The sequence below is a fragment of the Arachis hypogaea genome, chromosome 19 (genome assembly GCF_003086295.3).
Source record: "Arachis hypogaea cultivar Tifrunner chromosome 19, arahy.Tifrunner.gnm2.J5K5, whole genome shotgun sequence".
NCBI classification, from domain to species: domain Eukaryota; kingdom Viridiplantae; phylum Streptophyta; class Magnoliopsida; order Fabales; family Fabaceae; genus Arachis; species Arachis hypogaea.
Window position 1 is genome coordinate 111,217,893 of NC_092054.1, and position 72,089 is coordinate 111,289,981.

Sequence of the window (72,089 nt, forward strand, 5' to 3'; positions counted from 1 at the left end):
TGGAGGCATCACCCTTGTCAATGGCTTCATCTTATCCTCTCAGTGAATAATATGCTCACGCACCCTGTCACGGCACGGCTATTCATCTGTCGGTTCTCGATCATGCCGGAATAGGATTTACTATCCTTTTGCGTCTGTCACTAACGCCCTGCAGTCGCGAGTTAGGAGCTCGTCACAGTCATTCAATCATTGAATCCTACTCAGAATACCACAGACAAGGTTTAGACCTTCCGGATTCTCTTGAATGCCGCCATCATTCTAGCTTACGCCACGAAGATTCTGGTTAGGAGATCTAAGAGATACTCATTCTAGCTTATTTCATGTAGAACAGAAGTGTTTGTCAGACACGCGTTCATAAGGGAGAAGGATGATGAGCGTCACACATAATCATCACCTTCATCACGTTCTTGGGTGTGAATGGATATCTTAGAAGCGAAATAAGATGAATTGAATAGAAAACAGAAGTACTTTGCATTAATCTTTGAGGAACAGCAGAGCTCCACACCTTAATCTATGGAGTGTAGAAACTCTACCGTTGAAAATACATAAGTGGAAGGTCCAGGCATGGCCGAGATGGCCAGCCCCCTAAAACGTGATCAAAGGATCATAAGGTAATCCAAAGATGCCTAATACAATAGTAAAAGGTCCTATTTATAATAAACTAGCTACTAGGGTTTACATGAGTAAGTAATTGATGCATAAATCCACTTCCGGGGCCCACTTGGTGTGTGTTTGGGCTGAGCCTGAGTGTTGCACGTGCAGAGGCCATTTGTGGAGTTGAACGCCAGTTTCTGTGCCAGTTTGGGCGTTCAACTCTGGTTTTGGATCCTTTTCTGGCGCTGGACGCCAGATTTGGGCAGAAGGCTGGCGTTGAACGCCAGTTTACGTCATCAATTCTTGGCCAAAGTATGGACTATTATATATTGCTGGAAAGCCCTGGATGTCTACTTTCCAACGCAATTGGAATCGCGCCATTTCAAGTTCTGTAGCTCCAGAAAATCCACTTTGAGTGCAGGGAGGTCAGAATCCAACAGCATCAGCAGTCCTTTTTCAACCTCTGAATCTGATTTCTGCTCAAGTCCCTCAATTTCAGCCAGAAAATACCTGAAATCACAGAAAAACACACAAACTCATAGTAAAATCCAGAAATATGAATTTAACATAAAAACTAATGAAAACATCCCTAAAAGTAACTAGATCCTACTAAAAACATACTAAAAATAATGTCAAAAAGCGTATAAATTATTCGCTCATCACTGCCCTATCCCGATTCTTAGCAGGAGCTGCGATAAGATCTCTCCCCTTCTATGCTACTTTAAGAAAGGGAAAACAGTTTGAATGGACGACAGAATGTGAACAGGCCTTCCGAGACTTCAAGGAATTCTTAGGATGGCCACCTATCCTATCTCGACCACGAGAAGGAGAACCACTCATTTTATACCTCACAGTAGGGAACCGGGCAATAGCTTCAGCACTAGTCAGGGAAGACGAAAAAAGGGCAACAACCCGTCTACTTCATTAGCATAGCACTACAGGGATCCGAACTGAACTACCATAAAATAGAAAAATTTGCCTATACTCTTATCCTAACCTCTCGACGACTCCGCCCATACTTCCAGGCTCACACCATTAAGGTTCGAACTAACCAGCCCATAAAAGGAATATTATAGAAAACGAATTTAGCAGGCAAAATTCTACAATGGGCAGTCGAGCTGTCAGAGTTTGACCTCCAATACGAACCTCGGACGGCCATCAAATCACAGTATCTGGCCGACTTCGTTGCAGAATTCATAGACACCCTGGAAACCCCCACGAAATGGAATCTCTACGTGGACGGTTCTTCGAATAAAACTGGAAGCGGCGCAGGCGTGATAATAGAAAGCAACCAAGGAACCCAAGTCAAGCTCTCCCTCAAATTTAGATTCCCAGCCTCGAACAACCAGGCCGAATATGAAGCCTTGTTAGCTGGGTTGAAGCTGGCTAAAGAGGTGGGAGCTCAAAAACTTAACATTTACAGTGATTCACAAGTAGTTACATCACAAATAACAGGGAGCTACCAAGCCAAAGATCCCACCATGAAAAAATATTTGGATAGAACCAAGGAACAGCTCGGACAAATCGGGGAATATAAGATCCGCCACATACCCCGCGAACAAAATGCCCGAGCTGATGCACTCTCAAAACTAGCCAGCACCAAATCAGGGGGCAACAATAGAAGCCTCATCCAGGAAATGTTGCAGAACCCGTCAATCATGGAAGAGGAAAAAGTCCTGACGATAACAAGTCAGGACCAAGGATGGACGACCCCCATAATCGACTACCTCAAAACAGGAACACTCCCCGCAAAAGAAAAGGAGGCAAAGAAATTAAAAAGGGAGGCACAGTACTACACAATCATAAACAACATCATGTACAAAAGAGGAATCTCAATACCTTTACTAAAATACGTACCGACCTCCAACACAAAGGAAGTGCTAGAAGAAATACACGGCGGCATTTGTGGCAATCATCTCGGAGCACGAGCTCTCGCCAAAAAGTACTCCGGGCGGGATTTTATTGGCCAACTCTACAGAAAGAACCTACAGAATTTGTAAAGACATGTCCACCATGTCAGAAATATGCCAACTTTCACATCGCCCCGCCAGAAGAGCTCATCAGCGTGACTTCGCCTTGGCCGTTTGCAAAATAGGGACTCGATCTTCTCGGCCCCTTCCCACAGGGATCAGGACAAGTTAAGTTTCTCATAATAGGAGTAGATTACTTTACAAAGTGGATCGAGGCAGAGCCCCTAGCCAATGCCACCGCTCAAAGAAGCCAGAAATTCTTATATAGAAACATTGTCACGAGGTTCGGAGTTTCATATTCAATAACCACAGACAATGGCACCTAATTCACAAATGCAAAGGGAGCCTGGGCAGAAGAGCTTCCACAGGTCCTATGGGCATATCGAACGATGCCACATTCCACCACGAAGGAATCTCCCTTCCAATTAGCATACGGAATAGAGGCGATGATTCCAGTAGAGATTGAGGAAGGGTCACCTAGAGTAATTCACTACAATGAGCAAGCAAACTCCCAACTCCAGAGAGAAGAGCTCGACTTGTTACCCGAAATCCAGGAAAGAGCTCGGATCAGGGAAGAAGCTCTAAAACGCCGAATGGCTTCCAGATATAATCAAAAGGTAGTACCGAGAAATTTTACAGAGAATGATCTCATCCTAATCCGAAATGATATCGGAACAACTCGACCAGGAGAAGGAAAGCTGGCAGCAAACTAGAAAGGACCCTACCGAGTTGTAGAAGTACTTGGAAAGGGCTACTACAGACTGTCTGAACTTGATGGGCGAGAGCTTCCCAGGTCATGGCACGCCTGCAACCTAAGAAGGTACTACAGTTAGAAGAGATAAAAGATCTCATCATTGGATGCACTCTTTTTCCTGAAAATGTTTTTTAATGAGGCACCAAGTTGAGACTCAGACAATCCCATATGTATATATTCGCACATTTCCTTTAAATAAAATACATTTTAGATATTCTACAAAGATTTTAAGACGCATTAATCTGAAGCATTCATCGTCCGATTATAAAGTGACAGATCGGCAAAAAGTGAAAAATAATTTCACTGCACGATCACGATAAAGACAACCGTCCGATAAAGGTGAAAACGCGATTCACCCAAAGGACGATCTAGAGATGACAACCACTTTCTACAAATCGGAAAAGATGAACACAAAATAATGTAAGAAGTTATCGAAAGTGATCTAAAAAAAGAACCTGACGAGGTCTTACGGATTGCTAAAATAATAACTTAAAGACTGGCTGACGTTAAGAAGTTGGACCAAGTCAAACCAAGTTATAAGTAAACCCTGGAAAGAGGTCTGGCCAACCCTATTAAAGAGGATTACTTTAACTTAGAAGGGCCCGACGTAACAAAGTCAGCCCGAAATGAAAAAATTATACAAGTAGTCCCTGAAAGAGACCTGACAAAGGTCCAAGAAAGAGGACTACAAAAATAACTTAAAGGAGACTGATATAACGAAGTCGGACTCTTACTACTAAAAAAGTTATACAAGTAGTCCCTGAAAGAGACCTAACAAAGGTCCAAGAAAGAGGACTACAAAAATAACTTAAAGGAGACCGATATAACGAAGTCGGACTCTTACTACTAAAAAAGTTATACAAGTAGTCCCTGAAAGAGACCTGACAAAGGTCCAAGAAAGAGGACTACAAAAATAACTTAAAGGAGACCGATATAACGAAGTCGGACTCTTACTACTAAAAAAGTTATACAAGTAGTCCCTGAAAGAGACCTGACAAAGGTCCAAGAAAGAGGACTACAAAAATAACTTAAAGGAGACCGATATAACGAAGTCGGACTCTTACTACTAAAAAAGTTATACAAGTAGTCCCTGAAAGAGACCTGACAAAGGTCCAAGAAAGAGGATTATAAAAATAACTTAAAGGAGACCGATATAACGAAGTCGGACTCCTACTACAATAAAGATCCCTGAAAGAGATCTGACAAAGATCCAAAAAAGAGGATTACAAAAATGACTTACTTAAAAAAAATCGGTTATGGATAGTCAAAAATACAAGCAAGAACGAACCAAAAATCAAAGTAGGACCTACAACCACAAAGGATTCAAGCTACAAAGTATGAAGCAAACCAAAAAAGGTTTAGCCGCAAGGTTCCAATATTCGCAGAAAAAGAGATACCAAGTCAAGCACAAAAAGCCTGATATCATCCACAAGGTTATAAAAGCCTCGGAGGCCACTAAAACCTACCTTATAAAAGTTAAAGCGAGCTACCCTTTGTTTTTTATAAAAAACAAAAAGTTGCTAGGCAAACAACGGGAAAGTATCAGCAGTTAACGAAACATAAAGAGTTAAAAAAGCCCACAAGCCGGGCCAACTACATATCCAGAATAAAGTAAAAGCTAAGGGTCAGAAGACTTTTTAGCAGCATCAGACCGAGGAGACGGAGGGCGAGTCTAGAGAGGAACGTCATCTACGGTACCGTCATCCCGGTTTAAGATCTGGCAGTCGGGATCAGAAGCGGGAGGACCAACCTCGGCAGGGACAACAGAAGTCGACACCTTAGTAGAGGCTACAGGGGGAGGATCGACATCATCCTCATCCTCGTCATCAGGGACAACCTTGCCATCCCTGACAACGTTCTCCAAGCTAAAGAGGGTCAGGTCGGCCTCGGGAGCAATAACCTGAACTTGTTCCTTCAGGTTCTCATAGGCAGCAGTAACACTGCCAACAAGATGACCTTGGAGTTCGGAATAATTAGCCCGTGCATTCTCCAACTCTTCTCTCAGACGCAACACCTCCCGGTAAGACGTCAGATAATTGTCCTTATGATGCATAGCCGTGTCCTCGGCTACTCTCAGAGAACCAGCCAGAGAAGTGGAACTAGCCTTTTCATTCTCCAAGTCTTTCTCCAACTTGGCCACCCTTACTTCAAGCTCCTCCTTCAAGCCCTTCATCCGATCAAACTCCTATTTGGCCTCCTCCATAAAAGCCTTAGTGGCATGGAGAGGAAGACTTTGAGCAGTTCGATATAGGGCCGCCCCCATGTGTGCCAACTTGATACCACTCCGGGTGATATAATTAAAATGATGAAGAAGCGACACGTCGTCCATAGAAAGAGCACCATAAGGGCCGATTTGTTGATCTACAAACTCAACCGCATCAAAGTCAGGAGCATCAAGGTTGAAAGGCTCAATTGTTTTTTGCTTTTTACTAGGAGGGGCACCGGAAGCTGCAACAGAAGATTGTGGAGGATCGACCAGACGGACCCGAGGAGTAGGAATTGCTTTCCTCGGCCCGGGAGAACTCGATATAGGAGGTTTAACTGGAGGCTGAGAAGATCCCTCTCCGGCCGCCTTGGCCGAGATGTTTAAAGCAGTGGTCGCCTTCTTCGCCTTCTTATAGGCCCTCATAGAATCATTATTCTTCGACATCTCTGAAAAACACAAAAATCAAAGACAAGTTACAATACAAGAGAAGCAAAGCTCGGGAGCAAGTATAAAAACAAATCAGACAGTACCCAAAGCAGCCCGAACCAAAGATGGATCACTCAAAAGTCTCTTCGTGTCCAGATGGGGAGGCTTCCCCCACAAATCTTCAAGAACAACTACAAAAGCCCGCTCAACCTCACAAAGCATTTCCCATGTGTAACGTGGCACTCTTACATTCTTTTGCCACTCCAGAGGAAAAGCAGGCTCATCATTTTCATCAAGAAAAAAGGCGTGAACCCCCTCAATGGCACGGACTCGGAAGAAATAGTTCTTAAAATCTTTAAACGACTCATCATACATGGCAAAAACTTTATGCCCCTGGGCCGACCTGAAAGAAACCCAGGAAGCTTTCTTTTTGGAGGAACCTCCAGGTTTGGCCGAGACAAAAAGATAAAGGAAAAGAGTTTCAGAAGGTGTTATGTCCAACTCCTGACAAAGAAGTTGAAATATTTTGATAAAACCCCAGGAGTTTGGATGAAGTTGGGACGGAGCAATATTGCAGGACCACAACAAGTCAGTTTCAAAAGCAGTAAAAGGGAAAGTAACGTTTAATTGGCTGAAGAAGTATTCATAAGCATAGAAAGAGGGACGCTCCCCCTCGACGGAAGTCGGAAAACAAACTCTCTCATCGGAATCAGGAGCAACAAGCTCATAATCACCCTCGTGGGCACTGTTATCACAAATCCTATGGTGCTTCCTCAGCTCTGTGCAAAATTCAGCATCCATAATAGAAACACACAACAAAACAAGGGAGTCTAGCCAATCGGACATCCCCTCGGGAACTCTGGAAGACATCTCTACAATGTTATTGCGAAAGGACATGAGGCCAACTAATCCTACAAGTAAGAAAATAAGATGGGATTACTAAAAACATCTCGGACAAGGGAGAAAACAACTCAATACGATGCAGGCGAACACACAGAAAAGGAAAACCCCAAGACTCAAACCAAAATCTTGGGGCATCCTTTGGAGGCAGTAACAAAGCAAGATTTCCAGGAAAATCTATAGCTCCCACCCCAGCATTTTTCAAACAAGAAAAAGACTTTAAACAGCAAGTAGTGTCAAAAGAAAAAGTCATCACAATCTATCAGCAAAAGCATTCCCAAAATCAAAGTACGCCAAGAAGAAACCATCAAAGGTGCAAACTTTTTCAGAATTAGGCAAAGCAACCGTCAAATAAAGCAAGAAACAGATACGGGTTTTTTCTGGATAAACGGCATCAGAACAGAAACAACAAAGAACATGCAAAACCCTAAAAGCATTAAGCAAAGGCAAAAAAGGACCATGCAAAAAATGAAGAAACTCCCAGAACGCACAACAATAGGGCATAACAAAACAAAAAATCCAAACTTTCTCTAAAGAAAGGGTCAAAATCAAAGCAAAACAAGGAGAATATATGAAACGGGACTAACCTGGAGACGATGAGAAACTTCGAGGAGAAAGACGGAAGCGCAGAAATAAAATCTGCCCAAGAAAATCACCAAGCAACGACGCAACGCAAGGAAGAAGAAGAACAAAATGAAAAACAGAGAGCGAAGAGAGCAGAGAAAGAAGTTACGAAAAGGGCGAAGGAGAGAAACCGTTTTTGGGGTTTTCAAAATCAAAATGAAAGAGCCAAAGGGAAACGGGGCAATTAATGACAAAATTAATGAAAGCATCAAACCCTTGCACATTCCCAAAGCGCCGATATAAAAGCGCGCGCTTTTAGAGGAAACGTTCTACATTCAAAAGCTATTTCAAAGGAATCGACAAAATGCTTGAGTTCGGCCTCACTAAACCGAAGTCAAAGAACTCAACCTCAAAAGAAGACCGAGCTCAAGCAGGGACACTGTTCATACCCTGGGTCGAGCTATCCGACCCGGGATGATCGACGACACAGCGACCGACCTCTTCAGGTCAGACTACCCGACCTCTTCTAAAAGAGCTCGGCCAAATCTACAGGAAAGCCCAATAAAGGGCCCAAATAGAGGAACACGACCCAAATCCAAAGGCAATCCCAGCCTATAGAGATAAAGGCGGTTCCCTTGAAGATAAGCTGACTTCATCCAAAACAGGATAAGATAAGATAAGATAACTAACTTATCTTATCAGAAAGGTCAGCCCACACTACTATAAATACACTGGAGCACCCAGGTATAACTCATACTCTGATTCTACAATAAACCTGTCTAATACCCATGCTAACTTAAGCATCGGAGTCTCTTGCAGGTACCCCCCACCCTCTGGTGGCCAAGGATCAGCAGTACAGCAAGTCCAACAAGTCGGACACAACAGCTCCGGCCGCCACCAGCCAGCCAGACACGTCATCTCCGACCAGTACAGAAGATCTCATCCGAGATCGACCTCCAGTTTCAGGTAACCCTTGGAACAAGAGGCAACCCATGTTTTACATGCTTTTAAAGTAGTTAATAAAGCAAGGTTCATGAAATTCAAATCAACTTTGACATATCATTGAATGCAACATATAGTGAAGAACAAGTTTGGTGTTCAAGGCACACTAGGAGAATATGAATGCAACTCATAGCATGTCACTCTTAGCACCTTGAACAAATCTTCTTACACCACAGTGCCACAAACTAAGTTTGGTGTCACCAATGTTGCATACATGGACATTTAGTTAGTTAGTTGGTTTGCACTCATGAATAGCAATTAGTAACTAGAAACAAAAATTTTAAAAAGTAGTTACTCTTTCTCTTCTTTTTTTTAAATTTTGCCGCCACTTTCCACATATTTATTAATCATATTTCTTTTATTTTGTAGGAGAATTGATGGAACAATTGAAGGAGGATTCGGCCACCACAAAAAGAGAGGACTATACACGTGTCTTCAAGGGGATTGCATTGGGAATTGTTGCCATGCAACATTGGAAGAAGATCAAGCTGTGGAAGGGCAGAACCCAGAGGAGCAAGCCGCAGCCACCTTGAACATGCACCAATTACAAGAAACCATTGATGGTTTATCTAGGCAATATTGGGAGAATCAAGAGGCACAGAAGGAGCTCCAACTACAAATGATGAATCGCCAAGAAGAATCATTTTCTAGATGGGCGAATCAACAGGGGGAGTGGCAAAAGCAGATGATGGAGCAGCAACTGGAACAAGGGAAACAATGGGGTGAATCCTTTCACAGGTTGGAACAAAAGCAGGATCAACAACAAGAGGCCATCCAAAAGCTAATCAACATCCAAGCACATCAAGGTGCACACATACATGAAATGTGATGTGTGGAAAACGATCCAACACAAAACTCACCGGCAAGTGGACCGGGTCGCATCAAGTAATAATAACTCACATGAGTGAGGTCGATCCCACAGGGATTGAAGGATTGAGCAATTTTAGTTTAGTGTTTGATTTAGTCAAGCGAATCAAGTATTGGTTGAGTGGTTTATAATTGACAGAAGCTAAATTGCATGAATTGTAAAGAGAGAGGGAAGAATTGCAAGAAATTAAAGAGAACAGAAAGTAAAAGTGCTGAATCTTAAAGTGCAAGTAATATAAATTGTAGAAACTTAGATTGCAAGAAATATAAATGACTGAATCTTAAAGTGCAAGAAATGTAAATTGCTTGAATTATAAAAGGAATTGGGAGCTGGGATTGGAGAATTTAAACAAGAAAAAGTAAATTACAACAAACAGAAGAGTAAAAAGGTGAGTTAAATTGAAGTAGATCTTAAACAGAAAAGCAAAAATGCTTGAAGAATGAAAACAGAAAAACTGATGCTTAATTTGCAGCAATTAAAAGGATGTTGAAGATCTCAGGAGTGGAAGAGACTAGAAAACAAGTCTAGATCTCAAATCCTTCCTTGATCCAATAAGAACAATTGCAAAATGAAAATAAAAAAATAAATTGCAGAAGAAACGAAAGTGAAGGCAGTAAACAGAATTTGAATTATGCAGAAAGATTAACAAGAGATCTCAAGGTGAGATTGAAACAGAATTCCTTCAATTCTCCACTCAAGATCCAAGATAAAAAGTAAAGAGTGCTCAAGCAAGAACAAGGAATAAGAGATATCAATTCTCCTTCCCAATTCTCTAAGATCCAGATTCAAAGTAAAAGCTCAAAATTACAACAAAATGGAAATCAAAAGAGAGCCAAAAGTGAAAATTAGAAAGTTCCAGAAGTAAAAAGCTCTCCCTAAATTAAACTAACACCTATTTATACACTTTCTAATTTAGATCTAAGAATTTGGGTGGGCTTCAAAATTTGGTGAAGAAATTAATTAAATTGGATTTTTAGTGAATTTTGGCCCAAGTGCACCTCCTAGGGGAAAGCTCAGTTCAAATACCAAACTGAGCGCCCAACTTGCCTTTCTTGTCCAATTTTGTGTGCGCGTCCCAGCCCCTTGGTCATGTTGCATTACACTAGAGCTCAGTTGGAATTTTGAACTGAGCTCTAGTCTTGGCCGTGTCCCATTGTGCGCATCATGGCATCCTTGGTGCACTTCTTGTTGCGCCAAAATGTGGGGAGATGGGGGAGAGTAGCGCTCAGTTGGGAAAACCAACTGAGCTCCCCATTTGTGGCGCCTTGCTTTTGTCTTCAAGGTCCCAGGTTCAACTCTTGGTGGAGGAAATTTGAAGCTAATTTCCTTGGAAGGGTTGGACGCTCCTTCCTTGCTTTTCATGGAGTTCCCTGGTTCGATCCTCTTGGAGTGCATCTTGGCTCATTTTCTTTGCATCAAAAGTGGCGCTCCTCCCTTGTCTTGCATGAGTTCCCAGGTTCGAATCCAAGCCAAAGAATCTTGGTTTATTTTCTTTGCAAGCTAGGTAGTGTGTGGTTCCTTGTTCGAACCTTGGAGGAAACATTTTGGCTATTTCTTCTTGATTTTTCTTGCAAGGAGCGTTCCTTGCCTCCGTTGGGTCATTGGTTCGAAACTTGGTGGCTCCATTCCTTGGAGTTGCATCTTGAATTAATTCTTGAAGGAGCCCGATAAAGCTCACTTAGTGAACTGAGCTTCATGTTGTTTCCTTGCATTCTTTAGTGCTCAGTTAACCAATTGAACTGAGCTTGGTGCTTTGCTCTTTCCCATTTTTCCTTGTGAAACTCAGTTTGCTTTCTCAACTTAGCTTTCCTTCTTCCTCAATGTTGCCACACTGTTTCTTCCCTTGGGCACGCTTCTTACTTCTTTTGGGCACGCTCCTTAAGCCACGCTTTTCTTATTTTCTTCTTTCTTCACCTACAAGTAATCAAAACAACCAATCAAAGTGTCACCAAATTCACAAGGTTTATAAATCAATTAATTATCAATTAATTTTAGCTTAAACATCATGATTTTGTATCAATTAAAGGGTAGTTGATTGATTCTAAGAAACCATGCAATTCCACTCCAAATTACTTACTTACAATGCAAGAAAATGCATAAAACCTAATAAAAACAAAGAAAAAGACTAGTAACACTAGGCTAAGATGACTTGTCATCACAACACCAAACTTAAAACTTGCTTGTCCCCAAACAAGCATAAAATATAAGAGAAGATAGAATAACATAGATAAGTATGCATGTCCTTATTAAGCATATAGTTGAACTTGGTTTATGGGATTTTATGCAGATCAACAGTAGCTCATTTATTACTTGCTGTTTAACAAACAATGCTTCTTCAAATATTCACTAAGGTTACTGCTACAATGCCTTACTTTTTGCTTAGTTTCCTTGTTAGTTTTTTCCTTCTTTCTCTTGCATTAGAGCTTATTGTTCATTGAAGCTTGGTGGCAAATGTTGCAGTAGCCTTTGGCTTTGTTTTGCTCAACATTTCTTCACCACAGACACATGGCTCACATTTTCTTTCTAGGATCATTGATGCCCAGCATCTCTTTGGATTACTAAATGTTTTGTAGCTAGGTTGCTCTTTATTGTGGAATTTCAGTTGGCCATCCCAAATCAGTTGATCTAAGTGGCCAAGTTTTGAAATACTCCTTAGAACTTACTTGTCCAAGCATATCCCAGTACAAAAATACCACAGGCATGTGTCCTAGGGTCCAAGCTACTGGTGTCTAGCCTTATTGTTTGTTTCTTTGCCTTTTTCTTTGGCTTTTTTTTATTTTTTTCTTTCTGTTTTGATTTACTTTCAAGGGACTTTCATTAATTTAAAGATCATAGCAGCAAACTAGCTTAGGCTTCAAATAACATGTCATTATGTAGCAATTATTCTATGAGCTAATAATTGAATCAAACACATACCACCACTAACTTCCATTCTAACTTTTGCAACACTGAACAGTTACTTTTCTAATTAAAACGTCTCTCTTTTATTCAAACAGCAAGGTGAACAAAGCGAAGTACTCAAGTTAATGAAGGATGACATTTATTATGCAGATAACTTTTAAGCTAAAAATTTTATGCAGATAGCTTTCTTCAGCATGTACTTCCACTTGCAACTAAATGATCATTCCAGCCAGACATAAAGGAGTCTCTGAATTAAATCATTACATAACAACAAGAATCAAGTATAGATACAACCTGTGGGTTGCAGCTTCTCATTCTTCCTTCTGTTTGCTCCTTTTGAGTCATAATGCAAGTGTTCTTTAATTTGTTGGCTATTTTCCTGCATAATCCTCAAAAGTGGCTTGCTGCTCAAGCCCTTAAGGTATCCGATTAATATGCAAAGCTTATTTGTGGGCTTTTGAACTTACTTTGGTGTGTGAACACCAAACTTAGTTCATTGCCAATGTCTCTCATGCATCAGATTAGCTATATGGAAAATCTTTTTCCTAGCTAAAGGTAATAAAACTAAAAGCTATGAAACAGCAAATAGTTAACTAGTTTATCTAAATGTTTGAAGCTAGCATTATGCAGAAAGTGAGAATGCATTTTATGATGAAATTTTGGTGGAACACCAAACTTAGAATCCTTCATTCTCCCTTATATTATTTTGGTGTGCAACACCAAACTTAGCTTCTTGCAGTATAGATAAAACTAATTGACCTTTTTATTAAAATCGCTATGAAAAGATAACTACCTCACGTTGGGTTGCCTCCCAACAAGTGCTTCTTTATTGTCATTAGCTTGACATCCTCTATGCTTGCTTAGCTCAGATTCTGGACTTCCTTTTTCTTATCCCATTGTCCTCCTAGGTAAGACTTTGTCCTGTGACCATTTGCTATGAAATGACTCCTTGTTGCTTCATCTTGCAATTCAAGGCTTCCATAAGGAAAAACCTTTGTCACCAAATATGGGCCAGTCCACTTAGACTTAAGTTTGCCAAGGAAGATCTTAAGCCTTGAGTTATACAGGAGCACTTGCTGTCCTGGCTTGAACTCTTTCTTTATGATCTTCTTATCATGCCACCTCTTAGCTCTTTCCTTGTATATCTTAGCACTCTCATAGGCTTCTAGCCTGAATTCATCCAACTCATTTAGTTGTAACAACCTTTTATCTCCTGCAACTTGGGAATCAAGGTTGAGGAGTTTAGTGGCCCAAAAAAGCTCTGTGTTCAAGCTCTACAGGGAGGTGGCAGGATTTGCCATACAATAGCTGAAAGGGTGACTTGCCAATGGGGCTTTTAAAAGCTGTCCTGTATGCCCATAGTGCATCTTCTAGCTTCCTAGCCCAATCTTTTCTTGTGCTTCCCACTGTTTTCTCTAGGATCTTCTTTAACTCCCTATTTGCTAATTCAGCCTGGCCATTAGTCTGAGGGTGGTATGGTGTGGCTACTTTATGGATTATTCCATATTTGTGGAGGAGTTTCTCTATCTGTTTGTTGCAGAAATGACCACCACCATCACTAACAAGACCCTTGGGCACTCCATATCTTGTGAAAATGTGCTTCTTAAGGAATTGGAGGACAATCTGTGCATCACAGGTGGTTGTGGCTATGGCTTCCACCCACTTTGAGACATACTCTACTGCCACTAAGATGTATCTAAAAGAGTAGAAAGGGGGAAAGGGTCCCATGAAATCAATGCCCCATAAGTCAAACAGCTCCACTTCCAGGATGAAATTTTGAGGCATCTCATTCCTTCTTGTCAATCCTTCAGTTCTTTGACATTCATTACATTGGTGAACAAACTCTCTGGCATCCTTGAAGATAGTTGGCCAATAGAAGCCAATCTGTAGTACCTTTGCAGCTGTTCTTTCTGGTCCAAAGTGTCCACCATAGGCTGAACCATGGCAATTCCACAATATATCTCTCATTTCGTTTTCAGGGACACACCTCCTAATTACCCCATCAGAACATCTTTTGAATAAGAAAGGTTCATCCCACAAGAACCTTCTTGCTTCATTGATTAGCTTCTTTACTTGTTGCTTGGAGAATTCTTGAGGTATTTTCCTTCCCACTTTGTAGTTTGCTATGTCAGCAAACCAAGGTGCTTGTTGAATCTGCAATATGTGTTCATCCGGAAAGCTTTCATTCACTGGATGAGATGCTTCATGAATTGTTTCCAATGGCAACCTTGATAAGTGATCAGCAACTTGATTTTCACTACCCTTCCTGTCTTTTATTTTAATATCAAATTCTTGTAGGAGCAATATCCACCTGATAGATCTTGGTTTAGCATCCTGTTTTGACATCAAATACTTAAGGGCAGCATGGTCAGTATAAACTACAGTTTTGGACCCTATCAAGTATGATCTAAACTTATCAAATGCATAAACCACAACCAATAACTCTTTCTCTGTAGTGGTGTAATTCTTTTGAGCTTCATTCAACACCTTACTTGCATAATAGATGACATGATGCAAATTTCCCTTTTTTTGTCCCAACACAGCACCAATTGCAATGTCACTTGCATCACACACTAGTTCAAAAGGTAGTCCCCAATCTGGGGGTGTGATGGTTGGTGCAGTTGTGAGTCTGTTTTTTAGAGTTTCAAAAGCATGCTGACAGTTTTCATCAAAAACAAAAGGATTATTAACCATCAACAGATTGCTTAATGGTTTGGCTATTTTTGAAAAATCTTTAATAAACCTTCTATAAAATCCAGCATGTCCTAAGAAACTTCTAACAGATTTCACATTAGTTGGTGGAGGGAGTTTCTCTATGATCTCCACCTTTGCCTTGTCGACTTCTATCCCTTTTCTCGAAACTTTGTGACCAAGAACAATTCCTTCAGGCACCATGAAATGACACTTCTCCCAATTTAGAACTAAATTGGTTTCTTGGCACCGTTTCAAGACAAGGGTAAGATGATGCAGGCAGGTACTGAAAGTGTCACCAAAAATAGAGAAATCATCCATGAAGACTTTAATAAATTTTTCTACCATATCTGAGAAGATTGAGAGCATGCATCTTTGAAATATGGCTGGAGCATTACATAATCCGAATGGCATCTGCCTATATGCGAAAACTCCACAGGGACATGTGAAAGATGTCTTCTCTTGATCCATGGGGTCAACTATTATTTGATTATAGCCAGAGTACCCACCAAGGAAGTAGTAATATGCATGACCGGCTAGCCTCTCAAGCATTTGGTCAATGAAAGGGAGAGGGAAGTGATCTTTGCGTGTGACATCATTCAGTCTCCTATAGTCAATACACATCCGCCATCCAGTCACAGTTCTTGTGGGAATAAGTTCATTCTTTTCATTAACAACAACTGTCATCCCACCTTTCTTTGGTACCACTTGAACTGGGCTTATCCATGAACTGTCGGAGATAGGATAGATGATCCCTGCATTCCATAGCTTCATTACCTCCTTCTGGCCAACTTCTTTCATTGTAGGATTTAGCCTTCTCTGAGGTTGAACCACTGGTTTTGAGTTATCCTCCAAGAGAATTTTATGTATATATATTGCAAGGCTGATGCCTTTCAGATCATCAATGGACCATCCTAATGCACCCTTGTGAGCTTTGAGTACACTAAGGAGTTCTCCTTCTTCCTTTTTTGTTAAGGAAGATTTGATGATCACTGGGAAGCTCTCTGATGTGCCAAGAAATGCGTACTTGAGATGAGTGGTTAGAGGCTTCAGTTCTTGTTTTGGTACTTCTTCTTTCTCTTCTTCTTTCACCTCTTTTCCCATGGAAATCACTTTCTTCTTCTAGCTCATGCTGATTGGTCTCCAGCATTTCTTCCACTAAACTCTCTATCAAATCCATTCTCATGAAGTCTTCTTGCTCAGGAGGATGTTGCATTGACTTGAAAACATTTATGACCATTTGCTCATTGTGCACCCTGAAAATCATTTCTCCTTTTTCCACATCAATGATAGCTCTTGCTGTAGCTAGGAATGGCCTTCCCAGAATGATTGAATTGTTTCTTTCCTCTTCAGTATCCAAAATCACAAAGTCTGCTAGGAAGATAAACTCTCCAACCTTCATCAACAGGTTTTCCACAATTCCGTTGGGTGTCTTGATTGATCTATCAGCCATGACCAATGACATTCTGGTGGGTTTAAGTTCTTCTATGGCAAGCTTTCTCATCATTGAGAGGGGCATTAAGTTTATACTGGCACCAAGGTCATAGAGGGCTTTGTTGAGAACTATTTTGCCAATGGTGCATGAGACTACAAAACTCCCTGGATCTTTGAGCTTAGGTGGGATGCCCCTTTGGATCACAGCACTGCATTTCTCAGTAAGCAACACAGTCTCCTTCTCAAGCCAACTTCTCTTTTTGTTTATAAGCTCCTTCAAGAATTTGGCATATAGGGGCATCTGCTCCAATGCCTCGGCTAAGGGAATATTTATCTCCAACTTCTTGAAAGTCTCAAGGAACTTATGAAAGTGTTGATCCTTTGCTTCTTTGTTGAATCTCTGGGGATATGGCAGTGGAGGTATAAAGCTCTTCTCTGCTTGCTGCTTTTGTTCCTTGGTCGGCTCTTCCTTTTCTTTGAGCTTCTCCGGAGTATTCTTGCTTGCTGTTGCCTCCTCATCATTGGCTTCTTTTTTAACCTGCTTCTTGTCATTTTCCTTTGGCTTCTTGGTTGCTTCTTCATTTTACACCAAGATCTTACCACTCCTCAGCTGTATGGCTTTGCATTCCTCTTTTGGATTCGGGAACTGTGTCACTTGGTAATAACTCAAAGGTCTTTCAGTAGGAAGTTATTTGGAAATCTGTCCGATCTGCCTCTCCATATTCTTCATGGAAGCCTCCTGATTCTTTGTTGTCATCTCTTGGTGCTTCATCAGTTTATCCATTAAGATCTCTAAATTATTAATCCTCTGAGAGTCTTGTGAGGTTGGTTGATTGTGGGGTGTTGAGGGTTGAGGGTAAGCGTTTTGGTTGGTGGCTTGGTTATTAGATGGATGATGGTTAGAGTTGGGGTAAGTGTTTTGTGGTTTTCTGTATGTGTTTTGGTTATTGTTTTGCTGGTTGTTGTGGTTTGTGTTTTTCCAACTGTTTTGGTTTGAGTTTCTCTGCCATGGTTGTTGAGTTTGATTTTGATTGTCTCCCCATCTGAGGTTGGGGTGGTTCTTCCAGAAGGGGTTGTAAGTGTCACCATAAACCTCATTTGTCCCAGCATTTTGATTGTGCATATACTGGACTTGTTCTTGCTGTTGATCCTCTTAAGTTTCTTCATTTGTTCCCCATGTGGATGATGGTTGGCTTGTGTTGACTGCTGCAACTTGGAGGCTATCAATCCTTTTGGCCATTTGCTCAAATTGTTGTTGAATTTGCTGCTGCATCACTTTGTTTTGAGCTAGGATTGAGTCCACTCCTTCCAACTCCATCACTCCTTTCCTTTGTGATGGTTGGCATTGCCTTTGGTGAGCAAAGAAATACTGGTTGTTAGCCACCATATCAATGAGATTTTAGGCTTCCTCTGCAGTTTTCATGAGTTGCACAGAGCCTCCTGCTGAATGATCCAAAGTCTCTTGAGATTTCAATGTCAAGCCTTCATAGAAATTCTACAATCTGTCCCACTCATTGAACATTTCAGGGGGGCATTTTCTGATTAGAGCTTTGTATCGTTCCCATGCCTCATACAAAGGTTCAGCATCCATTTGTGTGAATGTTTGTACTTCAGTCTTCAATCTGATAACTCTTTGAGGTGGGTAAAACTTAGCAAGGAACTTGCTCACTAGATCATCCCAATTGTTGATGCTGTCTCTTGGGAAGGATTCCAACCATTGAGTAACTTTGTCTCTGAGAGAAAATAGAAATAATAACAGCTTGTAGATGTCAGGATGCACTCCATTAGTTTTGACAGTGTCACAAATCCTCAAGAAAGTAGACAAGTGTTGGTTAGGGTCTTCAAGTGGTCCTCCTCCATAAGAACAATTGTTTTGAACCAAGGTGATGAGTTGTGGCTTTAGTTTAAAGTTATTTGCATTAACATTTGGGGTGAGAATGCTACTCCCACAATGTCTAGGATTTGCAAATGTGTAGGAAGCCAAAACTCTTCTCTGTGGTGGATTATTGTTGTTATTGTCTGCTCCTTCTGGTGGATTTGGTGGATTTGTTAAGTGTTCCTCCATATCTTGGAACTCTTCTTCTGAATCCTCTTCTCCAACAATGTTTTTCCCTCTTTCAGCTCTTCTTAATCTCCTGAGGGTTCTTTCGTCTTGTTCACAAAAAGTGGATATTACTCTCCTTGTACCTGACATACAACCAAAGCATAAGAATCACACAACACCAGAAAGACAATAGCACTTCAATCCATTGCTGAAGTGAAATGTTAATTGGCTTAAGCAAAAATTCAAACAATTAGTGTGTTAGTCAAAAATTAAAGAAACAGAAAAGAAAAAGTGCTTGATCTAGATCTCCATTTCACTTAATCATTGTCAATCTAATCAATCCCTGGCAACGGCGCCAAAAACTTAATGTGTGGAAAACGATCCAACTCAAAACTCACCGGCAAGTGGACCGGGTCGCATCAAGTAATAATAACTCACATGAGTGAGGTCGATCCCACAGGGATTGAAGGATTGAGCAATTTTAGTTTAGTGGTTGATTTAGTCAAGCGAATCAAGTATTGGTTGAGTGGTTTATAATTGATAGAAGCTAAATTGCATGAATTGTAAAGAGAGAGGGAAGAATTGCAAGAAATTAAAGAGAACAGAAAGTAAAAGTGCTGAATCTTAAAGTGCAAGTAATATAAATTGCAGAAACTTAGATTGCAAGAAATGTAAATGACTGAATCTTAAAGTGCAAGAAATGTAAATTGCTTGAATTATAAAAGGAATTGGGAGCTGGGATTGGAGAATTTAAACAAGAAGAAGTAAATTGCAACAAACAGAAGAGTAAAAAGGTGAGTTGAATTGAAGTAGATCTTAAACAGAAAAGCAAAAATGCTTGAAGAATGAAAACAGAAAAACTGATGCTTAATTTGCAGCAATTAAAGGGATGTTGAAGATCACAGGAGTGGAAGAGACTAGAAAACAAGTCTAGATCTCAAATCCTTCCTTGATCCAACAAGAACAATTGCAAAATGAAAATATAAAAATAAATTGCAGAAGAAAAGAAAGTGAAGGCAGTAAACAGAATTTGAATTATGCAGAAAGATTAACAAGAGATCTCAAGGTGAGATTGAAACAGAATTCCTTCAATTCTCCACTCAAGATCCAAGATGAAAAGTAAAGAGTGCTCAAGCAAGAACAAGGAAGAAGAGAGATCAATTCTCCTTCCCAATTCTGTAAGATCCAGATTCAAAGTAAAAGCTCAAAATTACAACAAAATGGAAATCAAAAGAGAGCCAAAAGTGAAAATTAAAAAGTTCCAGAAGCAAAAAGCTCTCCCTAAATTAAACTAACACCTATTTATACACTTTCTAATTTAGATCTAAGAATTTGGGTGGGCTTTAAAATTGGTGAAGAAATTAATTAAATTGGATTTTTAGTGAATTTTGGCCCAAGTGCACCTCCCAGGGGAAAGCTCAGTTCAAATACCAAACTGAGCGCCCAACTTGCCTTGCTTGTCCCATTTTGTGTGCGCATCCCAGCCCCTTGGTCATGTTGCATTACACTAGAGCTCAGTTGGAATTTTAAACTGAGCTCTAGTCTTGGCAGTGTCCCATTGTGCGCATCATGGCATCCTTGGTGCACTTCTTGTTGCGCCAAAATGTGGGGAGACGGGGGAGAGTAGTGCTCAGTTGGGAAAACCAACTGAGCTCCCCATTTGTGGCGCCTTGCTTTTGTCTTCAAGGTCCCAGGTTCAACTCTTGGTGGAGGAAATTTGAAGCTAATTTCCTTGGAAGGGTTGGACGCTCCTTCCTTGCTTTTCATGGAGTTCCCTGGTTCGATCCTCTTGGAGTGCATCTTGGCTCATTTTCTTTGCATCAAAAGTGGCGCTCCTCCTTGTCTTGCATGAGTTCCCAGGTTCGAATCCTAGCCAAAGCATCTTGGTTTATTTTCTTTGCAAGCTAGGTAGTGTGTGGTTCCTTGTTCGAACCTTGGAGGAAACATTTTGGCTATTTCTTCTTGATTTTTCTTGCAAGGAGCGTTCCTTGCCTCCCTTGGGTCATGATGTGCGGAAAACGATCCGACACAAAACTCACCGGCAAGTGCACCGGGTCGCATCAAGTAATAATAACTCACGGAAGTGAGGTCGATCCCACAGGGATTGAAGAATTGAGCAATTTTAGTTTAGTGGTTGATTTAGTCAAGCGAATCAAGATTTGGTTGAGAGATTTGTGAATTGCAGAATTTAAATTGCATAGAAAGTAAAGGGAATGGGTAAATTGCATGAAATTAAAGAGAACTGAAATTTAAAGTGCTGAATCTTAAAGAACAAGAAATTATATGGCAGAAACTTAGAACGCAAGAAATGTAAATTGCAGAATCTTAAAGTGCAAGAAATGTAAACGGCTTGAATTGTAAAGGGAATTGGGAATTGAAATTGCAGAAATTAAACAAGAAAAAGTAAAATTGCAACAAACAGAGAAATAGAAGATGACTTGGATTGAATCGGATCTAAAAACAGAATTGTAAATGAGCATGAAAAGCGTTAAACAGAGAAAGTAAAATGAGAATTCATATCTCAGGACTCAAGAGACTAGATAACCAAGTCTAGATCTCAATGCCTTCCTAGATCCAACAAGAACAATTGCAAAGGAAATGTAAATTGCAGAGAAAGTAGATGATGAAGAAGCAATTAACAGAAATTTAAATTCAATTGTGCAGTAAAGAAATAGAGAGGTCTCAGGATGAGATTGAAACAGATTTCCTTCAATTCTCCAACCCAAGATCCAAGACAAGAAAAGTAAAGAGTGCTGGGCAAGAATCAGGAAGAAAAAAGATCAATTCTCCTTCCCAAATTCTCTTGAATTAAAACAACAATGCAAAGAAATGTAAAGTGAGCTCTCAACTAAGTGTACTAATTAAAACCGAAAAGAAAGCTCTATGAAAACTAAAAGGGAAGCTCCCCAAAAAACTTAAATCCTATGCTATTTATACACTTTCTTCAAATGGTCTTCAAGCCTTGTATTGGGCCTTTGCTCTTGATGGAATTGGGTTGATAGAGGCCTTGGTTGATTGCTCTTGGAGTTTGGAGAAGAACCGAAGTGAACTGGGTTTGGAATCATGTAAGCTTGAGTAAAAGTTTGAGTAAAAGTTTGAGGCAAACTTTTACTCAAACTTTTCACATCAGCCACCCTATTTTGCTGCTACCAACATTTGAGCTAAAGTTTGGGGTCAAACTTTTGCTCAAACGTTGGCCTCCCCTTGCACACTCATGGCGCCAATGTTTGCCAAAAATTTTGAGGCAAACGTTGGCGCAAACTTTTGCTTTCCAGGGTGTGTTGTTCATGTCGCCAACGTTTGCCAAAAAGTTTGAGGCAAACGTTGGCGCAAACTTTTGCTCTCCAGGGTGTTGATTTGTGATGCCAAAAGTTTGCCAAAAAGTTTGAGGCAAACTTTTGCTCAAGCTTTTTGCCCAAAGGTTTGCACAAAAGTTTGAGGCAAACTTTTGCTCAAGCTTTTTGCCCAAAAGTTTACACAAAAGTTTGAGGCAAACTTTTGGTCAAGCTTTTTGCTCCCTGGTTCATTTTCACTTATTCCAAAAGTTTGAGCTAAAGTTTGAGGCAAACTTTTGCTCAAACTTTTTGTTCTCTCTTGCTCCTAGCCATTCCTTCTTGCTTCAACCTTTCTCCAAGCTTTCTTCACCTATCATTAATCAACCAAACACATCAAAGTTATGCTAAAAATCATGAGATATTCATCCTTTCATAATATGTGACAATTATAGCATAAAACCTCATGAAATTGCATTAATTCATCTATGGTTAATTCAATCAAAGGAAGCATGAAAATCTACCCAATTGGCTTGCTTATAGCTCAAGAAAGTGCATAATTCAAATGAAAACATAAGAAAAAGGCTAGTGAAACTAGGCTAAGATGACTTGTCATCACAATACCAAACTTAAAGCTTGCTTGTCCCCAAGCAAGAAAAGATTTATTGAGAAGAAAGAATGAAATGGAAGAGGATGTTCATGCTAGCAGAGTATTATTGGTAGTTCATGGGGTTTTATGTGGATATGCAAACACTCACTTCTTATTGACTCTTAAGCCTAGAAAGTCTCCTTCAAGCTTCAAGTAACATACTGCTATGACCTCTCATTATTCCTTTATCCTTGGCTATTATTTTGTTCATAAGCTTTATTTGAGTGTCATGTGTAGCAAGTTCATTTTCTTTTCTTTATACTTGACACATTATTCACTATAGACACTTGGCTCACATTCCTTCTTAAAACATTGATTCCCAGCACCTCTTTGGGCTACTAAATGCCTTGTAGTTAGGTTGCTCTTGATAGTGGACTTCCAGCTGATGATCCCGGGTTAGTTAACCCAAGTCACCGAGTGTTGATGCACTTCAAAGAGCTTACTAATCCAAGCAGATCCTAATACAAAGACACCACAGGCATATATTCTAAGGTTCAAGCCATTGGTGTCCAGCTTTGTTTCTTTTTATTTTCTTTTGTTCTGCCACTCTTTGGCTATTTCTTTTTCTCCCCTTTTTTTTTCTTTCTTTTTGTTTTTCTTTCTATCCAAGGATTTTTATTTGATTGAGATTCATAGACAGTAGGCCACTTTATACTTAGAAGGAGATATCCTAGTTCTTTTATTCACTAAAAGTGAGCTATTATACAATCACACACATACCACCACTTACTTTTATTATACTTCTATCTAACAGAGAACTATCTCACTTCACCTTCAAACATTTCTTTTATTGAATTAAAGATGCAGGGGACAAAACATACTTTTAGTCAAGTGGAAGTAAACACACAAGCACACACTTAAACTAGCTTACTTATTTTAAGAGTGATTCTACTTGTATTAGATGAACACTTTAACAAAACACAAGTCAAAACATTTTTCAACAGCAAGAGTTAAGTGTAAATACGACCTATTGGTTTGCAGTTCCTTTGTCCTTCCTCCTGTTGTGCCCTTTTGAGTTATGATGCATAGTGTCCTCAAATGGTGGTGAATTCCCTGCAGAATTCTCAAAAGTTGCTTGCTTCTCAAGCCCTTAGGTGACCAGTTAGTATGCATGACTTGAGTGTGGCTTGTGGATTTAATTTGGTGTGGGAACACCAAACTTAATTTCTTGCTACTTCTCATGATACAACAGGTTAACTCTAGGCAAAATCTTGTGTCCTTGCTAAAGGTTATGGAGTTAAGACTAAAAAGCAGTTAAGTGGTTGCATAATCTGTTTGATTGCTTGGAACTAGCAATGTGCAGGAAGTTAGAATGTGCTTTTGAATGAGGTTTTGGTGGAACACCAAACTTAGAATCCTACATTCTCCCTTAAGTTGTTTTTGGTGTGCAACACCAAACTTAGCTCCTTGCAATATATATCAATTATTCAACATTTTTATTGAAAAAGCTATGAAAAGAAAACTACCTCAGGTTGGGTTGCCTCCCAACAAGCGCTCTTTTATTGTCACTAGCTTGACATTGGGGCTTTCTTTTATGGAGGTTGGTGCTTGTAGTGCCTCAACTTGTCTCCCCTGACTGTGATCCTCCTCTTTGTTCTCTGGTGTTCAATTTCAGCATGTTCCAACGAGAGTATGTTGCTGACAATGTAATAGTCATCAGTCTGTTGGCTTGCTCTCAGTTGTTGATATATCAATTGCACTTTGTCACCTTTGGAAAGCCCCTCTGTTGGAATCTTCCTGTTCTTCCAACCTCTTTTTGTTTTGTTTTTGTGTCTCTTCCTTTCTTTTGTTGATCTTTCTTTTATGGCTTTAGGCTTACCTTGGGGATCTCTCTCTTCAGTGGCTAATACTCCAATATCCTCTTGGACTTTTTCATCCTTCTGCACAATCTTCTGCCTTGGGATGTTGTTGTGAATCACCTTATCAATTTCTATATAGTCCCTCCTCTCATTACTAAACTGGGCTTCTGGTAATACCTTCAGAGTGACACTCTTATCATGCATCCTAAGAGTTAGTTCTCCTTGCTCTATGTCTATGATAGCTCTAGCAGTGGCCAAGAATGGCCTTCCCAGTATAATAGAGTCACCATCATCCCTATCTGAATCTAGAACCACAAAATCTGCAGGGTATATGAAATTGTCCACCTTGACCAGAAGGTTTTCAATCATACCCCTGGGGTATACCGTTGTCTTATCTACTAGCTCTAGAAATATCTGTACCGGTTTAACTTCCTCTATATGCAACTTTTTCACCAAGGAGGATGGTATTAAGTTGATACTTGCTCCTAGATCACACATTGCTTTAGTGATGGTTAATTCCCCAATGGTGCAAGGTAGCAAGAAGCTCCCTGGATCTTCAAGCTTCGAAGGAAGTCCTTTTTGAATCAAGGCCCTGCATTCCTCAGTAAGCAGTATGGTTTCTTTCTCATCCCAACTTCTTTTCTTATTGATAAGCTCCTTCAAAAACTTGGCATACAGAGGCATTTGCTCAAGTGCTTCAGCCAAGGGAATATTTATCTCTAACTTCTTGAAAGTCTCAAGGAACTTGTGAAATTGTTGGTCCTTAGCCTCCTTGTTGAATCTCTGGGGTTATGGCAGTGGAGGTGTGATGCTCTTTCCTATTTGTTGCTGTCTCTGAGTCACTTCTTTTGAACCGAGTGGTTGGTTGTCCTTCTCTTTGAGTTTCTCAATGCTCTTGTTTGGCATTACAACTTGATTCTTGGCTTTATCTTCCTTTGTTTGCTCCTCATCTTCTATTGACCTTTTGCTGCTCTCTACTTGTTTCTTTGTAGTGTCATTGTTGCTTATCAATGTTCTCCCACTCCTTAATTGTATTGCCTTGCATTCTTCCTTAGGATTTGGGATTGTGTCACTCGGCAGTGAACTCGAAGGTCTCTCAACAGAAATCTGTTTGGAGATTTGCCCAATTTGCCTCTCTAGGCTCTTTTATGGAGGCTTCATGGTTCTTGGTTGTCATTTCCTGGTGTTTCAACATTTTATCCATCAAGGTCTCCAAGTTAGTGAGTCTTTGAGATTCAGGTGATACTTGAGGTGGGTTATGAGATGTGGATGGTGGATGGTAGGCATTTTGGTTGGTGGGTTGGTTATTGCATTGGTACTGGTTGGGGTTGGGGTAGTTGTTTTGAGGTTTTCTATAGGGGTTCTAGTTAGTTTGCTGCTGGTTGTGGTTTTGGTTGCTTCTTGGGTTGTTTTGGTTTTAGTTCCTCTGCCATGGTTGTTGGTTTTGGGTGTGATTATCTCCCCATCTGAGGTTTGGGTGGTTCTTCCAGGATGGATTGTATGTATCACCATACACTTCATTTGGTCCTTGGTTGTGCATATATTGTACTTGCTCTTGTTGTTGTTCTTCTTGAGTTTCTTCATTTTGCCCCCATGTGGATGATGGTTGGCTTGTGTTAACTGCTGCAACTTGGAGGCTGTCAATCCTCTTGGCCATTTACTCAAATTGTTGTTGAATTTGCTGCTGCATCATCTTGTTTTGAGCCAAGATTGAGTCCACTCCTTCTAGCTCCATTACTCCTCTCCTTTGTGATGGTTGGCGATTTCTTTGGTGAGCAAAGAAATATTGATTGTTGGCCACCATGTCAATAAGATTTTGAGCTTCTTCTGCTGTTTTCATCAGTTGCAATGATCCTCCAGCTGAGTGGTCAAGTGATTCTTGAGCCTTTAGAGTGAGTCCTTCATAGAAGTTCTGTAGCTTGTCCCACTCAGTGAACATTTCTGGTGGACATTTCCTCAGCAGAGCCTTGTATCTCTCTCATGCTTCATACAGATTTTCAGCATCCAATTGTGTGAATGTTTGCACCTCAGTTTTCAGCCTGATGACTCTTTGAGGTGGATAGAATTTGGCTAGAAATTTAGTCACCAAATCATCCCAGCTAGTGATGCTTCCTTGAGGAAAAGTTTCAAGCCATTGTGCGGCCTTGTCCCTTAATGAGAACGGGAACAGCAGAAGCTTGTAGGTCTCAGGATTCATGCCATTGGACTTGACAGTGTCACAAATCCTTAAGAAGGTAGATAGATGTTGATTTGGATCCTCCAATGGTCCTCCCCCAAACGAGCAGTTATTTTGGACAAATGTAATGAGTTGTGGCTTCAATTCAAAGTTATTTGCATTGACATTAGGGGTGAGAATGCTGCTTCCACAATGTCTAGCATTTGCAAAGGTGTAGGAGGCCAAAACTCTCCTCTGGGGTGGGTTGTTGTTGTTATTGTCTGCTCCACCAGGTGGATTGGTTGAATGTTCCTCCATATCTTGGAATTCTTCTTCTGATTCCTCTTCTCCAATAATATTTTTCCCTCTTTCAGCTCTTCTTAACCTCCTGAGAGTTCTTTCATCTTGTTCATAAAAGGTGGGTGTGGTTCTTCTTGTACCTGACATACAAGCAGAACATAAGAAACACACAAACCAGTGATACTACTGCTAGAATGAAGTTTTAGTTAGCTTAAGCAAAAATTCAAACAGTTAGTGGGTCAATTGAAAATTAAAGAACAGAAAAGAAAAGGTGCTTGATCTAGATCTCCACTTCACTTAATCATTGTCAATCTAATCAATCCCCGGCAACGGCGCCAAAAACTTGATGTGCTGAAAACAATCCGACACAAAACTCACCGGCAAGTGCACCGGGTCGCATCAAGTAATAATAACTCACGGGAGTGAGGTCGATCCCACAGGGATTGAAGGATTGAGCAATTTTAGTTTAGTGGTTGATTTAGTCAAGCGAATCAAGATTTGGTTGAGTGATTTGTGATTTGCAGAATTTAAATTGCATAGAAAGCAAAGGGAATGGATAAATTGCATGAAATTAAAGAGAACTGAAATTTAAAGTGCTGAATCTTAAAGAACAAGAAATTAAATGGCAGAAACTTAGAACGCAAGAAATGTAAATTGCAGAATCTTAAAGTGCAAGAAATATAAATGGCTTGAATTGTAAAGGGAATTGGGAATTGGATTTGCAGAAATTAAACAAGGAAAAGTAAAATTGCAACAAGCATAAGAGTGGAAGATGAATTGGATTGAATCGGATCTTGAAACAGAAATGTAAATGAGCTTGAAAGCAGTAAACAGAGAATGTAAAATGATAATTCAGATCTCAGAACCCAAGAGACTAGATAACCAAGTCTAGATCTCAATGCCTTCCTAGATCCAACAAGAACAATTGCAAAGGGAAAGTAAATAGCAGAGAAAGTAGATGAAGAAGCAATTAACAGAAATTTAAATTCAATTGTGCAGGAAAGAAACAGAGAGGTCTCAGGATGAGATTGAAACAGAATTCCTTCAATTCTCCAACCCAAGATCCAAGACAATTGTAATTAAAATTTAAAGCAAGAAAGCTAAGAGGAAGGGAATTCAATTCTCCTTCCCGAGACTTAGAAATTAAAATTCACTCAACACCCAAAAGCTCTCCGAAAACTCTCTATGAAAACTAAAAGGAAAAGCTCCCTACTGCCAGTCTTGAAAATTCTCAAAGGAAGCTCTCTGAAAAACTTAAATCCTATGCTATTTATACACTTTCTTCAAATGGTCTTCAAGCCTTCAATTGGGCCTTTGCTCTTGATGGAATTGGGTTGATAAAGGCCTTGGTTGATTGCTCTTGGAGTTTGGAGAAGAACCGAATTGAACCGGGTTTGGAATCATGAAAGCTTGAGTAAAAGTTTGAGTAAAAGTTTGAGGCAAACTTTTACTCAAACTTTTCACATCAGCCACCCCATTTTGCTGATACCAACGTTTGGGCAAAAGTTTGGGGTCAAACTTTTGCTCAAACGTTGGCCTCCCCTTGCACACTCATGGCGCCAACGTTTGCCAAAAAGTTAGAGGCAAACGTTGGCGCAAACTTTTGCTCTCCAAGGTGTGTTGTTCATGTGCCAACGTTTGCCAAAAAGTTTGAGGTAAACGTTGGCGCACACTTTTGCTCTCCAGGGTGTTGATTTGTGATGCCAAAAGTTTGCCAAAAAGTTTGAGGCAAACTTTTGCTCAAGCTTTTTGCCCAAAAGTTTGCACAAAAGTTTGAGGCAAACTTTTGGTCCAGCTTTTTGCTCCCTGGTTCATTTTCACTTATTCCAAAAGTTTGAGCTAAAGTTTGAGGCAAACTTTTGCTCAAACTTTTTGTCCTCTCTTTCTCCTAGCCACTCCTCCTTGCTTCAACCTTTCTCCAAGCTTTCTTCACCTATCATTAATCAACCAAACACATCAAAGCTATGCTCAAAATCATGAGATATTTATTCTTTCATAATATGTGACAATTATAGCATAAAACCTCTTGAAATTGCATTAATTCATCTATGGTTGATTAAATCGAAGGAAGCATGAAAATCTACCCAATTGGCTTGCTTATGGCTCAAGAAAGTGCATAATTCAATTGAAAACAAAAGAAAAAGGCTAGTGAAACTAGGCTAAGATGACTTGTCATCACAACACCAAACTTAAAGCTTGCTTGTCCCCAAGCAAGAAATGATTTATTGAGAAGAAAGAATAAAATGGAAGGGATGTTCATGCTAGTAGAGTGTTATTGGTAGTTCATGGGGTTTTATGTGGATATGTAAACACTCACCTCTTATTGAATCTTAAGCCTAGAAAGTCTCCTTCAAGCTTCAAGTAACATACTGCTATGACCTCTCATTATTTCTTTATCCTTGGCTATTATTTTGTTCATAAGCTTTATTTGAGTGTCATGTGTAGCAAGTTCATTTCCTTTTCTTTATACTTGACACATTATTCACTATAGACACTTGGCTCACATTCCTTCTTAGAACATTGATGCCCAGCACCTCTTTGGGCTACTAAATGCCTTGTAGTTAGGTTGCTCTTGATAGTGGACTTTCAGCTGATGATCCCGGGTTAGTTAACCCAAGTCATCAAGTATTGATGCACTCCAAAGAGCTTAATAATCCAAGCAGATCCTAATACAAAGACACCACAGGCATATATTCTAAGGTTCAAGCTATTGGTGTCCAGCTTTGTTTCTTTTTGTTTTTCTTTTGTTCTGCCACTCTTTGGCTATTTCTTTTTCTCCCCTTTTTTTTCTGTCTTTTTGTTTTTCTGTCTAACCAAGGACTTTTATTTGATTGATATTCATAGACAGTAGGCCACTTTATACTTAGAAGGAGATATCATAGTTCTTTTATTCACTAAAGTGAGCTATTATACAATCACACACACACACCACCACTTACTTTTATTGTACTTCTATCTAACAGAGAACTATCTCACTTCACATTCAAACATTTCTTTTATTGAATTGAAAATGCAGGGGACAAAGCATGCTTTTTGTTCAGTGAAAGTAAACACACAAGCACACACATAGACTAGCTTACTTATTTTAAGAGAAACAAACATGATGCAAAGACTATTAATTATAATAACTAGTTAAAGATGCAAGGACCACTTAAAACAGACACAATGCATGCTTTTTTTTCTTTGTAGTGATGAACAAGGAGCAAGTCCACCTTTCATTTGTCATGCTTTTTCTTTCTTCTTTCATACACCTGGTTGCTGGTGTTCCCTGTGTCCATGTCTGTTGTCTGTTGATCCCGCCAGAAACCAGCTCTATTCATCACTTCCTCTACTCTATCTTCAAGCTTCATTGCATTGCTTACTTCTATCTTACTTCTCCTTTTGAAGAATTCATCAAAAGTTGGAAAAGCTGGATCCATGTTGTGCAGATGCTCTCCAATATAGTTCAGCTTGATTTGACTATTTATGTTGTAGTCGGCTTGGACTTCATATCTTGCATCTTGGAGTGTTGTGAACTCTTTGAGAGCCCTCAAATTTTCAGCTTGCATTTGTTCCAACTTTCCAAATGATTCATGAGATTGAAAAGCATGCTCTTCTTGCATCACAAGGAATTTTGATCTCAAATTCACTTTGTTTGTTCATCATTCTTAGCTCCCGTTCTTCTTGTTCTTATTGGTTTTTCATGTATAGTGAATGGTATTCCTCTTGCCTTTCTTGAATTCTCATGTACTGTTGTGATAATCTTCCAATTGCTTCCTGCATTTGAGTCATGTCCAGATTGTTATGTAGGGGAATGTGCTGCTGTTCCTCCTCCTCTTGTGGCTCTTCTTCTTCTTGTAATTCTTCTCCCTCCATTGGTTCTTCTCTTTGCCTTCTTCCATGTAGTCTTCGGCCTTGATGTGCTTCAGGAGCCATCATCATTCTTTCAATGGTTATAGGCATGCCTTGGCTTAACCACATTGGATTCTCCTCTTCCATTGGCACTTTAGCCTTTGCACACAACCTCCAAATGGTACTTGGATAGTATAACCAAGACCCGGCCGAGTTCTTCTCAGCAAGCTTTTGAATGTCTTTTGCCAGGATTTCATAAACTTTTACCTCTCCTCCCACAATAATGCAATGCAACATAACAGCTCTATTCCTGTTAACTTCTGAGGTGTTTACTGTGCCCAGAATTGATTTTTTCAACAACTCATACCATCCCTTTGCTTCTGGGGTAAGGTTAACTCTCTTCAAATACTTGTATTTGTTCTTGTCATCTCCTTCCCACTCTGAGTTCTCCATACAAATATCTCTAGTAATCCCATCATAATCCGGATCACCATTTACCCTTTGGTGGTATCCCGGTTCACTAAAGTGGACTGATTTTAGTCCCAAGACTTTCTTGATTGCATCCGAGCTAAAGTCTACTTCCACTCCCCGCACATAGCTCTTGTATGTTGGGGCCTCACTCATGTCAAGCCTTGAGACATTGGCATAGAACTCTCTTATGATATTAGCATTGATTCGGGTGATTGGTGATATGAGTTCCTCCCACCTCCTCTTTCGAATTTTGTCCTTCATTTCTTGGCATCCATCATCCGGCAGCAGGAGTGGAATTTCTGGATATATCTTCTTCTCATTCATCCATTCAATTTGCATCTGATGGTACCGAGATTTAAATCTCCATCGGTCATATTCAGGGGTGCTCTCCTCCACCATGGGATCTTTCCCTCTTCTTCGTTTGGTTCTTGAGGAAGAGGCCATGATCACTTGGTTATTTGAGACTCTTGAGGTTAAAGGGAGTGTGAAGAATATTGGATATTTTGATGTATATTTGGAGCACGAAGAAATTTGAGGCTGAGCTTATTATGATGAGAAATGATGAAGGGAATGGAGTTTAAATGGTTGTGGTGCAAGGATTCGGTCATATGCATGGCTTGAAGGTGGTGTGTCATTTAAATGAACAATGAAGGGCTAGGATGCTATTGGATACTATGTGAATCAAAGGTGTCCATGTAGGGATGAATGAAGACAAATCTTGCTTCTTCAATTGCCTTTGCCGTGATCATCTCAAGGAGTGACAGATTCTCTTTTTGAGGCATGTGATGAGATTTTGTCCTCATGCTATGCTTTCCTTTGTCTTGTCTCTTTCATAGAGTGTTCTTTGACCACCTAGTCATCACAACAAGACAACAAGCATTAGTTTTATCAAACTGTGGCAAGAGTGCTTCTTTTCATTTACACTATATGAATAACCATTCCTTATATCCATTTGAATCGTGACTTTTCTTGGAGGACACCAAACTTAATGTTTGGTCATATAGTTGAAAATATGTGTTTCTTCCTCCAACTAGTGAAATTGAAATCCCACTGTCATTCTTGGTTAAATGTTTAAATGAAATGTTTTCAAATTTTTTTTTCATGAAGGATCAATTGTGTCCCCAAATCCGTGCATCAAAGTTTGATGAACACCAAACTTGTCTCTTGCTTAAGGGGTAAATGTGAGATATTAGTAGTAAATCACAATTGATGCCTTCATCACAGAATAAGATTTCTTTTTAATTGAAAAGTCTTAGTAAGAGATAATGTATGATCATTGATGCATGATTTTTAAATTTTCATGAGAGGAGAAACACCAAACTTAGTGTTTGGTCATATGCTAGGCATATAGTATGAAAATGTTTGTACCACTGGTTTGGTGTGCTTGAAGGCGCACCAAACTTTAGAAGTCTTAGCATATGTAAAAAAATTTTGCATGCATTCATTAAGTATGTCCATGAAAAGAAAAAAATTCATGCTCAGTTGATCATAGCTTATTGAATGTAAAATGACAATAATCTTAAATCATGGGTTGCCTCCCATGGAGCGCTCTTTTATTGTCACTAGCTTGACATTGGAGCTTTCTTTTATGGTGGTTGAGGATTGTAGTGCCTCAACTTGTCTCCCTTGACTGTGATCTTCCTCTTTGTTCTCTGGTGTTCAATTTCGGCATGTTCCAACGAGATTATGTTGCTGACAGTGTAATAGTCATCAGTCTGTTGGCTTGCTCCCAGTTGTTGATATATCAATTGCACTTTGTCACCTTTGGAAAGCCCCTCTGTTGGAATCTTCCTGTTCTTCCAACCCCTTTTTGTTTTGTTTCTGCGTTTCATCCCTTTTTTGTTGATCTTTCTTTTATGGCTGTAGACTTACCTTGGGGATTTCTCTCTTCAGTGGCTAATACTCCAATATCCTCTTGGACTTTTTCATCCTTCTGCACAATCTTCTGCCTTGGGATATTGTTGTGAATCACCTTGTCAATTTCCATAGAGTCCCTCCTCCTATTACTATACTGGGCTTCTGGTAATACTTTCAGAGTGACACTCTTATCATGCATCCTGAGAGTTAGTTCTCCTTGCTCTATGTCTATGATAGCTCTAGCAGTGGCCAAGAATGGCCTTCCCAGTATAATAGAATCACCATCATCCCCATCTGAATCCAGAACCACAAAATCTGCAGGGTATATGAAATTGTCCACCTTGACCAGAAGGTTTTCAATCATACCCTTGGGGTATACCGTTGACTTATCTACTAGCTCTAGAGATATCTGTACTGGTTTAACTTCCTCTATATTCAACTTTTTTACCAAGGAGGATGGTATTAAGTTGATACTTGCTCCTAGATCGCACATTGCTTTAGTGATGGTTAATTCCCTAATGGTGCAAGGTAGCAAAAAGCTCCCTGGGTCCTCAAGCTTAGGAGGAAGCCCTTTTTGAATCAAGGCTCTGCATTCCTCAGTAAGCAGTATGGTTTCTTTCTCATCCCAACTTCTCTTCTTATTGATAAGCTCCTTCAAAAACTTGGCATACAGAGGCATTTGCTCAAGTGCTTCCGCCAAGGGAATATTTATCTCCAACTTCTTGAAAGTCTCAAGGAACTTGTGAAATTGTTGGTCCTTTTCCTCCTTGTTGAATCTCTGGGGATATGGCAGTGGAGGTACAAAGGCCTTCTCTGCTTGTTGCTTTTGATTCTTTGTTGGCTCTTCAATTGCTTCATTCCCCTTTTTTGGAATTTTTGATTGTTTCTCCTTTTCTTGAATTTGTTTTGAAGCTTGCTTGCTTGCCATTGCATCATCATTATTGGCTTCTTCTGTGTGTGTTGGCTGTTCCTCTTCTAGTGGTCTCTTGCTGCTCTTCAATGTTCTCCCGCTCCTTAATTGTATTGCCTTGCATTCTTCCTTAGGATTTGGGATTGTGTCACTCGGCAGTGAACTTGAAGGTCTCTCAACAGAAATCTGTTTGGAGATTTGCCCAATTTGCCTCTCTAGGCTCTTTTATGGAGGCTTCATGGTTCTTGGTTGTCATTTCCTGGTGTTTCAACATTTTATCCATCAAGGTCTCCAAGTTAGTGAGTCTTTGAGATTCAGGTGATACTTGAGGTGGGTTATGAGATGTGGATGGTGGATGGTAGTTATTTTAGTTGGTGGGTTGGTTATTGGATTGGTACTGGTTGGGGTTGGGGTAGTTGTTTTGAGGTTTTCTATAGGGGTTCTAGTTAGTTTGCTGCTGGTTGTGGTTTTGGTTGCTTCTTGGGTTGTTTTGGTTTGAGTTCCTCTGCCATGGTTGTTGGTTTTGGGTGTGATTATCTCCCCATCTGAGGTTTGGGTGGTTCTTCCAGGATGGATTGTATGTATCACCATCCACTTCATTTGGTCCTTGGTTGTGCATATACTATACTTGCTCTTGTTGTTGTTCTTCTTGAGTTTCTTCATTTTGCCCCCATGTGGATGATGGTTGGCTTGTGTTAACTGCTGCAACTTGGAGGCTATCAATCCTCTTGGCCATTTGCTCAAATTGTTGTTGAATTTGCTGCTGCATCATCTTGTTTTGAGCCAAGATTGAGTCCACTCCTTCTAGCTCCATTACTCCTCTCCTTTGTGATGGTTGGCGATTTCTTTGGTGAGCAAAGAAATATTGATTGTTGGCCACCATGTCAATAAGATTTTGAGCTTCTTCTGCTGTTTTCATCAGTTGCAATGATCCTCCAGCAGAGTGGTCAAGTGATTCTTGAGCCTTTAGAGTGAGTCCTTCATAGAAGTTCCGTAGCTTGTCCCACTCAGTGAACATTTCTGGTGGACATTTCCTCAGCAGAGCCTTGTATCTCTCCCATACTTCATACAGATTTTCAGCATCCAATTGTGTGAATGTTTGCACCTCAGTTTTCAGCCTGATGACTCTTTGAGGTGGATAGAATTTGGCTAGAAATTTAGTCACCAAATCATCCCAGCTAGTGATGCTTCCTTGAGGAAAAGTTTCAAGCCATTGTGCGGCCTTGTCCCTTAATGAGAACGGGAACAGCAGAAGCTTGTAGGTCTCAGGATTCACGCCATTGGACTTGACAGTGTCACAAATCCTTAAAAAGGTAGATAGATGTTGATTTGGATCCTCCAATGGTCCTCCCCCAAATGAGCAGTTGTTTGGGACCAATGTAATGAGTTGTGGCTTCAATTCAAAGTTATTTGCATTGACATTAGGGGTGAGAATGCTGCTTCCACAATGTCTAGCATTTGCAAAGGTATAGGAGGCCAAAAGTCTCCTCTGGGGTGGGTTGTTGTTGTTATTGTCTGCTCCACCAGGTGGATTGGTTGAATGTTCCTCCATATCTTGGAATTCTTCTTCTGATTCCTCTTCTCCAACAATATTTTTCCCTCTTTCAGCTCTTCTTAACCTCCTGAGAGTTCTTTCTTCTTGTTCATGAAAGGTGGGTGTGGTTCTTCTTGTACCTGACATACAAGCATAACATAAGAAACACAAAAACCAGTGACACTTCAATCTACTGCTAGAATGAAGTTTTAGTTAGCTTAAGCAAAAATTCAAACAGTTAGTGGGTTAATTGAAAATTAAAGGACAGAAAAGAAAAATTGCTTGATCTAGATCTCCACTTTACTTAATCATTGTCAATCTAATCAATCCCCGGCAACGGCGCCAAAAACTTGATGTGCGGAAAACGATCCGGCACAAAACTCACCGGCAAGTGCACCGGGTTGCATCAAGTAATAATAACTCACGGGAGTGAGGTCGATCCCACAGGGATTGAAGGATTGAGCAATTTTAGTTTAGTGGTTGATTTAGTCAAGCGAATCAAGATTTGGTTGAGTGATTTGTGATTTGCAGAATTTAAATTGCATAGAAAGCAAAGGGAATGGATAAATTGCATGAAATTAAAGAGAACTGAAATTTAAAGTGCTGAATCTTAAAGAACAAGAAATTAAATGGCAGAAACTTAGAACGCAAGAAAGGTAAATTACAGAATCTTAAAGTGCAAGAAATGTAAATGGCTTGAATTGTAAAGGGAATTGGGAATTGGATTTGCAGAAATTAAACAAGGAAAAGTAAAATTTCAACAAGCATAAGAGTGGAAGATGAATTGGATTGAATCGGATCTTGAAACAGAAATGTAAATGAGCTTGAAAGCAGTAAACAGAGAATGTAAAATGATAATTCAGTTCTTAGGACCCAAGAGACTAGATAACCAAGTCTAGATCTCAATGCCTTCCTAGATCCAACAAGAATAATTGCAAAGGGAAAGTAAATAGCAGAGAAAGTAGATGAAGAAGCAATTAACAGAAATTTAAATTCAATTGTGCAGTAAAGAAACAGAGAGGTCTCAGGATGAGATTGAAACAGAATTCCTTCAATTCTCCAACCCAAGATCCAAGACAATTGTAATTAAAATTGAAAGCAAGAAAGCTAAGAGGAAGGGAATTCAATTCTCCTTCCCCGAGACTTAGAAATTAAAATTCACTCAACACCCAAAAGCTCTCCGAAAACTCTCTATGAAAACTAAAAGGAAAAGCTCCCTACTGCCAGTCTTGAAAATTCTCAAAGGAAGCTCTCTGAAAAACTTAAATCCTATGCTATTTATACACTTTCTTTAAATGGTCTTCAAGCCTTCAATTGGTCCTTTGCTCTTGATGGAATTGGGTTGATAGAGGCCTTGGTTGATTGCTCTTGGAGTTTGGAGAAGAACCGAATTGAACCGGGTTTGGAATCATGAAAGCTTGAGTAAAAGTTTGAGTAAAAGTTTGAGGCAAACTTTTACTCAAACTTTTCACATCAGCCACCCCATTTTGCTGATACCAACGTTTGGGCAAAAGTTTGGGGTCAAACTTTTGCTCAAACGTTGGCCTCCCCTTGCACACTCATGGCGCCAACGTTTGCCAAAAAGTTTGAGGCAAACGTTGGCGCAAACTTTTGCTCTCCAGGGTGTTGATTTGTGATGCCAAAAGTTTGCCAAAAAGTTTGAGGCAAACTTTTGCTCAAGCTTTTTGCCCAAAAGTTTGCACAAAAGTTTGAGGCAAACTTTTGCTCAAGCTTTTTGCCCAAAAGTTTACACAAAAGTTTGAGGCAAACTTTTGGTCAAGCTTTTTGCTCCCTGGTTCATTTTCACTTATTCCAAAAGTTTGAGCTAAAGTTTGAGGCAAACGTTTGCTCAAACTTTTTGTCCTCTCTTCCTCCTAGCCACTCCTCCTTGCTTCAACCTTTCTCCAAGCTTTCTTCACCTATCATTAATCAACCAAACACATCAAAGCTATGCTCAAAATCATGAGATATTCATTCTTTCATAATATGTGACAATTATAGCATAAAACCTCATGAAATTGCATTAATTCATCTATGGTTGATTAAATCGAAGGAAGCATGAAAATCTACCCAATTGGCTTGCTTATAGCTCAAGAAAGTGCATAATTCAAATGAAAACATAAGAAAAAGGCTAGTGAAACTAGGCTAAGATGACTTGTCATCAGGTCATTGGTTTGAAACTTGGTGGCTCCATTCCTTGGAGTTGCATCTTAAATTAATTCTTGAAGGATCCCGATAAAGCTCACTTAGTGAACTGAGCTTCATGTTGTTTCCTTGCTTTCTTTAGTGCTCAGTTAACCAATTGAACTGAGCTTGGTGCTTTGCTCTTTCCCATTTTTCCTTGTGAAGCTCAGTTTTCTTTCTCAACTTAGCTTTCCTTCTTCCTCAATGTTGCCACGCTTTTTCTTCCCTTGGGCACGCTTCTTACTTCCTTTGGGCACGCTCCTTAAGCCACGCTTTTCTTATTTTCTTCTTTCTTCACCTACAAGTAATCAAAACAACCAATCAAAGTATCACCAAATTCACAAGGTTTATAAATCAATTAATTATCAATTAATTTTAGCTTAAACCTCATGATTTTGTATCAATTAAAGGGTGGTTGATTGATTCTAAGAAACCATGCAATTCCACTCCAAATTACTTACTTACAATGCAAGAAAGTGCATAAAATCTAATAAAAACAAAGAAAAAGACTAGTAACACTAGGCTAAGATGACTTGTCATCAAAATGCATCAGAAACAATTAAAACAGGTAGAACTCTTCGACGAATACAGGGCATTTTCAAAAGGAGTTTACATGAACCAGACTAGACATCATGTGAACACTCAGGCCAGACTCGGATACTTAATCGGACAACTGCCTATACTGCATCCGGGAATCACAAGCTATGAAGAAGTGAAGGATGAATTAGCACGAGAAGAAAGAGAGAGGGTAGAAAAGAGTCATGAATCAGTAAGGAAGGCACTTAAGGATTGGAAAAAAGCTAGACTGGCACGAATGCAAGGAAGCACAAGTGGACACAAAGAGGACAAACAAGAAGGAGAGCGGGAACAACCTCATGAGTAAAAGGTGGTGGAGTTCCCTCATTGTCCCATCTTTTTCAAGTTTTAAATAAGGAAAATCATGTATGAAATAGAACATGCTTCCATGGTAGTTTAGGTTTTTCAATGCTGTCTTTAGTATTTTTCTTGCCTTTTTCATATGTGTGCTGGTTCAAGTTACCTATCTTCATCTGCATCTTGCTTATTGTATTTTTGTCCTTTTAAGCTAAATAAAAAGAGATGTTATGAAAGACCATAGTGGAGTTTAATTTGTGGAGTAAGTCCTTAAATTTGTGGTGTAGTAATCACTTAGCTAAGTTGGTTCACCAACAAGGTGGGAAGGCAACTATCTATCCTGAATCATATGCTTGAAACACACCCCATGAGACTAGCTAAATAATAAGATCCCAATAAGAAAAAGGAAAAGAACACTAAGAGTTGAAAAAGAAAGAAAGGTAATAAAGAATAAGGCTTGGCACTAAGGGCTTGAACCTTGAGGGATGTGTCTGTGGTGCTCTTGTACCAAGGATCTGCTTAGATGAATAAGTTCTTAGAAGTGCTTCATCACTTGGTAACTTGGGTTAACTAACCCGGGATTATCAACTGAAAATCCACTATCAAGAGCAACCTTGCTACAGAACATTTAGTAACCCAAAGAGGTGCTGGACACCAAGACCTCAAGGAAAGAAAATAACAAACCATGTGCCTGTGGTGTGCATGTATGGGGGAGAGAGACTTGAGGGAGTAAGTCCTTAGGGGTGTTTCAACACCTAGCACCTTGAACTAACTGGTTCAGGAGTGTTGGCTGAAAACTTATCTTAAAGAGTCGCCCTCTCACAGAACACTTAGCCTAAGGATGCAATAAACCTTGGAAAGACAAAGGGATCAATAAATAACAGTCTCAAAGGGTGCCATCAAGTGAGTATTTCAAGGCATGATAAAGGTCTGAAAGCCAGTAAAGGAATGAACCTAAGTTGCTATGCATGAAACCCCATAAAACCAAGGACATGACTTCCAAAAGAATGATTCATTCATCTTGTCATTTCATTCATCATTCTCTTGTTCCAGTACTTGCTTAGGGACAAGCAAGCTTTAAGTTTGGTGTTGTGATGCCAGGGCATTTTGGCCATTTTCACTGACCTTTTCTTTATGGTTTTAGGGTAGTTTCATGCACTTTCTTAGGAAATAAGCAAGTTTTGGGTAAATAATCACTTACATCTTGATTCAAGCAAACATTGTGAATTTTACATGATTTCATGAGAATTATGCAAGAATTAAATGACAAAATTGAATGATGCATGTCTCATAACTTGGATTAGAGCTTTGATGCACTTTATTGCTTGATTTCATGACAAAGGAAGCAAGGAAGAACCACGTTAGTAGCCACGTTAGTCTAGCTAACGTGACCACTAACGTGGAATGGAGGCTAGCTTGCAACGTTAATGAGAAAAGTGATCGCCATTAACGCCTTTGTGAGCCATCATAGCCCACGTTAGTTGCCACGTTAACTATGTTAACGTGGAAGCTAACGTGGAAGAGAAGTAGAACTCCAACGTTAGTGGTAAAAGTAAGTGCCACTAACGTTCCAAAGTGGCAGCTGGCCACGTTAAGAGTCATGTTAACTCAGTTAACGTGAACTCTAACGTGGATGAGGAAGATAATGCCAACGTTAGTGACACTCACCTTTGTCACTAACGTTGGACTAAGCTCATATTTGCCACGTTAAGAGTCACGTTAACCTAGTTAACGTGGACTCTAACGTGGAGGGAGCAAGGAATCACCAACGTTGGTGACACTCACCTTTGTCACTAACGTTGGATTAAGCCACTATGAGCCACGTTAGTTGCCACATTAATTACATTAACGTGGAAGCTAATGTGGAGAAGAGGGATGATGAGCCAACGTTAGTGACACTCACCTTTATCACTAACGTTGGAGATGGCTATCAATACCACGTTAGAAGTCACGTTAACCTAGTTAACGTGAACTCTAACGTGGGAAGTAGGGGCGTTTTGAAGCGTTAGTGACAAAGGTAAGTGTCACTAACGCTCTCGAAGATTTGGCAAGCCTACGTTAAAGGCCACGTTAACTATACTAAAGGGAGAAAGGGGTACTCTCAACGTTATTCGAAAAGGTAAACCCCAGTAACATTTGCGAAGCAACGTTAGTGGTCACGTTAGTGCCACTAACGTTGAAGTTAACGTGGACCATTTTTGGATTAGGAATGTTAGTGAAAAATGTGATTGTCACTAACGTTCTCGACCCCACAGTTTCACTTAACGTTAACACCACTAACGCCCCAAGCTAAAGTCCATACCTACTGCACACTTTTTCTGCAAGTAAAGCTGAGCCCACTGAAGAAGATAACTGCTTCAACTCAAGATCCAAAGGCCCATATCCAAGACTTGAAGAAGCAACTAGAAGATCAGAAGAATAGTATAAATAGGGAGAACTTTGAACTAGAAGGGAGCTTTTGGCATTATTAGAATTACTCTCTGTATTTTTTACTTTCTATGCAACTTCTAGTTTAACTTTTCAGAATGCATTCTCCATCTTTGTTTTCCATTCCCGGAGCTATGAACAACTAAACCCCTTTCATTGGGTTAGGGAGCTCTGTTGTAATTTGATGGATCAATAATAGTTTTCATTATTCTTCTTCTTTCTTTTCTCTTGATTTTACTAGAAAGCTTTCAATCTTCATCCAATTGAGTAGTTATCTTGGAAAAGAAGCTATTCATACTTGAATCTCTTCGGAACCTTGGAAGAGGAATGAAGAGATCATGCTAGAAATGCTTTCTCATGTTGGACCAAATTAGGGTTTGGATGGATATAGTGACATATAATCCTACCAACACTTTGATTTGAAAATACATATGGTATAATCAGTGACCATACCTCATCTCTTCTCATGAGCAATTGGACCAAGGAATTGGCTATTGATCAAGATTTGAGAGATTGAATTACCAAGGAATTGGAATTCAATCACTTAAGATTGCCAAGGAGATCAATGAATGCATTGATTGAGGAAGAGATGAAAATGAACTTGATCCGGAGGATGCAACATCTCTTAAGCCCAATGAACTCCCCATTTCTGATCTTACCCATTCTCTTTAATTTCTGCTAATTACTTTTATGATCATCTTCCCCATTCCCATTTAAGATTCTGCAATTTATTTTCCGTCATCTATTTTTAGCTCTTTATTTCCAGCATTTACATTTTCTGCTATTTACTTTCCCGCCATTTAATTTCCTGCAACTCTTAAACCAAATTCTGCTTAGCTCAACTAGAACATTCCTCCAATTAAAGTTGCTTGACCAATCAATCCCTGTGGGATTCGACCTCACTTTATTGTGAGTTTTTACTTGACGACAATTCGGTATACTTGCCGAGGGAGATTTGTTAAGAGACAAGTTTTCGTGCATCAACCGACAGATGATTAGCCATGCAGTGACAGCGCATTGGACCATTTTCACAGAGAGGACGGGATGTAGCCATTGACAACGGTGATGCCCAACATACAGCTTGCCATGGAAAGGAGTAGGAATGATTGGATGAAGATAGCAGGAAAGCAGAGGTTCAGGAGGAACGAAACCATCTCTATACGCTTATCTGAAATTCTCACCAATGAATTACATAAGTATCTCTATCCTAGTTTATATTTTAATTATGTTTTAATTATCAATTCTCTATAACCATTTGAATCTGCATGACTGAGATTTACAAGGTGACCATAGCTTGCTTCAAGCCGACAATCTTCATGGGATCGACCCTTACTCACGTAAGGTTTATTACTTGGACGACCCAGTACACTTGCTGGTTAGTTGTGCTAAGTTGTGACAAAGTGTGATTCATGTTTGAGAGCACCAATTTTTTGGCGCCGTTGCTAGGGAGGGAACAACAATTTCGCATTTGTTTTCGGCAACAACAGTGCCATGTTTTTGGTCCGGCAACAACACCAAGTTTTTGGCGCCGTTGTTGGGGATTGTTTGAGTTTGGACAACTGACGGTTCATCTTGTTGCTTAGATTAGGTAATTTTATTTTAATTTTAAGCTTTTTATTTTTATTCTTTTATTTTCGAAAAATCTTCAAAAAAAATCTAAATTATTTTATGTTCTTCAGAATTTTTAAGAAGGAATTCTAGAATTTCATGGGATATGTTGAATCCTGGCTGGCTATAAAGCCATGTCTAAATTCTTTTGGACCGAGGTTTCACTTATACTCAAGAGAAGAGCTTCTTTGTCTTTCTTAGCAAATTAGCAGTTGAATGTAATGTTCTGCTAAAGCTTGGCTGGCCATTGGCCATGTCTAGTGTTTTGGACCGGAGCTTTCACTGAAAGCTTGGCTGGCTAGTGAGCCATGTCTAATTCCTGGACTGGAGCTTTAGACTAACATTGCAAGATTCCTGGAATTCTTATTAAAATTTTTGAAATCCTTATTTTGCTTTTTCTAAATAATTTTAGAAAAAAAAACAAAAAAAATTCTTATAAAATCATAAAAACCAAAAATTTGATGTTTCTTGTTTGAGTCTAGTGTCAAATTTTAAGTTTGGTGTCAATTGCATGTTTTTAAAATTTGTGCATTTTTCGAAAACTCATGCATGTGTTCTTCATGATCTTCAAGTTGTTCTTGACAAGTCTTCTTGTTTGATCTTCATATTTTTATGTTTTGTGTCTTTTCTTGTTTTTCATATGCATTTTCAATTTGTTAGTGTCTAATTATTGAAAATTTCTAAGTTTGGTGTCTTGCATGTTTTTCTTTTCTTAATAAAATTTTCAAAAATAAGTTTTGATGTTCATCTTGACATTCAAAGTATTCTTGCATGCATTAGTTGTTTTGATTCAAGATTTTCATGTTTTGTTTCATTTTTACTATTTAATAAAAAGAAAAAAAAAAGAGAAAAACAACAAAAAGACAACTTTTTTTCTCTTTCATCATTAAAAATTCAAAAAAATAAAAAAAATATCTTTCCCTTTTTCACTCATAAAATTCGAAAATTTGAGTTGACTTTTTCAAAAAAAAATTTAAAATCTATTTGTTTCTTATGAGTCAAATCAAATTTTCAATTTAAAAAAATTCTATCTTTTTCAAATCTTTTTCAAAAATCAAATCTTTTTCATTTTTCTTTCATAATTTTCGAAAATTTCAAATTGATTTTCAAAAATCTTTTTATTATTTTTATTTCATATTTTCAAAATTAATGCTAACAATTAATGTGATTGATTCAAAAATTTTAAGTTTGTTACTTGCCTAGTAAGAAAGATTCAATCTTTAAAATTTAAAATCCTATCTTTTTGTTTCTTGTTAGTCAAGTAATCAACTTTAATTTCAAAATCAAATCTTTTTAAATTTCTTTTTCAAATCTTTTTCAAAATAAGTTTCAATCACATCTTTTTCAAAATCAATTTCAAATCTTTTCTAACTTCTTTTCTAACCTCTTATCCTTTTTTTAAATTGATTTTCAAATCTTTTTTAATCAATCCTATCTTTTTGTTTCAATCATATCTTTTTCAAAACTACCTAACTAATTCTCTCTCTCTAATTTTCAAAAATCACCTTCCTCTTTTTCAAAATTCCTTTTTAATTAACTAATTGAATTAATTTTTAATTAAATTTCAATTTTCTTTTTAAAATTTTCGAATTTTAACTTTAATTTTAAATTAAATACAAAAATTTTTATTTTTATTTTTTATTTTGTTTAATTTTTGAATTCTCTCATCTCTCATCCCCTTCTGTTTATTTATTCATCCACTAACACCCCTCTTTCACTCAAGAATTCGAACCCATTCCTCTTCCCTGTGTTTGGATTCTTATCTTTTCCTTCTTCTATTTCTTCTCTTTCTATACTTACATAAGGAATCTCTATACTGTGACATAGAGGATTCCATATTTTCTTTTCTGTTTTCTTCTTTTTCATATGAGCAGGAGCAAGGATAAAAATATTCTTGTTGAAACTAATCCTGAATCTGAAAGGACTCTGAAGAGGAAGCTAAGAGAAGCTAAAACACAACACTTTGAAGAGGACTTTACTAAAATTTTTGAAAAAGAAGTAGAGATGGCCGAAACCAATAACAATGGTGGAGGTGCAAGGAAGATGCTTGGTGACTTTACTACACCCAATTCCAACTTACATGGAAGAAGCATCTCAATTCCTGCCATTGGAGCAAACAATTTTGAGCTTAAACCTCAATTAGTTTCTCTGATGCAACAGAACTACAAGTTTCATGAACTTCCATCAGAAGATCATTTTCAGTTCTTAACTGAATTCTTGCAGATCTGTGATACTGTTAAGACCAATGGGGTTAATCCCGAGGTCTACAGGCTCATGCTTTTCCCATTTACTGTAAGAGACAGAGCTAGAATATGGTTGGACTCTCAACCTAAAGATAGCCTGAACTCTTGGGATAAGCTGGTCACGGCTTTCTTAGCCAAGTTCTTTCCTCCTCAAAAGCTTAGTAAGCTTAGAGTGGATGTTCAAACCTTCAGACAGAAGGACGGTGAATCCCTCTATGAAGCTTGGGAGAGATACAAGAAACTGACCAAAAAGTGTCCTTCTGACATGCTTTCAAAATGGACCATCCTGGATATATTCTATGATGGTCTGTCTGAGCTATCAAAGATGTCACTGGACCATTCTGTAGGTGGATCCATTCACCTAAAGAAAATGCCTGCAGAAGCTCAGGAACTCATTGACATGGTTACAAATAACCAGTTCATGTACACTTCTGAAAGGAATCCTGTGAGTAATGGGACGCCTCAGAGGAAGGGAGTTCTTGAAATTGATGCTCTGAATGCCATATTGGCTCAGAATAAAATATTGCTTCAGCAAGTCAATATGATTTCTCAGAGTCTGAATGGATTGAAGGAATCATCCAATAGTACTATAGAGGCATCTTCTGAAGAAGAAGCTTATGATCCTGAGAACCCTGCAATAGCAGAGGTGAATTACATGGGGGAACCCTATGGAAACACCTATAATCCCTCATGGAGAAATCACCCAAATTTCTCATGGAATGATCAACAAAAGCCTCAACAAGGCTTTAATAATGGGGGAAGAAATAGGTTTAGCAATAGCAAGCCTTTTCCATCATCCACTCAGTAACAGACAGAGAATTCTGAGTAGAATCCATCTAGCTTAGCAAATATAGTCTCTGATCTATCTAAGGCCACTTTCAGTTTCGTGAATGAAACAAGGTCCTCCATTAGAAATCTGGAGGCACAAGTGGGCCAGCTGAGTAAAAGGGTCACTGAAACTCCTCCTAGTACTCTCCCAAGCAATACAGAAGAAAATCCAAAGAGAAAGTGCAAGGCCATTGATTTGACCATCATGGCCAAACCTACAAGGGAGGAGGGGGACGTGAATCCCAATGAGGAAGACCTCATGGGACGTCCTCTGACCAATAAGGAGTATCCCTTTGAGGAACCAAAGGAATCCGAGGCTCATCTAGAGACCATAGAGATTCCATTGAATCTCTTTCTGCCCTTCATGAGCTCTGATGAGTATTCTTCCTCTGAAGAGGATGAAGACATTACTGAAGAGCAAGTTGCTAAATACCTTGGTGCAATCATGAAGCTGAATGCCAAGCTATTTGGTAATGAGACTTGGGAAGATGAACCTCCCTTGCTCACCAATGAACTAAATGCATTGGATAGGCAAAAATTACCTCAAAAGAAATAGGATCCTGGTAAATTCCTACTTCCCTGTAACATAGGCACCATGACCTTTGAAAAGGCTCTGTGTGACCTAGGGTCAGGAATAAACTTAATGCCACTCTCTGTAATGGAGAAACTTGGGATCTTTGAGGTGCAAGCTGCCAGAATCTCTTTAGAGATGGCAGATAACTCAAGAAAACAGGCTTCTGGACAAGTAGAGGACGTGTTAGTAAAGGTTGAAGGCCTTTACATCCCTGCTGATTTCATAATCCTAGACGCTGGGAAGGAGGAGGATGAATCCATCATCCTTGGAAGACCCTTCCTAGCCACAGCAAAAGCTGTGATTGATGTGGACAGAGGAGAGTTGGTCCTCCAACTGAATGAGGACAACCTTGTGTTTAAAACTCAAGGATCTCCTTCTGTAACCATGGAGAGGAAGCATGAAAAGCTTCTCTCACTGCAGAGTCAACCAGAGCCCCCACAGTCAAACTCTAAGTTTGGTGTTGGGAGGCCACAACCAAACTCTAAGTTTGGTGTTGAACCCCCACATTCAAACTCTAAGTTTGGTGTTGGGAGGTTCCAACAATGCTCTAAATATCTGTGAGGCTCCATGAGAGCTCACTGTCAAGCTATTGACATTAAAGAAGCACTTGTTGGGAGGCAACCCAATGTTATTTAATTATATCTATTTTATTTTATTTATTTTTTTAGATTGATGATCATGTGGAGTCACAAAAACTACTAAAAAATAAAAAACAGAATGAAAAATGGCTTTAAAAATAGCACACCCTGGAGGAGGAGCATTCTGGCGTTTAACGCCAGAAACAAGCATCTACCTGGCGTTAAACGCCAGAAACAGGCTATATTTGGGCGTTTAACGCCAGAAACAAGCAGCAGTCTGGCGTTAAACACCAGGATTGCACAACAAGGGCGTTTTACACGCCTAATTGGAGCAGGGATGTTAAGTCCTTGCCCCCACTGAATCTGTGGACCCCACAGGATCCCCACCACTTCTTCTCTCCTCTTCACACCTTTTCATAACTCTCTTTCCCAAATACCCTTCACCAATCACCTCATCCACCCCTATATAAACCCCTCATTCCTTCTTCATTTTCACACAACACAATCCTTTCTTCTCCCCTTTGACCAAATACACACTTCTTTCTCTCTCCTCCATTTTTCTTCTTCTTCTCCTTCTTTCCTTCTTCTTTTGCTCGGGGACGAGCAAACCTTTTAAGTTTGGTGTGGTAAAAGCATTGCTTTTTGTTTTTTCATAACTATTTATGGCACCTAAAGCCGGAGAAACCTCTAGAAAGAGGAAAGGGAAGACAAAAGCTTCCACCTCCGAGTCATGGGAGATGGAGAGATTCATCTCAAGGGTCCATAGCTCAGTGATAGAGCATTTGACTGCACAATAAGAGCATGAGGAATTCCCTCACCAAAAAATCCCTGAGATACCTCAAGGGATACATTTTCCTCCACACAACTATTGGGAGCAACTAAGGATAGGAGCACCAAAATCACTAGGGATGGAGCAACAAAGACAAGGAAGAGACATAGAGGAGTTCAAAAGCACCATTGGTTCTTCAAGAAGAGGAAGACGCCACCCTCACTAAGGTGGACCCGTTCCTTAATCTCCTTGTTCTTATTTTTCTATTTTTCGTTTACTATGCTTTATGTTTTATTTATGTTTGTGTCTTTACTATATGATCATTAGTATTTAAGTGTCTATGCCTTAAAGATATGAATGTCCTATGAATCCATCACCTCTCTTAATTGAAAACTGTTCTAAAAACAAAAGAACAAGAAGTACATGGTTTCGAATTCATCCTTGAAGCTAGTTTAATTATTTTGATGTGGTGACAATACTTTTTGTTTTCTGAATGAATGCTTGAAAGTGCATATGTCTTTTGATATTGTGGTTTATAAATATTAAATATGTTGGCTCTTGAAAGAATGATGAAAAGGAGAAATGTTATTGATAATCTGAAAAATCATAAAAATTGATTCTTGAAGAAAGAAAAGCAGTGAATAGAGAAGAGCTTGCGAAAAAAAAAAGAGAAAAGAAAAATGGCGAAAAAAAAGAGAGAAAGAAAAAGAAAAAGCAAGCAGAAAAAGCCAAGAGCTCTTTAAACCAAAAGGTAAGAGCAAAAAGCCAATAGCCCTTAAAACCAAAAGGCAAGGGTAATAAAAGGATCCAAGGCTTTGAGCATCAGTGGATAGGAGGGCCTAAAGGAATAAAATCCTGGCCTAAGCGGCTAAACCAAGCTGTCCCTAACCATGTGCTTGTGGCGTGAAGGTGTCAAGTGAAAACTTGAGACTGAACGGTTAAAGTCAAGGTCCAAAGCAAAGGAAGAGTGTGCTTAAGAACCCTGGACACCTCTAATTGGGGACTTTAGCAAAGCTGAGTCACAATCTGAAAAGGTTCACCCAGTTTTGTGTCTATGGCATTTATGTATCCGGTGGTAATACTGGAAAACAAAGTGCTTAGGGCCACGACCAAGACTCATAAAATAGCTGTGTTCAAGAATCAACATACTGAACTAGGAGAATTAATAACACAATCTAAATTCTAAGTTCCTATAGATGCCAATCATTCTGAACTTCAAGGGATAAAGTGAGATGCCAAAACTATTCAAGAGGCAAAAAGCTACAAGTCCCGCTCATCTGATTGGAGCTAAGTTTCATTGATATTTTGGAATTTATAGTATATTCTCTTCTTTTTATCCTATTTGATTTTCAGTTGCTTGGGGACAAGCAACAATTTAAGTTTGGTGTTGTGATGAGCGGATAATTTATACGTTTTTTGGCATTATTTTTACATAGTTTTTAGTATGATTTAGTTAGTTTTTAGTATATTTTTATTAGTTTTTAAATAAAAATCATATTTCTGGACTTTACTATGAGTTTGTGTGTTTTTCTGTGATTTCAGGTATTTTTTGGCTGAAATTGAGGGACTTGAGCAAAAATCAGATTCAGAGGTTGAAGAAGGACTGCAGATGCTGTTGGATTCTGACCTCCCTGCACTCAAAGTCGATTTTCTGGAGCTACAAAACTCCAAATGGTGTGCTCTTAATTGCGTTGGAAAGTAAACATCCAGGGCTTTCCAGAAATATATAATAGTTTATACTTTGCCCGAGTTTAAACGACGCAAACTAGCGTTCAACGCCAGATTCCTGCCCTATTCTGGAGTTAAACGCCAGAAACAGGTTGCAAAGTGGAGTTAAACGCCAGAAATAGGTTACAAACTGGCGTTCAACTCCAAGAGAAGCCTCTACATGTGTAAAGCTCAATGCTCAGCCCAAGCACATACCAAGTAGGTCCCGGAAGTGGATTTCTACATCATTTACTTATCTCTGTAACCCTAGTAACTAGTTTAGCATAAATAGGACTTTTTACTATTGTATTTAGAGCATCTTTTGTAGATCTTTGGGACGTTTAGTTCTGAGATCATGGAGGCTGGCCTCTCGGCCATGCCTAGACCTTGTTCTTATGTATTTTCAACGGTAGAGTTTCTACACACCATAGATTAAGGTGTGGAGCTCTGCTGTTCCTCGAGTATTAATGCAAAGTACTATTGTTTTTCTATTCAATTCAAGCTTATTCCTATTCTAAGATATTCATTCGCACCCAAGAACATGATGAATGTGATGATTATGTGACGCTCATCACCATTCTCACTTATGAACACGTGCCTGACAACCACTTCCGTTCTACATGAAGATGAGATAGAATGAGTATCTTTTAGATATTTAATACAGGGGACCGAGTCCGAGATATTAGAGTCTTTGTGGTATAAGTTAGAACCCATGGACGGCCATTCCTGAGATCCGGAAAGTCTAAACCTTGTCTGTGGTATTCCGAGTAGGATCCGGGAAGGGATGGCTGTGACGAGCTTCAAACTCGCGAGTGCTGGGCGTAGTGACAGACGCAAAAGGATAGTAAATCCTATTCCAGTATGATCGAGAACCGACAGATGATTAGCCATGCAGTGACAGCGCATTGGACCATTTTCACAAAGAGGATGGGATGTAGCCATTGACAACGGTGATGCCCAACATACAGCTTGCCATGGAAAGGAGTAGGAATGATTGGATGAAGACAGCAGGAAAGCAGAGGTTCAGGAGGAACGAAAGCATCTCTATACGCTTATCTAAAATTCTCACCAATGAATTACATAAGTATCTCTATCCTAGTTTATATTTTAATTATGTTTTAATTATCAATTCTCTATAACCATTTGAATCCGCCTGACTGAGATTTACAAGGTGACCATAGCTTGCTTCAAGCCGACAATCTCCATGGGATCGACCCTTAGTCACGTAAGGTTTATTACTTGGACGACCCAGTGCACTTGCTGGTTAGTTGTGCGAAGTTGTGACAAAGTGTGATTCACGTTTGAGAGCACCAAGTCTTTGGCACCATTGTTGATGATCGCAATTTCGTGCACCAGTCATACTTCTGTTCCACCCAAATTCATAAGATAAAGAATGAAAACAATTCTTAAATAGTAAATCCATACATGAATTAAACTAGAAAAAGCAATAAAATCAATCCACACAAATAGACAGAGCTCCTAACCTTAACAATGGAGGTTTAGTTGCTCATGGTTCAGAGAGAAAATAAGGATTGTAAATTGTAAATTGGAATAATGTTCAGGTGGAATCCCCCTGTTAACTAATTGGGATCCTTTTATATCTAATCCTCATAAATTTAATTTCAAATTTCTAAAACTAAAATAATATCTTTTCCTATTTTAAAATAATAATTAAGTTTAAATCAGAATTAATTAAATAATTTGTGCCTTGTAACGTGGGGACCACTTGGCTTCACTAGGATCCACGCCTAACTTCATGCTGTTCACCACACAAGGCGCCTAACTTGAACTGAAGAGCACGCCTTACTTGCTTGATTCATGGGTGGACCACGCCTTACTTGAATGGTTCTTGGGGGAACATGCCTAACTTGATCTTGCCCTTCACTGCTGCGCCTTACTTGAAGTGAGGGGTGGATGCTGCGCCTTACTTGGTATGGAGGGCTTGAAGCTGCGCCTTACTTGGAGACGTCTTGCGCCTTACTTGAAAAGTCAAGGCTTAATGTTGCGTGGTGTTGTTGTGTATTGCACCTAACTTGAGAAATCTCAAGTTAGGCGCTGCCTTGGCCGTGTGTCTTGGAAGAGAAGTATAAACTATTATATATCATTGGAAAGCTCTGGAAGTTAGCTTTCCAACGCCGCTGGAATCATGTCAATTGGACCTCTGTAGCTTGAGTTATTTCTGTTTGAGTGCAAGAAGGTCAGGATTGACAGCATCATTCGCTTTCTTCCTTTTCTGCTACAAAACTCCGTCAAATCCATCCGAATGCTACCTGAAATAAATAGAATTGTGCACAAATCAAAGTAGCATCCATAGTGGCTAAAAGATAATTAATTCTAGATTAAACTCAACAAATTGAATGCAAATTCACTAGGAAAAGATAGGAAAGATGCTCACGCATCATGTACATATTTTTAATTTTTCATATTTGCATATTTTATTTTATTTTATTACCATGAGTTGTATGTTTCTTTCATTGAATGATGTGTTCACTGCCTGATCTGATCTTAGCCGCGTTTGATCCTGAAATTGAAAGAACTATTTCACGTATTAGGCGAGCTCGGCGTCGGTTAGCCTCTGAGGGTTGTGAAGTGGTTACTACCAATTCACCAGTCTCTTCTGAAGCCGAATCTGAAGCGCCATCTGAGGAAAAAACAAGCTCCTCTTCTACTGATTCTATTGATTTACGTGCAGGTAATATGGCGGAGCCCAGAAGGATTACTCTCCAGGAGGCAGGAGCTCCGGACGTTACACTGCAACCGTATCAAGTGCGTCACCCAAATCTGGCTGCAGATTTTGAACTTAAGATACACTAATCAACTTACTGCCTAAGTTTCATGGCTTACCTGCTCAAGAGCCTATCAAGCACCTCAGAGATTTTCAGACAGCCTGCTCCACTACTAGGCGTCATGGTGTAGATGAGACTACTATTTGGCTATATGCCTTCCCGTTTTCTCTTGAAGGAAAAGCAAGGGTGTGGTTCTACACTCAACCTGAATCAGTCGTTACCAATTGGGATCTACTCAGAAGGGAATTCTTGGAAAAATACTTTACAGCTGAAGTTACAGATAGACTGGGGAAAGAAATTTCCTACATTATCCAAGGTGAGTCAGAAACTCTATATGAATATTGGGAACACTTTAGGAATCTCCTAGACTCATGCTCCCACCACAAGATTGACCAGTTGGTGTTGATCAGCTACTTCACATAAGGCATGAAGCTTCAGGATAAGACTACATTAGATGCTGCGAGTAATGGTTCTCTAAAGAAGTACAAGACGGCGACAGAAGCTTGGCAATTGATCACCAATCTAGCTGAGTCTATATGGAATGTCAGGCACAGGAACAACCATCCCAAGGCTATTGTGGAGGTTTTCTCTAGTAGTGAGACTGCTGCTCTCACACAGACTCTGGGAGAGATGACCAACATACTGAAGCAGCTACAGCTAAATCAACAACAACCTCAGCCTCCACCACAACAACAGTGTCAACAGTTGGTTCCTCAGAGAGTGTGCAGAATATGTGCCTGTTATACTCATTACACTGATGAGTGCCCGCAGCTCCAACAAGAAGACAACACCTTGGCAGCTACTCATAATTTCTATGACCGCCCAAATCAAGGATACTATTAACAAGGCGGCAATTATAACCAAGGTGGAAGCTACAATCAAAGTTGGCAAGATAACTCCAACTAAGGCTGGAGAGACAATTCCAACTAAGGGTGGAGAGATAATTCCAACTAGGGATGGAGGGACAACTACAACCGAGGAGGCAGAGACAACAGTAGAAATCAGAGGTGGAACAATAACAACAACAAACAGCAGAATCCTCCTTACCAGCAGTAGAACCAAAACCAGCCTTACGGAGCACCTCACCAAAGGCAGTCCCAAGCGTCTCAGAACAACCAACAGCAAGCCCCTCAAATCACTTACCCCCCTTCTTCTTCTAATGACGAGATGTTTTGCTCTCTCGTACAAGGACAACAAGATATGCAGAATACACTTAACTCTACCATAAACGGTCTGAACGCGACTTTACAAGCGCTCGTCTTTCGGATTGATTCAATATCTACCCCCAACAATCAACCTTCAAGCTCCAGTGCACTTCCTTCTCAACCCTTACCTAACCCAAAGGGTGGAATCAATGCCATCACTTTGAAGTCCGGAACCACACTACAAGAAAGGAGTCATGAGGAGCCAAGCTCAAAGAAAGACATTTAAGTTGAAGACATTGTTGAGGTAGAAGATGTTGAAGAAGAAGAGGAAGTACAGAACATGGTTGAAGAAGAAGCAGCTCAACCAGGGAATGGATCACCAAAGGAAGATAAAGTTACAAGAGAAGCCATTCTCATTCCATTTTCACACCTTGCTAGGAAATCCAGGAAGCAGATGGAGCTAGACCCCAAGATGGTGGAGATCTTCAAAAAGGTTGAGTTAACTATCCCCCTTTTTTATGCCATTTGCCAGGTACCTAAATATGCGAAGTTTCTAAAAGATTTATGCATGAATAAAGATAAAATATAGGATTAAGAAACTATTCCTCTAGGTAGCTCTATTTCTGCTTTAATGGCTGATATACCAGAAAAATGTAGTGACCCAGGTCCATGCATGGTTACTATTACTATAGAGGGTATGAAATTTTCTGACTGCATGTGTGATTTAGGCGTGTGTGTGAGTATTACGCCATTATCTGTATATGATACTTTGAGGCTCCCTCCCTTAAAAAGGTCAGCAGCACATTTTGTTTTGGCAGATAAAAGGATCTTCTCAGTGGTAGGAATTGCTGAGGACGTGCTGGTGAGCATTAAGGGGCTCACATTCCCTATTGAATTTTATATCTTGGAGATACCCCCTAATGACTCAGGAAGACCATCATCTATCCTTCTTGGAAGGCCATTTCTGAAGACTTCAAATTTCAAATTGGATGCCTTCTCAAGAACTTACTCTTTTGAGATAGATGGCAAAGCAGTAAGCTTCAACCTGGATGAAGCTATGAAGCCTCCTCCAAAAGATCATTCCATCTTCTAGTGCGATATCATTGATAAAACTGTAGCTGCAGTTCACCCAGAAGAAATAGAAGAGATGCACATGGAGCAAGGTACAATTGTGAGGAAACCCTCTGAACAAGATGAAGACACCTTGCCACCATCACCAGCTCCAGATGATCAAGTGCCCAGCCATGAACAGAAAATGGAGTTGAAGCCCCCTCCACCCCACCTCAAGTATGCTTACCTTGAGGATAATCAGAAGCTCACAGTTATTATTACAAGGGAACTCACTTCCCAACAGGAGGAGCAGCTGCTTAGTGTGCTGAGAAGACACAAGAAAGCAATTGGGTGGAGCTTGGCGGATATAGTAGGCATCAGCCCTCAAGTTTGTGAGCACCAGATATTTTTAGAAGAGGGAGCAAGGCCTGTCTGTCAACCTCAGAGGTGGCTGAATCCCACCATCTTAGAAGTTGTCAAGAAAGAAGTGACCAGGTTGCTTGAAGCTGACATCATCTATCCAATCTTGGATAGTGAATGGGTCAGCCCAGTACAAGTGGTGCCCAGAAAGTTTGGAGTCACAATAGTGAAGAATGAGCATGGAAAGCTCCTGACAACTAGAGTACAGAACTTGTGGAGGGTATACATTGATTACAAGTGCCTCAACCAGGCTACTCGTAAGGATCACTACCCCCTGTCATTCATTGATCAGATGCTTGATCGTCTGTCAGCTAAATCACACTACTGCTTTTTAGATGGTCACACTGGCTATTTTTAAATTCATATAGCTCCTGAAAATCAGAAGAAAACTACTTTTACATGTCCCTTTGGAACGTATGCATACAAGAGGATAATTAAAAGGTGTGTGCCTCAATCAGAATTCTAGTCAATTTTAGAGACCTGCCACTCTTCTGAGAGTGGAGAGCATTTTGGCCCTCAAAGAACAGCTAAAAAAATTTTAGACTATGGATTCTAGTGGCCCACTCTTTTTAAGGATGCTACTGCCTTCTGTAAATCTTGTTTCTCATGCCAGAGGTTTGGGAATATATCCAAGAGGGATGAGATGCCCCAACAGCTTATGTTTTTCTGTGAAATTTTTTATGTTTGGGGCATTGACTTCATGGGTCCATTTCCAAACTCAAGTGGTTTCTTATACATATTGTTAGCTGTAGATTATGTTTCTAAATGGGTGGAAGCAATTCCCACCCGTACTGATGATGCTAACATTGTTGTCTCCTTTGTTAGAAATCATATTATCTGTCGCTTTGGATCACCACGAGCAATCGTGAGTGATCAAGGCACTCACTTTTGTAACAGGAGATTAGCATGTTTACTGAAGAAACATGGGATTGTTCACAAGGTAGCAACAGCGTACAATCCTCAGACCAATGGGCAAGCCAAAGTGTCTAACAGAGAGATAAAGCTCATACTAGAAAAGATAGTCAAGCCTCATATGAAGGACTGGAGCACCAGGCTTGTAGATGCGCTTTGGGCTTATCGGACAGCATACAAGACACCCATCGGAATGAGTCCCTTTCGCCTAGTATATGGAAAGGCTTGCCACCTCCCAGTGGAGGTGGAACACAAGGCTTTCTAGGCTGTGCGGGAATGCAACATGGGATTTGAGAAGGCTGGTGCTGAAAGAAAGCTGCAACTAGCAGAACTGGAGAACCTTCGACTCGAGGCATATGACAACTCCAGACTATACAAAGAAAAGGTGAAGGCTGTGCATGACAAGCATATCAAGAGAAGACATTTCAAACCTGGGGAGATAGTTCTCCTTTACAACTCAAGGTTAAGACTCATGCCAGGCAAGCTGAGATCAAGGTGGGAAGGCCCCTACAAAGTAGAGAAGGCTGAGTCATACGGAGTCCTCCACCTGAGTCATCCTTCAAGCTCCAAATTCATCAAGGTCAATGGACATCGCTTGAAGCTGTATCATGGTGAGAAGATGAAGCACAACAAGGAGCTGGAAATCTTCCTCTTGGAGGACCCACCAGCAGAAGAAGATTAAGCTTGTGGACCGTCCAACTTAAGGACGTAAAAGCAAAGTGCTAGGTGGGAGACAACCCACCATGGTATGATCGTCCCTTTTCATTCCTAGTTTTATTTTATATTGATTTTCACAATATTCCTTCATAAGTCCTGCATAACCATCTGTATTCTGCATTCTGCATTCTGCATTAAAAAAATGGTGTGCGACGCGCAGGCGTCGCTGACGCGTACGCGTCATGTGTGAATATGCACCATCAAAGATTTGAACAGAGAGTTGGGCAGGAGTGGCACTGGAAGTGTGCTTTGCGCAAAAGCAAGTCCACACGTACGCGTCCCTCACGCGTACGGGTCACTTGCGCTTTCAGCATCCCACGCGTAAGCGTCCCTGACGCGTACACGTGACCCTGGAAATCGGCGTAAATAGGAGTTTGGCTAGAGAGTTGTGTTGGTGTGGGGCTGGAACTGTGCTAGCAGCACAAACCCCATCACACGTACACGTCCTAGATGCGTGTGCGTTGTCTTCGCTCCATGGCCATCCACGTGTGCGCGTACCTGACACGCACGCGTCGTGTGTATTTTTGGCCCCTATGCGTAACAACCCTAGAGTTGAGCGTGCGCGGGGCTGCCTTCGCGCGAGTAGCACAATCCACTATCACGCGTACGCGTCACTTAAAACTTACGCGACTCACGCGTACGCATCGCATGCGACGCACAATTAAACCAGTTCAACGCCTGATTTTAATTCTTCTCTCCCCCAATCCTAATTCTTTCTTCCTTATTCTTTCCTATTATCTACTACTTTCTTCTTCCCTTCTTCATCTTCTCCATCAGGTTCTTTTCTTTTCTCCCTCTAATTTTTCGTTCTTCTTTTCAATTATTGCTTTTAATTACTCTTCTTTCTTCCTAATTTTTCTTTTAGCTTCATTATTTATGGTTTCTTTTTCTTTCTTTTTCATGCATTTTTATGTTGGTATTGGAGTTCTATTTGGGTATTACCTTATTATACTTAAGTTTGTGGATATTATGAGGAGTAATTTGACAATTGATATTTAATTTTGGCTCTCATATACATTTAGATTATATTATTTTCATTCCTATTTTAACTTGCACACCAAGTGTTTGTGAAAAAGCTTTTATGGCATTTTGAATCCTATTTTCTTTTACTCTTTTCCTTGGAGGCCTCTTTTTCACAACACTTGTACTCCACATGTATTTGGGATTATCATTCACAATTGTCATCATACACATGCTCTCTCAATTGGCACATTTAATAATTGATGCTTGAGTTATGCTTCCAATGCCTATCACTTGCATGCTTTTATCCTCTTGCATCTAATTATTATGAATTACCTTCTTGCTCTCAATTGATGTCTTACCTACATGTTGTAGCTACCATGTATTTAAGCTATTCTCTTTTCTTTGGCATTCATTATCACTTGGAATTTTCTCCCTCCTGCTTTTGGTTATATATTTAACAATCTTTCTCTTTCTTTCTTCCTTAGGCATGGGTACCAAGAAAGGAAAAGCGTAAGCCACTGACAAGACACCAGCAAGAAAAGGAACCAAGAGAGCTCCAGCTACAGCGCCTCCATCTACAAGCATAAATCCACCAACAAAGCGGGTGAAGAGGATCATTAAAGTTGATGAATCAGAGAAAGCCTTCCCCGCACGGGACTCCACACAGTTTACTAACCGTTACTGCGAATAGATGTTCCCCATCCTAGTCGAGAGGAACTACAACAATGAGCATCTACTCATTGTTCCAACACACTTTGTTGATTTTGTAGAGCCCCGCATCGATAGGAGACAGTGGGGATTTTTGGGGAGGCAGCCGCGGGAGGCCAACTTATCATGGGTAGTTGAATTCTACTCCAACTTCTACTCGCCTGTCCTGCAGACTGTCTATGTTCGTCAGCACCAAGTCCCTGTCTCCGAGAGTGCCATACAGCGAGCACTGGATCTTCCACCTAGCCCAGAGGGATTGGATGCATATCAAGAAGCCTCTCTTAGGCGCCAGATGTATCAATTCGACTGGGATAGCGTCCTTGGAATTATAGCCCAACCTAGCAGTACCTGGATCTATGGGCCGCATCGGTCAAAATCCCATAGCATCTCAGCCCAGTCATTTACCTTGGAGGCTCGCGCGTGGGCACAGATTATGTCCCACTATATCTTTCCGAGCACTTACGAGTCCATCTTCACAGCAGACATGGCTGTTCTCATCTGGTGCATCTTGACAGAGCAACCTCTCAACCTACCCCGACACATCCGGCAAGCAATGGGACATGTACAGATTGCGGGTAACCTGCCTTTTCCTGCCTTGTTTTTAGATTTAGTCTCTGCAGCAGGTGTGTCCCATCGGGCAGGAGACACGAAGATCATGATCCCTAGAGCCGACCAGTATGTCCCAAATAGGAAGTACAACAGGCCACCAGTCCCCTCTGCGAGCCAGCCCGCAGGCCCATCTTTGGATACTCCTCCTTCTTCTACACCACAAGCACCATCCACTCATCAGATGTTCCTACAGATCCTTGAGAGGTTCGACCAGCAAGACCGGCGGATGGAGCAAATAGAGCGCCGTAACAAGCACCGATACAACCACCTGAAGGAACTCATTGTTGGTATTCACCCACCTCCAGAACAGAAGGACACTCCGGACTCCCCTTCACCTAGTAGAACAGGGAGCCATAGCGAACCAGACAGCGGAGGCGATGCTTCCAGCCCTACCTTGCTCTTTACTGATGGCACGGAGGACCGTGCCAAGCCTTAAGTGTATGGAGGTTAGTCCTTGACTTCCGGAGGTAACTTCTCTCTCTTAACACCAATATTTTATTTTTTCTTTTGTTAGATAGGATAGATTGCATGATAATAATTGTTTGCATGTATGTTTTGCTTGGTTAAAGTAATGAATTCTTTTTCAAGACCTTTTTATAGTATTTCACTAATTTAAATTAAAATTTTTGTATTAAACTTGTTTGAAGATTGTAATTTGGAACATGAATTATAGCTAAGAACGCACAACCTATGAGATTTGAGCTTAATTACATGGTTACATTATTTAACCATAATATTTTATTCTTGTGTGTTTCCTTCTCTATGATTGTAATCTATAGTTTGTTCTATTTTATATGTCCATTGTTTAGTGTATTTGCATGTATACACATGATTAAGACCATCATTTGTTATTAGCTCACTTATCCCAAATAGCCTACCATTTCAATTACCTTTGTTTGCCATTTTGAGCCTTTTAATCCCCCTTTATTCTATATTTTACCACATCACTAGTCTTAAACAAAAAAATAATTAATTACTCCAATTGAATCTTTGGTTAGCTTAAGATAGAGATCATGTATCAATTAAGTGTGGGGAATTGTGGGAACTTGGGTTAAAAGGAATGTGTTATGTTTCTACTTTAGCTGAATATTAGGAATTTGGGTGCCTACTCATGTGAGACCAGAAAAACCATGTGCATTGATAAGTTATGTTTGCTTTCATGTTTAAAAACAATTATTGCAATATAAATAAATAAATAAATAAATAGGGGACAAAATTACCCCAATAATAAGTTTAATAAAAGATCAATGCATATATGGTGAAATTAAAGAAAAATTTGACACATTTTCATGAGTATGTGATGCAAAGTGGGAATTTTGGGTAGCTAGGCATGATTTTAGAGTTACATAGAGTATGTGTATGTTAGGTGAGAACTTAGGTTAGTCAAAGATTCATATTATAGCTCACTTGGCCATACATATGTCCTCACCCTTACCTTAGCCCCATTACAACCCTGAAAAGACCTCATGATGTTTGCATTGGTATACTAAATATTTGTTGATTGGTTAGATGAAGAACAAAGTTTTAGAAAGCATGACTAGAGAAGAGTAGAGTGATTAACCCTAGACACTTGAGCGATTAGGGTGCATATACACTACCAGTGAGGGTTCAATGCTTGATTCTATGTTCCCTGCTTTCATGAGCTATCTTCTTACAAGTTTACTTGTCTCTTACTGTGTGATTTGAATTAGTGGAATCTGATTTATTTTTGTCTTGGAGAACTTATTGTTTACTTCAAACCAAGTGAATAGAAACATCTTAACATATAGTTGCATTCACATACATAGGTTGCATCTCATGAGTCTTACTTTCCCCCATTCATTCTTTTTGTCTCCTTGAGCTTAGCATGAGGACATGCTAATGTTTAAGTGTGGGGAGATTGATAAACCACTATTTTATGGTTTATCTTGTGCTCAATTGAGTGGTTTCTATCAAGTCTTTGCACACTTATTCATACAAATTGCATGATGTTATAATTCCTTCCCAATTTTGTTCTATGATTGAAAACTTGCTTCCTAAGCCTTTAAAGTGTGTATTTTTAATTCCTCTTTATACCATTCAATGCCGTGATCTGTATGTTAAGTGTTTTCAGGCTTTATAAGGCAGGAATGGCTTAGAGGATGAAGAGAAAGCTTGCAAAAATAGAAGGAGCACAAGAAATAAAGGAGATAACCAGCGAGGAGCGATGCGCACGCATGGCTCACGTGTGCGCGTGATTTGGAGATTTACACAGCGACGCGTGTGCGTGCCTGACGCATACGCATGACGTGTGCCACTTGCAGAAGTCACAGAAAATGCTAGGGGCAATTTTGGGCTGAGTTTGGACCCAGTTTTCGGCCCAAAAACACAGACTAGAGCCAGGGGACAAGCAGAGACTCAAGACACATTCTCATTCGCATAGTTTTTGAGTTTTAGATTTGAATCTTAGAGGGAAACACTACTTCCTCTAGGTTTCTTCACATTCATAGTTTTAGAGTCTTATGCTTTTGATTTGGATATTGAGAAGAGTCACTACCTCCGTTGAAGTTTCCATTATTCTAGTTTGTTTTCTTATTCCTTTGCTCTTTTGATTACTTATTAACCCTGTTCCGATATGGATGTTTATGAATTTGGGATTTATTAATGCAAAGAACTATTTTTACCTTTAATTAATTTTCAGTTATTATTTTATTTAGTTCATCAAGTCTTCTTTTTATTCCCTTTATATGTCTGTGAAGGTTGTATTCATGTCAATGGAGTAGATTCCCAACTTGACTTGGGAGTTAATTAAAAGGAGACCCTTGAGTTGGAATACTCAAGTGTCAATTGGGAATTAGAAGTTATTGGCTAGCTCTCTAGTCTCTAACTCTAATCCTTCCTTAAGAGAGGATTAGGAATTGGAAATCAGAGCTGGTTAGTTGCTTGACTTTCCTTTATTCAGTAAAGGATAACTAAGTAGAAACAACAGCCTATTACCATTATACTTAGGAAAATTCAACAAGGATAGAAATTCCAATTAATCTTCTCCCAGTCAAGGCCTTTTATTTTGATTATATAAATTCTCTTACTAATTTCCATTGCTTTAATTTACAATTATTTATTTTTCTGTTCTCCAACTCTTAAACTTCTCGGAAAATTCCTGACTAATAAAATAGCACTCTTTTGTCAACTCGTTGGGAGACGACTTGGGATTTCTACTCCCAGTATTTTTATTTTAAATTATGACAACCCTTTTAAATTGATAAGCGGAATTTTCGTCAGTTAAGAATTGTACTTGCAACGCTGTTCTTATTATAAATTCTTAATTGGCAATTTTCCGCCCGTTCAGAGAGATTAGTGAAAGATTTTGGAGGCCCCAGAGGGTGGTTCAAGGCATGCATTGAACGAACGGCAAGGTAAGTAGAACGCATGGTAAGGCAAGTAGAATGCAAGGATTGAGGGCAAGCCACTGGAGGTGTTATGTTGAATGCATTGGACTCCAAGTAGAATGCATGGATGCAAGTAAAGAGCAATTTCAAAAGTAAGGTGAAATGAAGAGGAATGAATCATGATTATCAACTAAGAACAAAAACAGATGCAAGATATAAGAAGTAAAAGCTCAAAGATAGAGTTACCTCACTCTTCATCATCTTGCCCGCACCCGATAACCTTCCTGAGATAGGCGTTACATATCGCCATCCTTATCTCAAAAAACATCCCCTTCATGAGCGTTACATATCGTCGTGCTCATGGAAGATCATTCAATCGGGATCCAGCAAGCATTACGTATCGCCATCCTCACTGAGCTATACTCACAGTCACATGTGGGCATTACATATTGCCATCCCCACCAAGCTATACTCTTAGTCTCAAGTGGGCATTACATATCGCCGTCCTCACGAGATTGGGCTCAATATCACATCAGAATTCATAATCATCTTAGTTATAATCACATTTTCAATCAATTTCATAAGTCTCCATATTCAACAACGCCATTAGCTTATCAACTTCTCAACCAAATCATCTCGTGAGTGGGACTAACCACTGTCCTCACCGTAGGCGGGACGAGCCTCCGTCCTACGATAGTTCATTATAATCCTCCCCAACGTAATCAAGGCTTATCAATTAGTTATTCAACTCTATATGGAGGTTAAAGGAGGTTGCAACCTCGCCGGACATGCGGAACAGTTCAAAAACATCATTTCTGAAAAATAGGAAAGTTGTGCGTACACACACCTTATGCGTACACGCAGAACTTAACTCGGGTAAATGGAAAATCTCAACTCATGCGTACGCACGCCTCGTGCATATGCGCAGAGCCTACCACTGCCCCTATAGATTTTTAAAGTCATGCGTACACACAATAGGTGCATACGCGCGGGACCAAAGTCTGCCCATTCTGCTAAATTTGCAAGTTTTTCAGCATTAAATCCCCATTTTCAAACATCTATATATTTTGCTAAAAAATTCATTTTCCATCCATTCTTCAACGGTTTTAAAGTTCTCATCACTAGCTTTAATTCAATATAAAGTTCATTTGATTTCAAGCTTCAAGTGCCATGTTACGGCCCGTCGAAGTTGGTGAAAAATTAATCTTTATCCAAATTCTGTATAAGTGTCAATTTCACCAATTCTCAAATTTTCCTCTCTCAAAAACAACTTAAACCAATTCTAGATGTCCTTTTTACCAATCATCAATCCCTAATCATATCTTAGCCATTTAAGGCCCAAACAACTAAATCCAACACAATTAACCATTTCATTCCTCATTAATAACATCAACCAACAATTCACATACATCACCCAACATTCAAACATACCAATTCATATAGCAATTCCTATAGCTCACTCAATTTGACACCTTACCAAGGGTGAACTCACTCAATTATGGCCTCCGATCCAAATTCTCATTTCATAGCCATTCATAGACAATCACACACAACATCTATCTCACTCACTCACACACACACACACATATTGCTCATCAAGACTTTAATTCTCAAAATCATAGCATGTCACATCATTCAACATAATCATTCACACTAAACCACATACCATCAACAACATCCATCATTCAACACTATCCTAGAGGCATTTAACCTAGGTTTTTACATAACCTTACATAGTGTTCATCCGAAACCGAAACCCGTACTTTTGTTAACGGAGGTTTCCAACCTTTGATCCTTGAATTCCCTCTCTGGTCACCCAAGCTTCAATTGGTACCACCAAGCCTCGTCTAATCCTCATCTAAGCAAGTGGCGCACCCAATTTCACACCAAAATCACCAAGAAATTCTACTCAAATCTAATTATACGAGTTAAATATCAATTTGGCCCATGAAATTTGGCCTAATGCTCAAAATAACCCCCATAATTTCGTTGGCCCCAATTAGAACCCTCAAATTTACAATTGTGGCTCCAGCTTTCCCCTGCGATCATCTTCGTTACCGGAATGCTAATCTAGCGCAATTGCATGACATGGTGGACACTAATTAAACGACGGCGCATTGGTTTCGCGCCCAAACCCTTTGGAAACCATGTAGTGTAAGGGTTTTCTTGATGTTTTGGAACTTATGATCGTCCAAGAAAGAGAGTTTTAACCCACAAAAAACTGAAACGACGTGGTTTCAAAGAGTTTGGGCACGAAACCAATGCGTCATCATTTAAGTAGTGTCCACCATGTCATGTAATAGCATCAGATCAGCATTCTGCTGACGAAAATAATCGTAGGGGCAAGCAAGAGCCACAATTGCAAATTTGGGGGTTCTAATTGGGGCGAACGAAATTGTGGGAGTCATTCTGAGTATCAGACTAAATTCCAGGGGCCAAATTGAGATTTAACTCCTAATTATACCAATACCACACATTTTTAGGCCAGGTTTTTCTCATATATTTGGTAAAAATGGAAGGATTGAGTCTCCTTACCTTACTCTACATGTTCTTGGGTCAAAACCCTGCTAGAACTCGTGATTAAGCTTCCTTTAGATATCAAAGTCACAATGTTTCAACACCCACTCAACAAAAACTCAAAAATAAGGAAAAATTCAAAAATGGGTCATAGTTCTTGCGAATACTCACCGCAAAAGTAGTATAGAATCGAAGAGGATGACGAGGTGGTCGCGTGGCCACAAATGTATCTTCGATTGGAGCTATAGTTTGTGAGATATATGGATTTGAATGTGAGTGTGAATAATGAATTAGGGTTTGTTCTCCTCACTCCCTTCTCTTCTCTTCTCTTCTCTTCGTGCTCTTTCACTCTCAAGGGTGAAAAGTAATGAAATTCGCTAAGGGGGGAGGGGTTAAGTATCATAGGCTTGGGCTTTAATGATGGCTCATTGTGATTTTAGCCCATTGGCCCTACCTAGAGACAAAATCTTTAAGATAAGTGTTCAAATTTCTATTCTAAATATTTTTCTTGTTACCTTTACCATTTTAGTTTTCTTACACATAGTACGGGACAGACTTAAGCCTACAGTTAATTTTTAATGCTAGTACGTGTTTTTCCACAATAAATTTTATTTTTGCGCTCAAATTTATTTTCTAAGTTAAATTTTTCCCCGGTAAATTCTCAAATTATAAATTTTAAATCTTTAACCCTTTTTGCTCACAATTAACTTATTAATTAATTATTTATTATTTATCTGGGTTTTATATTCTACCCATCTTAAAGAGAAAATTTGCCCTCAAAATTTAATTACCTAAAAAATTAGGTGAGGGTAATCCTTCCTCATATCGGACTCGAGCTCCCACGTGTGTTCTTTCACTCTGGATCGACTCCAAGCAACTTTAACCAACAGAACTTCTTTTCTGCGAAGCCACTTGACATTTACATCTTCAATTCTGACTAAAGCAACTTGAAATGTCAAATTTTCTCTCACCTAAATCGATTTAGGCTGCAACACATAAGTCATATCAGAGGTGTACTTCAAAAGCTGCGAAATGTAAAGTACATCGTGCAAGTTCGAAAAATATCGTGGCAAGGCTATCTGGTACGCCACTGGCTCAATCCGCTTCAGGATCTGAAACAGACCAATGTAACGAGGGTTCAACTTCTTCGTTTTTATAGCTCTACCTACTCCCGTAGTTGGAGTAACCTTTAAGAACACATGATCACCCTCTCCAAACTCCAAAGGCTTCTGGCTCTACCACTAGTTTGGGGCTTAACAAACTTGATTCTCCGACCTCATACCAACCCAGTGGAGATTGGCACTTTCTCCCATACAAAGCCTCATACGGAGCCATTCTGATGCTCGCATGGTAACTGTTGTTGTATGCAAACTCCACTAATGGCATATAATGATCCCAACTAGTTGCTTGGTCCAACACACGCTTTAAATATATCCTCTAGAGTTTGAATCGTCCTCTCCGATTGGCCATCGATTTGAGGATGGTACGCTGTGCTTAAGCACAATTGTGTTCTAAATGCCTTCTGAAAGGATCCCCAAAATCTTGAAGTAAAATGAGGATCTCTATCCGACACTATGGTCATAGGCACACCATGAAACCTCACAATCTCTTTGATATACAACCTCGCCAATTCCTCCATGGAATAGTTCATATGAATAGGCAAGAAATGAGCGGTCTTTGTCAATTGATCAACAATTACCCATACTGCATCAAATCCTGCTCTAGTCCTCGGCAAGCCTGACACAAAGTTCATGGTAATACCTTTCCACTTCCATTGTGGAATCTCAAGGGGTTGCAATGTTCCAGATGGCTTTTGGTGCTTTATCTTTACTTTTTGACACATAAGATACTTGGATACATTAGGAATAATTTTCTCTCTCACCCTTATTTGATGATATCCAGACCTTAAGTCAATCTTGGAGAAAACTTTGAATCCTTGCAACTGATCCATCAAGTCGTCAATTCTCGGCAAAGAATACTTATTCTTCACCGTCACGTTATTCACTTGCCTGTAATCCAGACAGTTACATACTACCGTCCTTCATTTTCACTAACAAACCGGTGCTCCCCACAGAAAAACACTTGGTCGGATAAATCTCTTATCCATCAGTTCCTCCAACCGAATCTTAAGTTTTGCTAGCTCCAACAATGACATCCTATAAAGTGCAATCGAGATTGGCCCTGCTCTCGAGGAGGGATTTTAGGTATATTCTCGAAAAATATCTCTAAAAATTCATTCACTACCAGAATCTTATCTAAATTCTATTCATCTCCCGACAAGCTAGTGGCTAATAGCACATGCCCCTGACATTCACTTCCACTATAATTTACTATTACCGAGTTCAAATAGTAACCTTCGGCTACAACCGGCCCTTCCAACCCTTTAGATATAAACTAGACCAAATGCTCAAAACAGTCTAACAACACATGATACTTCGACAACCAATCCAAACCCAAAATCAAATCAAGTCTAGTTAAAGGCAAGCATATCAAGTCATGAACAAATTGTTTATTTTCTATTTGAAAAGGCACTTGTTGACAACCAAACTTAGTTATTATAACCTTAGAGGCTGGAGTATGCACATGCATGTCATAGGCTAATTCAGATAATTTCAACCCTAATTCCTCAACTTTGTCAAATGAGATGATGAATGTGATGCTCCAGTGTCATACAAAGCAATTAAAGTTTGGTTACTAATTTCACAGTTACCTATGATCAAAGTATCGGACCTAGCAGCATCATTCGTAGTCATAGCGAAGGCTCGGCCCTATTGTTGAGCTCGACCGGCATCTTGAGCTCCCTGGCTTGGATAATTCTTGGAGATATGTCCTGGCAATCGACAATTGTAGCATACACCCAACTCAGCCCTGCACGACCTGACTGGATGGTACCTTTCGCACCTTTGACACCTCAAGTCATTTGACTGAGTCCTCGCCTACCTCCCTTTACCATTACCCTGGCGGTTGTCATTCCTTCAGAAATCATTTCGGAATTGTGTATGTTGTGGCGCATAGCCACCTCTCTTGAAACTTTGACCCGTCGGTGCATAGCTCCTGCCTTGATCTTTCTTGTAAAAATATCGACGGTCACTCTTAGCTATAGCAGTCTTCTTTGAGCATTCTTCCACTACTCTACTATTATTTCCATAGGCACAATGGCACTCATGATATCACTCCAAAATTCACCCTCGTACTTAATGAATTTTCACTTCTCATAACCCTCTGGAGCACCTTAGTAAACTTTAGAAAACTGGCACAGCTTCTCAAATTTGTTACTGTACTCAGCCATAATCATAGAATCTTGCTTTAGCTGCATCAGTTCCAACTCCTTTTCTGCTCTAACTGAGTTTAGAAAATACTTCTTGTAGAACTCAATCTTGAATACATCCTAAGTAATAGCAGTATTACCCTGCTGCAACAAATGGCAAGCTCTTTGCCACCAGAATTGAGCTTCTCCTTCCAACCGATACGTGACAAACTCCACATACTGGTCCTCTAGCACCTACTGAGCTTACAAAGGTCTCTCCATGGATTGAAACCAATTGTCAGCCTTAGTGGGGTTGGACGTACACCTGAAGATTGGTGGATTCACCTTCAAGAATGTGGCCAAAGTCATCGGCCCTCTATTGCCCCCATTAGGCCCATTTCCTCTGCCGTTTCCATTCCCGGCCTACTATCCTAACATTTCAGCAGTAGCCTGGATGGCAGCAGCCATATTCTCCAAAGCGGCCATAAAATTGGTCGAGTTATTCATCAGATTGGCTCCCTTATTACCTTTCTGTTCTCGTCCTCGACCTCGTCCACGTCCATGAGACGCCATTCGAGTCTTGTTCACACCAAACAATTGATATTAAGATGATCAGTCTCAATATCTCAAGTCTAGTGCTTTAAAGTTCCAAAAATATGCTCATGAACAATTATACTATATTTATCAAGTAGATATTCTAAATATCTCACAAACATAATTCAAAGTATGTTCAGAAGCATAGTCAGTCCATTCCTCAGGCTCTACAGGAACAAACTACTCTAATACCATAATATAACAAACACAATTAATAGTCAATGCAAATTAAACACAATTAAGAAACAAGTATAGCAAGTAATATAATTAACAATTAACATAATATTCAAATAGACAAATCAAATACAATATGCACACTCAGACAATTGCAAATAGATGCACATGATGCATGCCTAAATCCTAAACATGCCGTAAGCTCACGTGTCGATTGGTTGCCCGCACCCGACAACCTTCATGAGATAGGCATTACGTATCGCCATCCCTATCTCAGAAAACATTCCCTCCATGAGCATTACATATCGTTGTCCTCATGAGGGGTCATTCATCCAGTCTCCAGTGAGCGTTACATATCGTCATACTCACAGTCTCACGTGGGTGATATGTATCGCCATCCCCACCAAGCTTTATGCACCATATCTTATGTGAGCATTACATATCGCCATCCTCATGAGATTCGGCTCGATATCAAATCAGAATCCATAATCATCTTAGTTATAATCACATTTTCAATCAATTTCATAAGTCCCCATATTCAGTAAACCCATAAGTTTATCAATTTCTCAATCAAATCATCTTGTGAGCAGGACTAACCACCGTCCTCACTGTGGGCTGGATGAACCTCCATCCCACGACAGTTTTGTCTGGTTAACCTTCAATTTAACTCATTATAATCCTCCCACATATATTCGAGACTTATCAATTAGTTATTCAACTCCATACGGAGGTTAAAAGTGGTTACAACCTCACTAGACAGTCAGAACAGTTCAAAACATCATTTCTGAAAAACAGGTAAGTTGTGCATATGCACACCTCGCGCATACTTAACTCAGGTAAATGAAAATTCTCAATTCATGCATACGTACGCTTCGTGCGTATGCGCAAACCTCAAGTCATACGTACGCACGCATGGTGCATACACACAGAGCCTACCACTGCCCCTTTGGGTTTTTAAAGTCATGCGTACGCATGATATGTGCGTACACGTAGGACTAGGGTTTGCCTAAATCTGCAGAATTTGTAAGTTTTTCAGTTTTAAACCCCATTTTCAAACATCTTTATCTTTTGCTCAAAAAATTCATTTTCCATCTGTTTTTCAACAGTTTTAAAGTTCTCTTCACTGTATTTAATTCAATATAAAGTTCATCTGATTTCAAGCTTGAAGCACCAAGTTACGGCTCGTCAAAGTGAATTATTTTTTACCCAAATTTTGCATAACTGTCAATTTCACAAATTCTCAAATTTTTCTCTTTCAAAAACAACTTAAACCAGTTCTAGACACCTTTTTTACCAGTCATCAATCCCCAATCATATCTTTTCCATTTAAGGCCCAAACAACCAAATCCAACACAATTAACCATTTCATTCCTCATCAATAACATCAACCAACAATTCACATACATCAGCCAATATTCAAACATACCAATTCATATGGCTCACTCAATTTGCCATACTTACCAAGGGTGCACTCACCCAATTGTGGCATCCAGCCCAAATTTCTCGTTTCATATCCATTCATAGGCAATCAAACACAACATCTATCAAATCCAATCTCACTCTCACACACACACACACACACACACACACACACACACACACACACACACACACACACACACACACACATATGTCCCTCATTTAGACTCTAATTCTCATAATCATAACATGTTACATCATTCAACATAATCATTCACACTAAACCACATACCATCAATAACATCCATCTTTCAACACTATCCTAGGGGCATTTAACCTAGATTTTCACATAACCTTACATAATGTTTATCCATAATCAAAATCCGTACTTTTGTTGACGGCGATTTCTAACCTTTGATCCTTGAATTCCCTCTCCAATCATACCCAAGCTTCAATTAGCACCACCAAACCTCCGCGAATCCTCATCCAAGCATGTAATGCACCCAATTTCGCACCAAAATCACTGAGCAAGTCTACTCAAATCTAATTATACCAAATACCGCACATTTTCAAGCTAGGTTTTTTGCATATATTTGGTAAAAATAGAGGGATTGAGTCTCCTTACACACTCACCGCAAAGGTGGTATAGAAACAAAGAGGATAACAAGATGGTCGTGTGGCCATAAATGGATTTTTGATTGGAGCTACGATTTGTGAGATATGTGTATTTGAATGTGAGTGTGAATAGTAAATTAGGGCTTGTTCTCCTCATTATCTTCGCTGCTCTTCATGCACTCCCACTCTGATCTCAAGGGTAAAAAGTAATGAAATTTGCTAAGTGAGGGGGTTAAGAGTCATGAGCTTGGGCTTTAATGAGGGCCCACTGTAATTTTAGCCCATTGGCCCTACCTAGGGCCAAAATCTTTAAGATAAGTGTTCGAGTTTTTAAAAAATAGTTTTCTTGTTATCTTTACCATTTTAGTTTTCTTACACGCAGTATTGAACAGACTTAAGCCGGTACAGTTAATTTTTAATGCCAGTATGTGTTTTTTCGCAATTAATTATATTTTTGCGCTCAAATTTATTTTCTAAGTTAAATTTTTCACCGATAAATTCCTAAATTATAAATTTTAAATCTCTAACCATTTTTGCTCACAATTAACTTATTAATTAATTATTTATTATTTATTTGGATTTTACACCATCTCCACAACATTAAATATAACCATTATCATTAATAACTAACCTCAAAATTCTTCTCATTTAATCTCGTAAATCGTTCTTTAATTAATCACTTTAAGGACTAACTAAACCCAACTTTCAAGCTTCTCAAATTCCATTCAAATTATAGCTAAAGTTTCTTGATGAGCGGATATTTTATATGCTTTTTGGCATTATTTTCATATAGTTTTCATACGTTTTAGTGCAAAATTCACATTTTTGGATTCTACTTTGAGTTTGTGTGTTTTATGGTGATTTCAGGTATTTTCTGGCTGAAATTGACGAGCTTAAGCAAAAGTCTGATTTAGAAGCAGAGAAAGGACTGCAGATGATGTCAGGATCTGATCTTCGTGCACTCAAAGGAGCTTTTCTGGAGCTACAGAAATCCAAATAGCACTATCTCAACGACTATCGAGAGCTAACATCTAGGGCTTTCCAGAAATATATAATAGTCCATACTTTGCTTTGGAAATGAAGGTCTAAAACTGGCTTTCAACGCCAGCCACCAGCCTTATTCCTAGCGTCCAGCGCCCACATGGGAACAGCTGGCATCCAACGCCCAAAAGGGAGCCCAGGGGTGCCGTTCAACGCTCCTAAGGGGTACTAGCTTGTGGGAGACACTCAAGCTCAGCCCAAACACTCACCAAGTGGGCCCTAGAAGTGGATTTTTGCACCCCTAAGACTAGTCTATCATATTTCTGTAATCCTTAGTCATTAGATTAGTATATATAGGAGAAGATCACCCTTGTTTAAGATCTTCTTTCTCCCCCATTATTTTTGAACACTATTATGTACAGTATGAGTCACTAACCTCCTAAGGTTAAGGTTAGGAGCTCTGCTGAGTTTCATGGATCAATAATATTACTGTTTTCATTCAATACGTCTGATTCTATTATCTTATGCAATCCCGTTCTTCATCTTATGAATTGAGGGTGACCCGTGACAATCACCCTTATTCTACATGGGTTCCGTGCAATTCCTGACCCGCATAGCGTTGAACTAAAACTAGAGATTGCATTGCGGATTCCAATAGAGCATCTAAGCAACTTTGAATATGTGACATATAATCCCGTTGACTATGGGTGCGTGAGGTCTCTGTGGCATTAAGGCTAGAGTCAGAGAAGCAGTACTTTCTGATTCGGAAGATCTACCTTGTCTGTGGCACCTTGAATAGGATCGTGAAGGGAAGTGGATTGCTTAGAGCTTCATCTTCTGCTATAGTAAGAAACCTAGAGCTGGCTTGATGAGAGGACATGAGTCATCTCAACGTGGTGGATTGCTACAGTAGAGGAGGTTAACTTGATGAGAGGACATGAGTTAATCACTTACGGTTGCCA

General features: G+C 39.6%; 1 non-coding gene across 1 annotated transcript; it reads right to left on the reverse strand.

Annotated features, from left to right (window-relative positions):
- Nucleotides 1–44,630: 44,630 nt before the first annotated feature.
- LOC112780435 (small nucleolar RNA R71) lies at nt 44,631–44,738 on the reverse strand. Its single transcript, XR_003191273.1, has one exon. It is a non-coding gene; the product is annotated as a small nucleolar RNA R71 (small nucleolar RNA).
- Between the last annotated feature and the right edge of the window lie 27,351 nt (nt 44,739–72,089).